The sequence below is a fragment of the Elgaria multicarinata genome, chromosome 1 (genome assembly GCF_023053635.1).
Source record: "Elgaria multicarinata webbii isolate HBS135686 ecotype San Diego chromosome 1, rElgMul1.1.pri, whole genome shotgun sequence".
Classification (NCBI taxonomy): Eukaryota; Metazoa; Chordata; class Lepidosauria; order Squamata; family Anguidae; genus Elgaria; species Elgaria multicarinata.
The window spans coordinates 218,699,337-218,766,226 of record NC_086171.1 but is presented as its reverse complement, the minus strand read 5'-3'; the positions used below and the strand labels follow the sequence as shown (position 1 = coordinate 218,766,226).

Here is a 66,890-nt window from a genome sequence, read left to right as displayed (position 1 = left end):
ATTTAAAACATGCTTTTAAGAAAGGGGGGGGGGCGTTCAGTGTGGTTTGGTCCTGTGTCTTGCCTGGACAGAACTAGTGTGTGGGGCGTGTGGGGCAAACACTCTTGTCCTTTCTGGCAGGAGTGTGAGAGGGGAAAACAGGCCCTCTGCCAGTCGGCCGGCCGGCTTCCTTGCCTCGCTCCCACCCTCCACATATTCCCCCCCACACCCCTGCCACTCTTGGGAGGCAGACCCCCCCCCCCCCCGTGTGCACAAGAATCAGACTTCATCCAGAGAGAGGGCGAGAGAGGCTGAGCGCCATGTGGGATGCTGAGGCTGGTCCCATGGACCACAGGAACGGCTGTGGGAATCCTTCCCTCTTTTCCATTCCTCAAAGAAATCACAGGCCTTTGTTGATTCACTGCCAAGGGACCCCCGAGTTATGGAGACACGACGACATGAGGGATTTCCCCCGGCTTGTCGAGAATGCAGAAGCTAGATTAGCAGGCTGGGAGGTCTCGGCTGGTTCCCTGCCCGGGCTGTGCAAACACACTTCGCAACCTCGCCGCACAGTAATCGGGGGAGGGGGGACTTCAATGCTTCCGACTCTTGAATTTTATTCCACCTTCACCCACCTGCATCTGAATCTTCCACATGGCCATGCAAAAGCCCTTTCTGGCTCTCCTATCACTCTTGCAATCTCTCTCTCTCTCTCTCTCTCTCTCTCTCTCTCTCTCTCTCTCTCTCTCTCTCCATTCTCTACCATATGGGTGGGCAGAAGTGACTTAGCATAGCTAACAGTCAGGAATGTTGAGAGTTGAAGTCCAAACATCTGGGGATCTACTTTCTGCCCACCTTGTCTAGAGAGTCCGGGACTGAGTGGGTGGGGCTGGTGATGCTGTGGAAAAGGGGGAGGAGTATGTATATGGGGGAGCTGAGTGGTTTGAGGGGTTTGGTTGGTGATGGGGTTTAGAGCAGTGGTTCCCAAACTTTTTCAGGTCACCGACCCCTTGGATCCACAAACGCATGCCCAGTGGCCCCTACCCAGCACTATAGAAATCATTATTCAGAATAGCGGTTTTCAACGACCCACTAAGGAAGATAATAACAATAAACTTCAAAACAGTAACAATTAATTGAATATTTATTCAAAATCCAATTACATTTTTTTAGTTTATTCAATTAAACATAATTGATGAACTTGATCCAGTGATATCATCTTTTCAAAGTCTGATAGTCAACTAGGGCAGAGCACCTCACTATTCTGTAAATTCTTAATATGATGGATGGGGCTTGATGAAGTGATATCAGTTTCCCAATGGTTTAAAGTCACTTAACATGAGTCTTAAATCACCACGTCTAGTAATCTGGAGTCCATTTCTTTGCTTGGAGAGAAGTAGGCAGACCACACTAAAACCACGTTCCACCAAACATGATGTTGGAAATGCAACCAGGAGCTTCTGAACCGCTCTCCATAGCGCAGGAGAGCGATCAGAAATTTCCTTTTGTAACCAAAACTCCTGGTACGGAAAAGACCACCTCGAGCGCCCCCCTGCTGCCCCTTTGCCTCTTAGCGCCCCCTGCTGCCCCCTTGCCACTTAACGCTCCCCTATGCAATCCCACCGCCCCCAAGACAGAAATACCTTCCTCAGGTAATGGGTGCTTAGCCTGAGGGAGGTGTGTGCGTCCTCTGGCTGCCTTGTTCTTTCCTGCCGTTTTCATGTTGAACTATATGTATCTGCGGAGGTCCACAGATGGAGCTTTTAAAATTAAAACAAAGAGGGGGGAACGGGCAGCGAGTGGGAGGAGACGTGTTCAGTCCCCCTCTAGCATCCCTCTGCTGCAGAGCTTCGTGGATAAAATTTATAGCTTCGCTCGTCTCTACTCCATAGCATCGTATATGCAGTAATGCACACGTGCGCATTAAGAACTGTACTACAAAAAAAAAAAAAATTCAGGAGATAAATCATTGTTGCTGCTGCAGTGTGATGCTCTTTACCTAGATTCGGATCAACGAAAATTCGGGTTTATATTCAATGAGGAGCAATCCCGTTGTCGCATAGACGGGGGCCTGGAGAGGTAGGAGCTCTCCCAGCCTTCCTTGCCCTGGTGCCCTCTGGGTGTCTGACGATGATGGTGACGACGATGATGAAGTATATACTTCAGAGTATACACTGCAGAGGCCACCAGTGAGGGAGGAAGCAGCAGCCAGGCACCTCTCCACCGTGCCTGGGTCCAGCTCCAGCTGAGACCCCCCTCCCTCCTGCTACCAACTGTCTCTGCAGAGGCCACCAGTGAGGGAGGAAGCAGCAGCCAGGCACCTCTCCACCATGCCTGGGTCCAGCTCCAGCTGAGAGCCCCCTCCCTCCTGCTACCAACTGTCCCTGCAGAGGCCACCAGTGAGGGAGGAAGCAGCAGCCGGGCACCTCTCCACCATGCCTGGGTCCAGCTCCAGCTGAGAGCCCCTCCCTCCTGCTACCAACTGTCCCTGCAGAGGCCACCAGTGAGGGAGGAAGCAGCAGCCGGGCACCTCTCCACCGTGCCTGGGTCCAGCTCCAGCTGAGAGCCCCCTCCCTCCTGCTACCAACTGTCTCTGCAGAGGCCACCAGTGAGGGAGGAAGCAGCAGCCAGGCACCTCTCCACCGTGCCTGGGTCCAGCTCCAGCTGAGAGCCCCCTCCCTCCTGCTACCAACTGTCTCTGCAGAGGCCACCAGTGAGGGAGGAAGCAGCAGCCAGGCACCTCTCCACCATGCCTGGGTCCAGCTCCAGCTGAGAGCCCCCTCCCTCCTGCTACCAACTGTCCCTGCAGAGGCCACCAGTGAGGGAGGAAGCAGCAGCCGGGCACCTCTCCACCATGCCTGGGTCCAGCTCCAGCTGAGAGCCCCTCCCTCCTGCTACCAACTGTCCCTGCAGAGGCCACCAGTGAGGGAGGAAGCAGCAGCCAGGCACCTCTCCACCGTGCCTGGGTCCAGCTCCAGCTGAGAGCCCCCTCCCTCCTGCTACCAACTGTCCCTGCAGAGGCCACCAGTGAGGGAGGAAGCAGCAGCCGGGCACCTCTCCACCATGCCTGGGTCCAGCTCCAGCTGAGAGCCCCTCCCTCCTGCTACCAACTGTCCCTGCAGAGGCCACCAGTGAGGGAGGAAGCAGCAGCCAGGCACCTCTCCACCGTGCCTGGGTCCAGCTCCAGCTGAGAGCCCCCTCCCTCCTGCTACCAACTGTCTCTGCAGAGGCCACCAGTGAGGGAGGAAGCAGCAGCCAGGCACCTCTCCACCGTGCCTGGGTCCAGCTCCAGCTGAGAGCCCCCTCCCTCCTGCTACCAACTGTCTCTGCAGAGGCCACCAGTGAGGGAGGAAGCAGCAGCCAGGCACCTCTCCACCGTGCCTGGGTCCAGCTCCAGCTGAGAGCCCCCTCCCTCCTGCTACCAACTGTCTCTGCAGAGGCCACCAGTGAGGGAGGAAGCAGCAGCCAGGCACCTCTCCACCATGCCTGGGTCCAGCTCCAGCTGAGAGCCCCCTCCCTCCTGCTACCAACTGTCCCTGCAGAGGCCACCAGTGAGGGAGGAAGCAGCAGCCGGGCACCTCTCCACCATGCCTGGGTCCAGCTCCAGCTGAGAGCCCCTCCCTCCTGCTACCAACTGTCCCTGCAGAGGCCACCAGTGAGGGAGGAAGCAGCAGCCAGGCACCTCTCCACCGTGCCTGGGTCCAGCTCCAGCTGAGAGCCCCCTCCCTCCTGCTACCAACTGTCTCTGCAGAGGCCACCAGTGAGGGAGGAAGCAGCAGCCAGGCATCTCTCCACCGTGCCTGGGTCCAGCTCCAGCTGAGAGCCCCCTCCCTCTTGCTGTCATCTGTAACTGCTGAACTTTCCAACTAAGATTGTAGTGCCTGAATTTGCTTTCCTTTCCCCCCTCCTCCTCCTCCCTCCCAATCCCCTTTCCTTTTGTGTCATGTCTTTTAGATTGTAAGCCTGTGGGCAGGGACTGTCAAGAAATACTTTTGTAAGCCGCCGTGAGAGCCTTTTTTGGCTGAATGGCGGCATAAAAACCCTTAAATAAATAAATAAATAAATAAATAAATAAATATACTGTCTTATTTGCTAGAGAGCCATCAAGCCAGTGTCTCAGTCCATTGGCCCTGCTGGCAAGGACTGATGGCACCTGGAGCGTGTCCCCTCCAGTCCTGGAGCCCCCTCTCCTTTGCCCCTGGCAGGGCTGTGCCTGGCCAGGCAAGCAGAGGCTGAGTGGGCCTTTATTCCCCCCAGACGTCAGGATGGGGCTTCAACTCGCATGTTTGGTTTCCTGGCCACGTGCCCGTTTGGATTCCACCACTTGCCTGGGATGTGGTTTCCTCAGAAGGAGGAGACTTGCGCTGTTTCTGTGATGCAAGGTTGATTTGTGAACCGCCCAGAGAGCTTCAGCTGTTGGGCAGCGTAGAAAGAGAATAAATAAATAAATTTACACTGGCAGGTGCAGGCTGAGCATAAAATGGGGCTCCACAGCACGAATTCGGTTTCTCTCTGTCAGATACCCAAAGGAGTCAATGGTGCCCATAGGAATTCCTGCAGAAAGCAAAACCAGCGCTCCGCTTTCTTTGCAGCTCCAGCTCCAGCACAGACCAGGAAATAAAGCCAGACGGCTCACTTGAGGGAAGGGTGTTAAAGGCAAAACTGAAGTACTTTGGCCACCTAATGAGAAGACAGGACACCCTGGAGAAGAGGCTGATGCTAGGGAAAGTGGAAGGCAAAAGGAAGAGGGGCCGACCAAGGGCAAGATGGAGGGATGATATTCTGGAGGTGACGGACTTGACCTTGGGGGAGCTGGGGGTGGCGACAGCCGACAGAAAGCTCTGGCGTGGGCTGGTCCATGAAGTCACGAAGAGTTGGAAGCGACTGAACGAATAAACAACAAGATTGTTCTCCCCCTGACTCAATGAGCACATTCTTTAGGGAGAGAGGAGAGAAAACTAAAAGATGAGTCACCTCTGCCCAGGGCGTTTGCCTTCTTGGCCCAACTCAGTTCCCATTAAAACACATCCCAAAAAACGAAAACAAAAAGTGTTGCCAGCTATCCGCGGTGGCCTCAGGCTTCTACATGAGCCCGAGACAAGCCACGCCATCCCACAAGCCCTTCCTCATGACTCACCTGACACCCCTGAGTGGGGCCAGAAGAGAGAAAACAGAGGCTGCGTGGACCAAACTCCCTCAGCAACAGATCTGTAAATCCCAGCCGAGTGTTCTGAGCTTCAAGAATGCATTGATATGGGTTGTGGTCCCTGAAACCTCTGTCAAGCCAAATAATGCAAAGTGGTGCCACAAAATATGTATTTAGTTCTCAAGCAGTATTACAGAATACCAAAACTTTGCAATGATGCAACAACGAAACCACATTACGACATACTATGCAATTAGGATGAGTAGAAGCATAATAAAAATAGTGGCCAGCCTATTTCTTAGTAAAATTAAACTTCTGTTCCTTGCAACCAAGGAAGCATTCATCGTTTGTTTATTTATTTATTTAAAACATTTATTGTTGTTGTTTATTCGTTCAGTCATTTCCGACTCTTCGTGACTTCATGGACCAGCCCACGCCAGAGCTTTCTGTCGGCTGTCGCCACCCCCAGCTCCCCCAAGGTCAAGTCTGTCACCTCCAGAATATCATCCCTCCATCTTGCCCTTGGTCGGCCCCTCTTCCTTTTGCCTTCCACTTTCCCTAGCATCAGCTTCTTCTCCAGGGTATCCTGTCTTCTCATTAGGTGGCCAAAGTACTTCAGTTTTGCCTTTAACACCATTCCCTCAAGTGAGCAGTCTGGCTTTATTTCCTGGAGTATGGACTGGCTTGATCTTCTTGCAGTCCAAGGCACTCTCAGAATTTTCCTTCAACACCACAGTTCAAAAGCATCTATCTTCCTTCGCTCAGCTTTCCTTATGGTCCAGCTCTCACAGCCGTAGGTTACTACGGGGAATACCATTGCTTTAACTATGCGGACCTTTGTTGTCAGTGTGGTGTCTCTGCTCTTAACTATTTTATCAAGATTTGTCATTGCTCTCCTCCCAAGAAGTCAACGTCTTCTGATTTCCTGGCTGCAGTCAGCGTCTGCAGTAATCTTTGCGCCCAGAAATACAAAGTCTGTCACTGCCTCCACGTTTTCTCCCTCTATTTGCCAGTTATCAATCAAGCTGGTTGCCATAAACTTGTTTTTTTTTTTGAGGATTAACTGCAACCCGGCTTTTGCACTTTCTTCTTTCACCTTTGCCATAAGGCTCCTCAGCTCCTCCTCGCTTTCAGCCATCAAAGTGGTGTCATCTGCATATCTGAGATTGTTAATGTTCCTTCCTGCGATTTTAACTCCAGCCTTGGAATCGTCAAGCCCAGCACGTCGCATGATGTGTTCTGCATACAAGTTGAATAGGTAAGGTGAGGGTATACAACCCTGCCGTACTCCTTTCCCAATCTTAAACCAGTCCGTTGTTCCGTGGTCTGTTCTTACCGTTGCTACTTGTTCGTTATACAGATTCCTCAGGAGGCAGACAAGATGACTTGGTATCCCCATACCACCAAGAACTTCCCGCAGTTTGTTATGATCCACACAGTCAAAGGCTTTAGAATAGTCAATAAAACAGAAATAGATGTTTTTCTGGAACTCCCTGGCTTTCTCCATTATCCAGCGGATATTGGCAATTTGGTCTCTAGTTCCTCTGCCTTTTCTAAACCCAGCTTGTACATCTGGCAATTCTCGCTCCATGAATTGCTGGAGTCTACCTTGCAGGATCTTGAGCATTACCTTGCTGGCATGTGAAATAAGTGCCACTGTCCGATAGTTGGAACATTCTTTAGTGTTTCCCTTTTTTGGTATGGGGATATAAGTTGATTTTTTCCTGATGGCCATTCTTGTGTTTTCCAGATTTGCTGGCATATGGCATGCATCACCTTGACAGCATCATCTTGCAATATTTTAAACAGTTCAGCTGGGATACCGTCGTCTCCTGCTGCCTTGTTATTAGCAATGCTTCTTAAGGCCCATTCGACCTCACTCTTCAGGATGTCTGGCTCTAACTCACTGACCACACCATCTGAGCTATCACCGATATTATTATCCTTCCTATACAGATCTTCCGTATATTCTTGCCACCTTTTCTTGATCTCTTCTGTTTCTGTTAGGTCCTTGCCATCTTTGTTTTTGATCATACCCATTTTTGCCTGGAATTTACCTCCGATGTTTCTAATTTTCTGGAAGAGGTCTCTTGTCCTTCCTATTCTATTGTCTTCTTCCACTTCCTCACATTGCTTGTTTAAAAATAATTCCTTATCTCTTCTGGCTAACCTCTGGAATTTTGCATTTAATTGGGCATATCTTCCCTTTTGCTTTCCTTCTTTCTTGGGCTACTTCCAGTGTCTCAGCAGACAGCCATCTTGCCTTCTTGATTTTCTTTTTCTTTGGGATGTTTTTTGTTGCCACCTCTTGGACAATGTTGCGAACTTCTGTCCATAGTTCTTCCGGGACCCTATCTACTAAATCTAGTCCCTTAAATCTATTCTTCACTTCCACTGCATATTCATTAGGAATATTAGTGAGCTCATATCTAACTGATCTGTGGGTCTTCCCTATTCTCTTTAGTTTGATTCTAAATTGTGCAATAAGAAGTTCGTGATCTGAACTACAGTCAGCTCCAGGTCTTGTTTTTACTGTCTGTATAGATGTCCACCACCTTTGGCTGCAAAGGATGTAGTCAATCTGATTTCGGTGTCGGCCATCTGGTGAAGTCCATGTATAAAGCCGTCTTTTCGGTTGTTGGAAGAGAGTGTTTGCTATGCACAGTGAGTTGTCCTGGCAGAATTCTATCAGCCTATGTCCCGCTTCATTTTGTTCTCCTAGTCCATGCTTACCTGTAATTCCAGATGTCATTTGACTGCCCACCTTGGCGTTCCAGTCTCCTGTAATGAAAATAACATATCTTTTTGGTGTATTATCCAGTAGGTGCTGCAGATCCTCATAGAACTGATCTACTTCTGCTTCTTCAGCATCTGTGGTTGGGGCATATATTTGGATCACTGTGATGTTAAATGGCTTACCCTGAATTCGAATTGAGATCATTCTATCGTTTTTTGGATTGTATCCAAGCACTGCTTTAGCCACTTTATTATTAATTATGAAGGCTACTCCGTTTCTTCTGTGATCCTCTTGTCCACAGTAGTAGATCTGGTGGTGATCTGATGTGAAGTGGCCCATTCCAGTCCATTTCAGTTCACTGACACCCAATATATCTATATTTAATCTTGACATCTCACCAATAACCACGTCCAATTTGCCCTGGCTCATAGATCTTACATTCCAGGTTCCTATGGTGTGTTGACCTTTAGAACATCGGATTCGTCGTTCACCACCAGCACCGTCGGCCGCTAGCCGTCCTTTCGGCTTTGAGCTAGCTGCGTCATCACGTCTGGGGCTAGTTGAACTTATCCCCTGTTCCTTCCCAGTAGCATTTTGACCATCTTCCGACCTGGGGGTCCCGTCTTCCGATGGTATATCAACATATCTCTGGTTGTACTGATCCATTTAGTTTTCACGGCAAGAGTACTGGGGTGGGTTGCCATGACCTTCCCCAGGGAATGTATTTAGTCTGACCTCTCTGCCATGACCTTCCCGTCTTGGGTGTCCCTTCACGGTTTAGCTCATGGCATCCTTGAGGTGCTATATCAATAAGTTCTCAGGGCGGCGTACAGATAAAAGCATACAGTATAAAACAGTAAATATACACAGCTAAAAACAAATTAATCCATAAACCAAGTTAAAACAATATATAATTTAAAAGCAGTAAAACAATTAAAACAGTTAAGCTCTTGTAGTCTCCTATTTGGCAGCCATGGCTGAGAGAGCTCAGGTCATGGCTGAGAGCTTAGGTCATGGCTGAGAGAGCTCAGGTCATCATGCCTGGTAGTTCTTCCCATTCTCTCCACTCAACCATGTCAAAATCTTACCATTTACAACATTCTACCCATCTATAGTTCTAGTTTTGTTTTTTTAATCTTAATTGCAACTATGTGCCTTGACTGTTTGGACTCAGTGCTCCATCACACCAGCAATTTATCGCACACTATCACACACCTGGTATGTTTTGCAGCCTGAGATCTTTATCACACCAGCCTTATAGTCTGCTGTCACAGCGAATTGCTTGCAAAGGACTCAGATGACGCCAATGATATAGTCTGCTGTCGGGGCGAAGGACTCCTATGACGCCAACCATGTCCAGCTGTGATTGTGGTTCTTCCCCCCTGCCCCCCCCCAGCAATGTATTTTGGTGCGCAGAAAGTCCGGTTCTTCCAATAATGCAAAAGCATCCCGCTATTCAAGGCGCGGTCTTGCTGATGAAAGAGAGGGGTGTGCAGGGAGGGCGTGGTGTCGAACTACCCACCCCCGCTCCTCTCCTTTATATTAATAAATTAATAATATTATACATATTTTTATTCTTCGTAATCCCTAGATCTGAGAATGGCAAGTAGCAGTAAGGGGCGAGGCACCTCATGGCGTCATCCAGAAATTCTGGATTTGCTTGACGTATGGGGGGAAGAAAAAATTCAGGAGCAACTGAGGACAAGCCATCGGAACATTGATTCATTTGAAGTGATAGCACAGGAACTACAAAAGAGGGGGCACAACCGAACAGCTGTAGAGTGCAGGAGGAAAAGCAAAGCTATGAGACTTGACTATCATAGAGTGATCATGCACAATGCAAAGTCAGGTAACAATGCAACCACCTGTCCCTACTTCTCACAGCTACACAGCATTCTCAGGGGTGATGCTACAATTAGACCGAAGCGTGTAGTATCAAGTTTAGAAATTACAAGGACCATGGCGTCATCAGGCAGAACAGCTCATCCGGAATTTCCTCGAACATGAGTTATGGTTCCTCACAGGAAGCTAATCCAAATCAACGTAGCAAAAGGACACCTGCTTATTAACTTTTGATTGTTTTTCCTATGCACAGATGAACAGGTCAGCATGGATTCTGATCCAACTATTACCTCTACATTGACATATCAAGAGCAAGTACCAAGTAGTGTGGTTCAAGGTCTGCATATGTTAAAGATGGGCTGCCAAAGAATTGGGTTTTCAACCTGTTAAGGCTTGGGTAGCATTGGCTGCGAGTAATCATTTCTTTGCCAATGTAATAATAATATATATTAATATCGTTACTTCTCAGATTTCTAATTTTTTTAAAATACACCATGTTCACAATGTTAAGTAGGCTGATTAAACCTCCAATTGTGTTCTCACCATAACAGCAAAATTAATGAGCAAATAATATTACAACAGTTAACTGTTAATGTAGCTGCTTACTCCTTTGGTTAAAGGACTGGTCTTGTTTCAATGTTGTGGTTTTTTTTCTTTTGAAAGTGAAATTTCTTGGGTTTAAGGGCTCGAAGTCAGTATTGCAAGTGTGACTCTATACAACTGAACCATAAGGAGATTGTGACTAGTTGGAGTGCAATAAAGGAATAAACAACGTTGTTTAGTTTTTGCAAAAATAAATATTTTACTTATAGTAAATTAAACATGTTTGCAAGTACTCTGGTTTTTTATTTACAGAAAAACAAGGAAAATAGAAAAATTCAGAAAGGACTTATGTTCTTTAAACTCTAGGATTTTAACATTTATTTTTTGGATGGTACTGATGCTGGGCCAGCCTCTTGTAATCCAACGGATAAGCCCCATCAGCGACTATGAAAGGCGGCACTTCGACATCCCCAATTCTCCAGACCTCATTGGAGGGGCAAAAAACTCCAGCATCCATTGCCTCAAAGAGGGATGAATTTCTGAATACATGGGCATCGTGGTTCCTGCCACTCCACCCCACCTCAATATGGGTGAAGCGGCCAGTGTGGTCCATAGTCCCCTGCAGAATCATAGAATAATAGTTTTTCTGATTTATGAAATCGTTGCCTTGCCTAATGGGACAAACAATTTCAATATGCGTTCCATCTGTGGCTCCGCAGGCTCCCCGAAATCCCAAAGCTGCAAAGCCGTCCATTACTTGTATTAAAAAGTGAAAGACAATGTTTAAACCAGCAGGAATGTTTACATTGAAACACACAGCAGTTCATATCACATGCGCATGTGTACCAGCAACTTGGGGACGCCGCTCTGTAAAAAGCAGATGAACCGAACATGCACTTATGCGCATCCCTATTAAGAGCTAAAAAAATATTAAAAATGGGAAAGGCAACAGAGGAAAGCAATGAGGAAAATGGAAACCTCCCCCCTCCTCGCTGGTGGGAAAGGTGAACAGTAAAAAGGGATGCTGCTTTTCCCCCCGGAGTTGAGGTTTACCTATAGACTTGAAAGCACAATAGCCGCCACTCTGTAAACAGCAGATGAACCAAACATGCACATATTTGTGCATGTTTGGACAGTTTGCAGAGGAAGAAGTACAGGAGGCACCATGCAACAGTGACCAAGAGACAGAAGGTAGGTCAACCAAGAAGAAGCGAAGAGTAGTCGTTGTGGGAGACTCCCTGCTGCGTGGGATTGAAACCCAAGTATGTCGTGAAGACCCATGGACTCGCCAGGTGTGCTGTCTCCCTGGAGCACAGATTAGAGATGTGACTGAAGGGTTACCGAAGCTCATAAAGCCCACGGACACATACCCCTTTCTTCTCATCCATGTGGGAACAAATGATGTCGCCAAGCAGAGCTATGAAGAAATCATTTCAGACTTTGAAGTTCTGGGAAGGAAACTGAAGAACTTTGGGGCCCAGGTAGTTTTCTCATCCATCCTCCCGGTTCTTGGAAGAGGATTAGAAAGGGAAAGAAAAATACTCCGGATGAACGACTGGCTTCGAAAGTGGTGCCGTCGTGAGAGTTTTGGATTCTGGGACCACGGGCTACGCTACTTGGAACATGGACTGCTGGCAAGGGATGGGTTGCACCTCACAAGGGCTGGAAAGAATGAGTTCGGCCACAGCATGAAGAACTTCATCAGGAGGGCTTTAAACTGAATCTTGCGGGGGTGGGAGACGTAAATTTTGAGGCAACAATGGATGAAGGCCAATGCACCACAGTACAGAGAACAGCTCCAACAGAGTCCCAAAATAGTGTCTGCAACAAGGTAGGAACAAAGCCAGACTATAAAACACATGGTCTTCGATGTCTATATACTAATGCCCAGAGCATGGGAAACAAACAGAATGAACTTGAACTCTTATTACATGAAGGCAAATACGACTTGATAGGTATAACTGAAACTTGGTGGGATGACTCCCATGACTGGAATATAGCAATTGAAGGATATAACTTGTTCAAAAAGAACAGAAGAAATAGAAAGGGAGGTGGAGTTGCACTATATGTTAAAAATACCTATCCCTGCACAGAAATACAGGCGGATGAGATTGGGAGCCCCGTCGAGAGCGTCTGGATTAAAATAAATGGGGCTAGGAATAAAAAGAATATGATAATCGGAGTCTACTACCGACCACCCAATCAAGGAGAAGACGAGGACGAAACTTTTGAGAAACAAATTGCCAGTGTTTCAAGGAAGTGTGATGTAGTAGTGATGGGGGACTTCAATTACCCTGATATCTGTTGGGAGACCATTACTGCCAAAAGCGGCCCTTCCAAGAAATTCCTGACATGTATGGGTGATAACTTTCTCCTACAGAAAGTGGTGGAAGGAACTAGAGGGTCAGCAATCCTTGACTTGTTATTGACCAATAGGGATGACTTAGTGGATAAAGTGGCAGTTACGGGAACTCTGGGGGAAAGTGACCACGTCATACTTGAATTCTTGATTATGAAGGAGACAAAAGTCGAGCGTAGCCATACACGTACTCTGGATTTTAGGAAACCTGATTTTAATAAACTCAGAACTATAATAAGTAAGGTCCCGTGGCAAGGGAGCCTAAAAAGAAAAGGAGTGCAGGATGGGTGGGAGTATCTAAAAAATGAAATTTTAAAGGCACAGTTACAAACAATTCCAACAAGGAGAAAAGATAGAAGACAACAGAGGAAACCAATGTGGCTCCACAAAAAGCTTATTGATGAACTGAAAACAAAAAGGGATACATATAGGAAGTGGAAGGAAGGCCAGGCTACAAAAGAAGAGTACAGACAAGTGGCGCAGAAGTGCCGAAATGGCGTCAGGAAGGCTAAAGCTGTGAATGAGCTGAGATTAGCGAGGGATGCTAAAAGCAATAAAAAGGCTTTCTTCAGATACGCGAGTAGTAAAAGACAGAGGAAAGAAATGGTGGTTCAACTGCTTAATGAGGATGGCAAATTGATAACAGACGACAAACAAAAGGCTGAAGTGCTCAATTCCTACTTTGCCTCGGTCTTCTCCCAAAAGCGGATCTATGACCCCCCTGGAAAAAGTGAAGCAGAAGTTGAGGGGGCAGGATTGCAGTTTGAGATTGATAAACAAATGGTCAAAGAACACCTCATTTCCTTGAATGAGTTCAAATCCCCAGGGCCCGATGAACTGCATCCAAGAGTAATGAAGGAGCTAGCGGAAGAACTCTCAGAACCTTTGTCTATTATCTTTGCAAAATCATGGAAGACGGGTGAGGTGCCGGACGACTGGAGGAGGGCTAACGTTGTCCCTATCTTCAAAAAGGGCAAAAAGGAGGAACCTGGGAACTACAGACCAGTCAGCCTGACATCCATCCCTGGGAAAATTCTGGAGCAGATTATAAAGAAGTCAATCTGTAAGCACCTTGAAATCAATGCAGTGATTACCAGAAGCCAACATGGATTTGTCAGGAACAAATCCTGTCAGACTAATTTGATCTCATTTTTTGATAGGATAACCTCCCTTGTGGACTGTGGGAATGCTGTGGACGTCATATATCTTGACTTCAGCAAAGCTTTTGACAAAGTACCACATGACATTCTGATTAACAAACTAGCTAAAAGTGGGCTAGATGGAACAACTATTAGGTGGATCCACAGTTGGCTACAGAATCGGACTCAAAGAGTACTTATCAATGGAACCTTCTCAAACTGGGGAGAGGCAACGAGTGGGGTGCCGCAGGGCTCAGTCCTGGGCCCAGTGCTCTTCAACATTTTTATTAATGATTTGGACGAGGAGGTGCAGGGAACGCTGATCAAATTTGCAGATGACACCAAATTGGGTGGGATAGCTAATACCCTAGAAGACAGAAACAAACTTCAAAGTGATCTTGATAGGCTGGAGTGCTGGGCTGAAAACAACAGAATGAAATTTAATAGGGATAAATGCCAAGTTCTACATTTAGGGAATAGAAACCAAATGCACAGTTACAAGATGGGGGACACTTGGCTCAGCAATACTACAAATGAGAAAGATCTTGGAATTGTTGTAGATCACAAGCTGAATATGAGCCAACAGTGCGATATGGCTGCAAGAAAGGCAAATGCTATTTTGGGCTGCATTAATAGAAGTATAGCTTCCAAATCACGTGAGGTACTGGTTCCTCTCTATTCGGCCCTGGTTAGGCCTCATCTAGAGTATTGCGTCCAGTTCTGGGCTCCACAATTCAAGAAGGACACAGACAAGCTGGAGCGTGTTCAGAAGAGGGCAACGAGGATGATCAGAGGTCTAGAAACAAAGCCCTATGAAGAGAGACTGAAAGAACTGGGGATGTTTAGCCTGGAGAAGAGAAGATTGAGGGGAGACATGATAGCACTCTTCAAATACTTCAAAGGTTGTCACACAGAGGAGGGCCAGGATCTCTTCTCGATTCTCCCAGAGTGCAGGACACGGAATAACGGGCTCAAGTTAAAGGAAGCCAGATTCCGGCTGAACATCAGGAAAAACTTCCTGACTGTTAGAGCAGTGCGACAGTGGAATCAGCTACCTAGGGAGGTTGTGGGCTCTCCCACACTAGAGGCCTTCAAGAGGCAGCTGGACAACCATCTGTCAGGGATGCTTTAGGGTGGATTCCTGCATTGAGCAGGGGGTTGGACTCGATGGCCTTGTAGGCCCCTTCCAACTCTGCTATTCTATGATTCTATGATTCTATGATATGCGCATCACTATTAACTACTAAAAAAAAATTACAAATGGGAAAGGCAAAAGAGGAAAGCAATGAGGGAAATGGAACGTCATTTTCACGTGTGCATCCAATTTAGCTTAGAAGAAAAAAATTACCTTTTGACAATCGCCAAGATAGACTGTGCGACGAAGAAGAACTAGCTCCATTGCCAAGCACACTCCATGGTGCTGACTAATTCCGTTTGGCTATCCATGGACTCCATCTTCTCCACAACGAGCACAATGGCCCAAACAGGGAATTCTGGGATTTGAGGAATTTTTTAAAAAGGGGGGAGCAAGGGAGAACATCACAAGCATCCCCCAAAGCCAGCCCCTAAGAAACGCCCACTTGGGACGGAAGGGACATAAGTGTGAACCGCTCCGACGAAACGAAACGAAAGAAAAGGCGCAGTAAAGAAAGAGGCGCCTCATTTAGGTACGTACCTAAAAAAAGGCGCACTGAAGCGCCTTCACAACGATGTGTAGATCTGGCCCTGGATGGGACGGCTGCTTGGACTACTCTAATTACACTCGTCCATCTTAACTGCACTACTGCTGGATCAAGGGGAAAGAATCATAGTATCATAGAATCATAGAATAGCAGAGTTGGAAGGGGCCTACAAGGCCATCGAGTCCAACCCCCTGCTCAATGCAGGAATCCACCCTAAAGCATCCCTGACAGAGGGTTGTCCAGCTGCCTCTTGAAGGCCTCCAGTGTGGGAGAGCCCACAACCTCCCTAGGTCACTAGTTCCATTGTTGTACTGCTCTAACAGTAAGGAAGTTTTTCCTGATGTCCAGCTGGAATCTGGCTTCCTTTAACTTGAGCCCGTTATTCCGTGTCCTGCACTCTGGGAGGATCGAGAAGAGATCCTGGCCCTCCTCTGTGTGACAACCTTTCAAGTCTTTGAAGAGTGCTCTCATGTCTCCCCTCAATCTTCTTTTCTCCAGGCTCAACATGCCCAGTTCTTTCAGTCTCTCTTCATAGGGCTTTGTTTCCAGACCCCTGATCATCCTGGTTGCCCCCCTCTGAACACGCTCCAGCTTGTCTGCGTCTTCATTACAGAGTGTGCATGAAGAGCTCGTATGGAGGCATTTGAGTTTTGCCTCCTTTTTTTTGAAGACTGCATTTGATCTTTAGAAGGGCAGCGGTAAAGAAAATGGTTAGAATGGAATACAGATGGCTAGCAGAAGGACATGTTTTCAGTTACGGAGTTTGCACACATCCTGCTTCTCCTCCTGCTTATCTTCACACATGAATTAATGAGCCTTCTTGGTGAAGAGCTGAGCTTATTGTGCTCACTTCTGCTTAATGCAGAAGTGCATTAAGATTCAAAGTGCTGGTATTAACATTTAAAGCCCTAAACGGCTTGGGGCCAGGCTCTCTGAAGGAATGCCTCCTCCCGTATGTGCCTGCCCGGACCCTAAGTTCACCCTCAGGGGTCCTTCTCCGCGAGCCCCTGCCAAAGGAAGTGAGGCAGGTGGCTACCAGGAGCAGGGCCTTCTCTGCTGTGGCACCCCGGCTGTGGAACGAGCTCCCTAAGGAGGTTCGCTTGGCACCTACATTATATGCTTTTAGACGGCAGGTGAAGACTTTTTTATTCTCCCAGCATTTTAACAGTCTATAAATAAATTTTAACTTGGTGTTTTAAATTCATAATTTTGCATTGCTGCTGTTTTATCTGGTTGAGCTTTTATATTATATTTTATATGATGGTTTTATACTGTTGTTTTATACTTTGAATGGTTTTAATTTTTGTGAACTGCCCAGAGAGCTCCGGCTATTGGGCGGTATAGAAATGTAATAAATAAATAAATAAATAAATAATGCTGCTTAAAAAACCTGTGCGGTTATTACTTTCTGCTTTCCCTTCGTTGTTCTGTTCTTGGGTGGAAGTTATCCATTCAAAGGAAGTCTGGGTCAACTCCGCCTTCCTTGCTCTCGCGTTACATTCACACAGTAGCACGCCATCATGGAGCAGCATCATAACTGGATGGGGTCTCAGAAGATCCCTCCCCGCAACATCCATCTTCATGTGAGTTTTTAATGTAGTAACGTAACTGAGGGCCTTGCTAGACGAGGCGTTAGCGTGGTGTGAGGCCCGGTTTCCCTCCTGTGCATCCAGATGATGCACAGGGGAATCCAGGGTCAGGCTGCGCTGAAACCTGCCTTAAGCCGGCATAAGCGAATTCCGGCTGGGGCTGCGGAACGTCTAGCAGGGTCCGTGGCTTTTTGTGGCTGCTCGCTTACTTGCAAGTAGCTGGGAAAAGCCATGGACTGGGCACAGCGCTCATATGAGGGCTGTGCCCATCGGGCCGGTGGGGGGGGGGAGGAGAGGGGGGGAAGGCCAGACCCGGCAGGAGAGAGGGGAGGAGAAGGCCGGGCATCAGGGACTGGGGCGAGGGAAGGAGAGCCGGGGACAGGGTATCGGAGACGGGGGCGAGGGAAGGAGAGCTGGGGTCAGGCGGGGGGTGTCTCTGCTGTGGCGGGACTCCGCTGCTCTTCCCCTTTACCCCGTAAGGGTGCCCGGCTGGTCCTGGGCTCTCCCAAACTCTTGGACAGCCCGCTCAGGAAAAAAATGGGCATTTAAATCCTACTGAACATCCACTTGTATATCTTCATGTAAAATTTCTGAGCGTGGACCGTGAGTTGAGGAGGAAGGATACCCGGGAGAGATGGGACCGTACCAATAATGTTCTGAGAAAAGGTGAAGTGTGGTGTACTGGGTAAAGTGTTGGACAACCCAAGTTTGGCAATGAGTGTCAGCAGCACAACAGAAACATGCATTCACTGTTCTAGGAGGAGAGGGGCGGGGTAGAGGTGGGGATCGAAGGTATCTCAAGTCTATTGCCTTGAAATGAGAATCTTGCAACAGCCGTTAGTTGAACCACAGAACCTATGTTCTTTCATGTATTTGGAAGAGGCAGATGGACATCCATCTCTCAGGGATGCTTTAGGGTGGATTCCTGCACTGAGCGGGGTGGTGGTGGTGTTTGGACTCGATGGCCTTACAGGCCCCTTCCATCTCTGCTGTTCTATGATTCTAAGTGGCAGATGTGTGATAGTGCTACTGATCAGTGCCCATACACATTCAGTTCATGGAAGGGGGGAGAGGGAGGTTTTCCGACAGGATGAACGGAGGTGGAGTTGTCCAACTTCCAACAACCAATAAACTGAAGGGGGAGTTACAAAGTAGATCAGTGGGCAGAGATGACAGGGGGAAAACAACAAGGTGTGTGAGTGAATCTCACTGGGGTAACAGGACAGGTGTAAAGAGACATGGCACGTAAAAGCACACAGGTGTAAGTTTGCAAGCTTTCATATGCTATGGAAACGAAGTGGGATAAATCGAGGGAAAACCAGGAAAAATATGTAGGTGGGATGGAGCTCTGATACTCACATGATGAGCTACATCACACCTACTTTTTTAGCTGATTTTCATCCATGGTTTCCCCCTCCGTTTCCTTAGCAAGTTGAGCGCTGGGCACTTTCAGGTCTGTGCGTTGTTGTGCACTTTCAGCTCATGCATCTTTTACCCTGTAGCGCTACTATGCCAGCGAAATCTCCCATTCCGCCCCCTGTGTTCTCCTTTCTCCTGCAGTTAATTGTTTATTTTTTAAGGGAACTAGCTAATCTTTATTTTATGAACTTGCAGATGATCAAAGAAAAGGAAAATCGATCCTTCACACTGGTGGACTATCAGGAAAAAGCTTTAAGGGGGGAAATTTTAAAAAATCCTAAAAAATCAAGGAATGAACTGAACTGATTCAAACCTGGCATGCTGAAAACTCGACTTCAGAGCTATCACTGTGTTGATTTTGATCTCTTTAGCTTTAAAAATGAGGGAGCTGCAGGCAAGGAGGGTGCATTTTCTGCATTTCTTTTAAGGTGAAAATGTACCCCTGGTCATGCCTACTCAGGAGTAAGAACATAGAGTAAAATGGGACCTTTCTCCCTTCCCCTTCATGGTTGTGTGGAGAACTGCCCCACTCTCCTCTTATGTTAGGGGGGCCGCCCGTAGACACACACTTCCCCAGCAAAGAACTGGATCATCGGATAGAATGCAATTACAGCAATACATGGGAGGGAGGAGTGCATTTATTTTGCATGGAGGGAAAATAATCCAGACTTTCCCCACTCTAAAAAGAAACCAAACATGGAGGTAAAGAGGTGAAATTAGTGCAGGACAGGGGCGACATCATGTGGGCTGCAAAACCATATTACAGGCATGGTGAGTTTGTGATAAATCACTAGTGTGATGGAGCCCGATGTTGTCCCTGTCCTGCACTCATTTCGCCTCTTCCCCTCCATGTTTGGTTTCTTTTGGGAGCGGGGAAAGTCTGGTTTCCCCCCCTCCATGTGGGTAGGTGTGATGGAGCTCTCACTCACAGCTCCTGCCCATAACTTTAGGAGGGGCCCTCTGCAATGCAGCCAGGCTTTCAGCACTTCAGAAGAGCAATTGATGGAAGGGCTGGATAAGTGCTGTGGTGTAGGGTAGGCATATGCTCTGCTCCGATTAGAAGCGCAGAAGCAGGAGCGAATTGGCCTGCTCCGCCTTGCCCAGAGGTGGAGTAGAAGCGGACCACGGACCCCTAGAAGCAAGGCGAAGAGAAGCACCCATTTTTTGGATCTCCTTTTTCAGGCGGACCGCTCCGATCGCCATCTTGAAACATTTCGCCCATAGGATTGCATTGTGGAAAAGAATCGGGGATAACTGGGTTGTTTTTGAAGCTATCGTTCTGAAAATTCTTGTGCTCAGAGAGTCGTGGATGGGGGTCATTTTGAGACTACTCTCACCTCTCTGCGTTGTGTGGTTCGCGTGCTATATATTTTTTAAACTCGGGTAAACAAACATTACAAACAGGGACAGCACGGGTCAAACGGCGGTTTTCACCCATAGGATTGGATTGCGGAAAAAAATCGGGGATAACTGTGTTGTTTTTGAAGCTATCGTTCTGAAAATTCTTGTGCTCAGAGAGTCGTGGATGGGGGTCATTTTGAGACTACTCTCACCTCTCTGCGTTGTGTGGTTCGCGTGCTATATATTTTTTAAACTCGGGTAAACAAACATTACAAACAGGGACAGCACGGGTCAAACGGCGGTTTTCACCCATAGGATTGGATTGCGGAAAAAAATCGGGGATAACTGTGTTGTTTTTGAAGCTATCGTTCTGAAAATTCTTGTGCTCAGAGAGTCGTGGATGGGGGTCATTTTGAGACTACTCTCACCTCTCTGCGTGGTGCGGGTCGCGCGCTAGAATTTTTTAAAAAATTGGCGGGAAAAATACCTTTTTCGAAGGGCTGAGGGGCAGAGTCAACTCCCGGTCATGATCACATGATCCCAAAGTTGGAGGAGGGGATAGGCAAAATGGGTAACTTGGGATTCTGGGAAACTTCTCTTTCTTAATCTGAATGGACTTTTCCCAGTGTTTTTTAAAACAGTAGCCCCACCAAATGCACAAACACAACCTGAAATCATATACTAAGCCAATAATAAGAGAGCACTGCTATCCACCCTAACTTTGGGGAACAACTGAAAAGATGTGGTGCAAGGGGATGAGCTCCCCTAGGGCATCCCATGTGGACGTGCTCCCACTCTTTCCTGTACTTGGAAGGCCATCAGAGCCTTCCAAAGAGAGTAACCCGGTGGAGCAATGCCTATCATGAATTGAAGTGAGCGGTCTACTTCTCTTAGTGGTGGAGCAATGCCTATCATGAGTTGAAGTGAGCGTTTACTCCTCAGAGCTGTTGGTGAAGCAATGGCTTTCATGAGTTGAACTGGCAGCTGCTTCCCCCTCCCCTGGGCACATCCCCCTATTGCTGGTAAAAGACAGATATAGCCTTTTTAAAAAAGTTCTTCTTGTTGTTTATTCAGCAACACTGCTGCTTTTAATTCCACCCCTCCTTCATTTATTTATTTATTTATTTATTCCATTTTATATGCATTACTGGCTTATCCTTGGCTCACTTCCTTATGCCCCCAGAAATGTCTGCTGCCTGTCTGCCTTCCCTCCCTCCTCTCCTGCCCACCTCGCAGGGATGTTGTGTGTATCTGGCTTTGACTCAGGGGAGAAGTCCTTCCTGCGCTCACTTAGAGTTTTGGAAGTTCCAAATCCATTTTTCAAGTGTGGAAGAAGATTCATACTCCCCAATTCATGGCATGTTGGGATTTCCTTTGAAATGGCCCCATTGAGATGTCTGCAGGTTTAAGCCCCGCCAAAAATCAGGGGATGATGGGACTGCCTTGAGTCTTGGCGTGCGTATGTATCCCTGGATAAGCTTTCATGGTGGTGAGTTTGAGGTTTCTAACGTGCAAATTGACGGAGCTATGGAAAGGGGTGTGAATGGGGTGCCCGATTTTCCTAAATTCTCCAAAAATCAGGGGATGATGGGACTGCCTTGAGTCTCAGCGTGCGTATGTATCCCAGGATAAGCTTTCATGGTGGTGAGTTTGAGGTTTCTAACGTGCAAATTGACGGAGCTATGGAAAGGGGTGTGACTTAGGGTATGGGTGGTGCGTTAGAGGTTAGAGCTGCGCCAAAAATAAGGGGATGATGGGACTGCCTTGAGTCTGGGCGTCCATGTGGACACATGGATAAGCTGTCATGGTGGTGAGTTTGAGGTTTCTAACGTGCAAATTGACGGAGCTATGGAAAGGGGTGTGAATGGGGTGCCCGATTTTCCTAAATTCTCCAAAAATCAGGGGATGATGGGACTGCCTTGAGTCTCAGCGTGCTTATGTATCCCAGGATAAGCTTTCATGGTGGTGAGTTTGAGGTTTCTAACGTGCAAATTGACGGAGCTATGGAAAGGGGTGTGAATGGGGTGCCCGATTTTCCTAAATTCCTAAATCAGGGGATGATGGGACTGCCTTGAGTCTTGGCATGCATATGTATCCCTGGATAAGCTTTCATGGTGGTGAGTTTGAGGTTTCTAAAGTGCAAATTGACGGAGCTATGGAAAGGGGTGTGAATGGGGTGCCCGATTTTCAAAAATTCCCCAAAAATCAGGGGATGATGGGATTGCCTTGAAACTTGGCGTGCGTGTGTATACCCCCATGAGGTGTCATGGTGCCAAACTTGAGGTTTCTAACTTTCACAGAAAAAAAGTTGTATACTTTTTTAGCTTAATGCAAGCCTATGGGGGGAAAAAAACGGAGCTCCGATCCGGATCCGGGGTGTGAATGGGGTGCCCGATTTTCCTAAATTCTCCAAAAATCAGGGGATGATGGGACTGCCTTGAGTCTCAGCGTGCGTATGTATCCCAGGATAAGCTTTCATGGTGGTGAGTTTGAGGTTTCTAACGTGCAAATTGACGGAGCTATGGAAAGGGGAGTGACTTAGGGTATGGGTGGTGCGTTAGAGGTTAGAGCCGCGCCAAAAATAAGGGGATGATGGGACTGCCTTGAGTCTGGGCGTCCATGTGGACACATGGATAAGCTGTCATGGTGGTGAGTTTGAGGTTTCTAACGTGCAAATTGACGGAGCTATGGAAAGGGGTGTGAATGGGGTGCCCGATTTTCCTAAATTCTCCAAAAATCAGGGGATGATGGGACTGCCTTGAGTCTCAGCGTGCTTATGTATCCCAGGATAAGCTTTCATGGTGGTGAGTTTGAGGTTTCTAACGTGCAAATTGACGGAGCTATGGAAAGGGGTGTGAATGGGGTGCCCGATTTTCCTAAATTCCTAAATCAGGGGATGATGGGACTGCCTTGAGTCTTGGCATGCATATGTATCCCTGGATAAGCTTTCATGGTGGTGAGTTTGAGGTTTCTAAAGTGCAAATTGACGGAGCTATGGAAAGGGGTGTGAATGGGGTGCCCGATTTTCAAAAATTCCCCAAAAATCAGGGGATGATGGGATTGCCTTGAAACTTGGCGTGCGTGTGTATACCCCCATGAGGTGTCATGGTGCCAAACTTGAGGTTTCTAACTTTCACAGAAAAAAAGTTGTATACTTTTTTAGCTTAATGCAAGCCTATGGGGGGAAAAAAACGGAGCTCCGATCCGGATCCGGGGTGTGAATGGGGTGCCCGATTTTCCTAAATTCTCCAAAAATCAGGGGATGATGGGACTGCCTTGAGTCTCAGCGTGCGTATGTATCCCAGGATAAGCTTTCATGGTGGTGAGTTTGAGGTTTCTAACGTGCAAATTGACGGAGCTATGGAAAGGGGAGTGACTTAGGGTATGGGTGGTGCGTTAGAGGTTAGAGCCGCGCCAAAAATAAGGGGATGATGGGACTGCCTTGAGTCTGGGCGTCCATGTGGACACATGGATAAGCTGTCATGGTGGTGAGTTTGAGGTTTCTAACGTGCAAATTGACGGAGCTATGGAAAGGGGTGTGAATGGGGTGCCCGATTTTCCTAAATTCTCCAAAAATCAGGGGATGATGGGACTGCCTTGAGTCTCAGCGTGCTTATGTATCCCAGGATAAGCTTTCATGGTGGTGAGTTTGAGGTTTCTAACGTGCAAATTGACGGAGCTATGGAAAGGGGTGTGAATGGGGTGCCCGATTTTCCTAAATTCTCCAAAAATCAGGGGATGATGGGACTGCCTTGAGTCTCAGCGTGCGTATGTATCCCTGGATAAGCTTTCATGGTGGTGAGTTTGAGGTTTCTAAAGTGCAAATTGACGGAGCTATGGAAAGGGGTGTGAATGGGGTGCCCGATTTTCAAAAATTCCCCAAAAATCAGGGGATGATGGGATTGCCTTGAAACTTGGCGTGCGTCTGTATACCCCCATGAGGTGTCATGGTGCCAAACTTGAGGTTTCTAACTTTCACAGAAAAAAAGTTGTATACTTTTTTAGCTTAATGCAAGCCTATGGGGGAAAAAAAAACGGAGCTCCGATCCGGATCCGGAGCTCCGAGCGGAGCGGAGCGGACATAGGCGGAGCGGGGGCGGGGCGGAATGGCCCGATCCGCAAATCGCGGATCTGGAAGAGAAGCGGAGCGGGGGGTCCGTGCACACCCCTAGAAGGGATCCCTGAAATGTAAGCCCCATCCCTGCTCTCCAGGAGCCCTTGGAGCGCCTCTCCTGCCGCTTTCACCAACACTGTTCCCCCCACCAGCACCAGCACCGCCCGTTACCGTGAGGCTGCCCACCCCCAGGTACCCCATGCAATACACAGCAGACCAGGTCTCCCCCACCCCACCCCCTTGATGCTCCCCCACTAACTTGCAAGCCAAACAGACACTTGTGCTGCTGGAAGCTCATTGCATTTTTATTCAATTCAATGCTGCGTTGCCCAGTGTGCAGGGCCCAGGAGCAAGAGCGGATTCGGAGGCCCTCCAGGTGAGACGTCCTGCGGAGAGGCTCTTCCTCGCTGGACTCCAGATTAGCAAGGCCCTGGGATAGAAGGGGACACACCATCATCAGGATGCTCATTCCAGACACCTGTCAGTCACTCAGCCAACATGGGACCCCCAACACAAGAAGATGGGGCTGCAATGTGTGTGTGTGTGTATGTGGGCGGGTGGGTGGGTGGGCTGCAGGAGCATCATCCAGGTATGACTGTGGACCCAGATGCAGGCCTTGTTGGTCCTCTGTCTCCCTCTCAGCCTGTCAAGGAACCGGGGGGGGGGGCTGAGAAACTTTTGGCCAGGCTCTGAGGAAGAGACTACGCCAGGCGCAGCTGTTTGCCAGGAGAGACGGGGCAGCCCCTGGCATTCAGCCCATAGATCAGGTGATGGGCAGCAGACACAGGTCTCAGGATGGGTTCCTTTGCACCCCCTACTGCATGCAGACAGCCATGTGTGATTCAGTCTGCACACATGTATTTCAAAACATCCACGCCATCAGTCAACTCTTGCATTGCTACGAGAATTCCCCCTCCTCTCCTGTAAGATCCCGCGATGGACCGCAGAGGCGTTACAGAAGGCAAAGGGTTGAATGACGAACTGGGCAAAACACCCTGAATGGCCTCAGTTCTACACCTGTAAGATGGACGTAAGAGTGACCTGCCATAACTGAGAGACCTTTGCCTCCTTGGAGTGCTGAATACCTCATCCCAGAATATTCAGGCATGAGCCGGAGCAGAAGGGGAAGGGAGGGGGGCACAGGTGGACGGTGGGGTTCATGGAAGGGGGGCGCTTCTCCCCCTCAATGTCCAAAGCCTCCACCAGGTCGGTGAGCTCTGGGAAGCCAGCAGGTCTTGGACTATGCAAGCTCCTTGCCTGGACCTGGGAAGGGCAGACACCTTGAGTGACTTCTTTTGGGTAGAAATGGAGGGTAATAAAACAGAAATAAAAACTTGTTGCCTTTGTCCCACTCCTTGAGAGCAGCCGTCTTCCTTCCTTGTGTAAGCAGAGTCAGGGAACGCAGGACCTGCCATTTGGGATCAGGCCTAGGTCCATCCCATAGCCTACGTCCTGTTTCCAGGATGAGGCAGCTTTCAGCAGGCTGCTGGCCAGGGGTGTGGGTGGGTGGGGGCGAGGGCAGCTGCAGCCCTTTCTGCTCTGCCCCAACTCCCTGCCCCCTCCCTCCCAGCAAGACCACCATAGAACTCAGAGGCCAGGACTCCTGCTGCTGCTCATGCTCAGAACCACATGAAGGGGTTCAGAGTCATTCTGCAGCTCCCGTGCAACAGGTGATGCTCCTTCGCCTAACTTCCTTCCTGCACCGTCTCTGGTGGTGGCCCTGGCCAGACAGGTGGGGCTTGGCACCCACGCACTTCTCTTACCTCCAGTGACCTTCATGCACTGATGGCCACAGCCATTGCTGCAGCACTTTTCCCCTGGGCCACAAGAGTCTCCGTTGTTACATGCTTCCACACAGGTCCCATGACCGATGGGTTTGGGACATGCTCCAAGAGGCTCCCCGTGATGCACTGAAAGGGACACAAGTGGCTTCTTCCCCAACTGTTCCGGATTTTTAGGAAATCACAGATTTTGCTTTATTGGTCTTGCTGGGAAGACTATTGAGAAAATGCTAACCCTTCTCTCCTATAACCATATGTCTTATTAAGAAATGCTAATACCAAATCTTTAAAGATGAAGAACTAATCATAGAATCATAGAATAGCAGAGTTGGAAGGGTTCCACAAGGCCATCTAGTCCAACCCCCTGCTCAATGCAGGAATCCACCCTAAAGCATCCCTGGCAGAGGGTTGTCCAGCTGCCTCTTGAAGACCCCTAGTGTGGGAGAGCCCACAACCTCCCTAGGTAACTGATTCCACTGTTGTACTGCTCTAACAGTCAGGAAGTTTTTCCTGATGTCCAGCTGGAATCTGGCTTCCTTTAACTTGAGCCCGTTATTCCGTGTCCTGCACTCTGGGAGGATCGAGAAGAGATCCTGGCCCTCCTCTGGGTGACAACCTTTTAAGTATTTGAAGACTGCTATCATGTCTCCCCTCAATCTTCTCTTCTCCAGGCTAAACACTTAAAAAACTTTTAAAAAACCCTAAATAACAACAGATGAACGGATCTGCTTCAAACTTAGCATGGCTAAAGCCCTCCTTAGGACCTATCATGCTGCCAAGTTTCATCTCTTTATCTTTAAAAATGATGGGTTTTAAAAAAATTTTTTTTAAACCTCATTTTTTTAAAAAAAAAACAACCTAAAAATTAGCAAATGAACAGATCTGTTTCAACCTTGGCATGGGTAAAGCCCTCCTTAAGCACTATCATGGTGCCAAGGTTCATAACTTTATATTAAAAAATGATGGGGATATAAGCATATTCATTAATTCCCATTAAAGTAGAGCTGCCCTTTGTGTGAGGAGGATGGGGAAATCCGTATTTTTCTTCAAATTTCATAACCTCCCCCTTCCTGGATTTGTTACCAAAAATCCTGACAAATCCGGGTGTTTCCTGTCATATGGTCACCCTGCGTTCCTCCTGCACGCGAATGTGATGTGGGCTGGTCTGCACACAAGGAAGCCCTGTTGCCTTAGGGCTGTTTCCTCCCAGGGAAGAACAGTGGTGCGCCGGACGGGTTGGCCCAGGAGGGGGCACGTTGGGGGATGAAATTTGGCAAGAGGCCAAGAGGGGGTCTTGCGGAAAGGTGGGGAGGCGAGGGAGCGGTGCCCGGCCCCCGGCTGCCACGGAGGAAGAGTGCCAAGGCCCGCCGGGGGGTGGGCAGTTGACCTGCCCACCTTTTCCCGACCCCCACGGCTCCCCTCCTCCTCCTCTGTGATTTTTCTTTTCTTTTGCAGCTACTTGGGTTTTCTGCCCGCGCGTGGAGGTTGCAGCTGTGAATTAGGGTGCCATTTCTTTTTAAACCTCTGCACCACCGAAGTCACTGGATTTAGAAGAGTGTGCGAGAGAGAGCCCTGCACACACTGACGGCTGATGGCCTGGGGCTTTTGCCGCTCCTCCTCGTCCTTCGAGCCTGCACAAAGAGGAGCAGTGCAGGGCAGCCCTGCCTTGCACACCCAAGGGATGTGCCCTGAGAGAGGCATGGACCCTCCCGTCAAAACTGCCAGTGCCAACCTTCCCAAAATAATACTTGATGAGTACAGAATTACAGTAGAGCTTAACGGTACTGACTGATATGGTAGGAACAGGGCTGCCCCCCACCCCTCCCCGCCCCTCCTCACCCCCTCGCTTTCCCCGCACGTTCCATTTCCATCCCTTTCTCTCTTCTTCCCCAACTCAGCCCCCCTACAAAGGGTTTGCCCTGGGGTGGCTTTGCAGTAGTGGCACGTCATCTACATGATGCAGCGGCCGTTGCGAAGCCATCCAGGGGCAAAACCCAAGAAACTCCATTTACCCTCACTTTTTTGGCAGTGGAGGTTTGTCACAGCCCATGATGCCCCCTGATTGGTCGCCATGGGCTGGACAGGGAAGGGGGCAGACCTCAGGAGCTCAGGAGAGCCCGGTGCCCATGGAAAATAAAAAAAGGGGGGGAGGAAAGGAACAGGCCCCATGCCTCTTTAAAAATTAAAAAACGGGGAGAGGAGAGGAACGGAGCCCATTCCTCCCCCCCTTTTTTAAAAAACTGTTATTATTGGTATCTGCGCAGCTGCGCAGATATAGATGATAAACATAAAAAAGGGGGGAAGGAATGGGCTGCCAGAGGGAGGAGAGGTGGTTTAAGCACCTCGTCCTCCTCTGGTTGCCTCGTTCCTGCCCCCTTGTTCCTTCCCCCCTCAGCGCTGTGGGGAAACTTTGCACTTGTGTTCCTTCCTGTGCAGATGCCGGGAAGGAACACACACGGGAGCCAGGTGTCTTGTGGCGCCAAAGCGCCGCCATGAAGACGGGCCCCTGCTTGAAGTCAGTCATTGGATAGGACTTTGCCCAGTGCCTTGGACACTGCTTGCCCCGTGCCATGCCTGCCATGCTGGCATTGTGCCCTCCCTCCGCCCTCCGGTGCCCGCACTGCCCGGGCCGAATCTCACCATGAGCGCCGCATCTGCGTCGACACTCTTCAAAAGTTTTGAAATTGTTCTCGTTCCCGTGACAACCTCCGTAGGTGAATTTTTCGCATCTTCTGGTCTTCCAGTTGTAGAACCAGCGAGGAATTAAAGCCAAGCAGTCACCACCTTTTTCAGGGAGACAGCAGATATCTGCGAAAAGGGGCAGAAAGGAAGGGCTGAGGCAGCTGCTCCTTGATACCACAGCAGCCAGGTGGCAGAAGTGGAGTGGGGCGGCGGGGTGGGGGTGGGGGCGAGGGCCCGGGCTGTGCGTGTGCATGTGGGCTGCTCCCTGGTTGCCTCGGTGCACTGAGCAGGGGGCCCTTCACTGCGCGCCACTCTGGATTGGGAAGGAATGGCTCTCCTGTGTGAATGAGTGCAGCCAGAATGAAAACTCCCCTATATCTGAAAGGGAAGAAGGCTCATTTGAAGAAGGTGAGATTGGAAAGATGTGGGAGGTGGCGGCGGGAGAGCTGGCCGGGCTCCCATCCTTACCTGTTTGCCCAGTTGCCGATGGCAGCTCAGCCCAGGCCACGAGGAGTCCCACGAGGAAGAGGAGAACGAAGCGAGCCTTCATGGTGCTGCTGGTGCCGCTTGCAGAAGGCCCCGAGTGCCAGGAATGCCGTGTTTTTAAAGAGAGCGTTGAGGAAGAGGGAAGGGGACTATTCCGGGGTGGCCGTTGGCTTTCGCAACTCTGGACTGACGGGCGGCCTCTTTGAAACTTGAGGTCAAACCTGTTTGTGACTGGTCTGACTATGCTGGTGCTGCTCAGCACTTCTGCCCGTAAGGTGAAGCTGGTGACCCTTGCTTCTGCTGCCCTTCTGCATTGCGTGCATGCACACACGCACCCCCCACACAAAGGCACACACACAGAGTTGAGCAGTGGCTCTGTCCTCGTGTGGGTGGGTGGCAGTGAAAGGGGGCTGCAAGGGTCCTCCTTTCGGACACATCCATCTCAGGAAAGCAGATGTCCGAAGCCCTGGCTGGGGAGACTCAGGTGCAGCCAAGTGGGATCCTCAGCAGAAGTGCTGTGGGGGGAGGGGGAGTGCGCCTTCAGTGGGGCAGATCCACTACACATGGGGACCTCCACCCCAGCCCTGCTCTAGTACGTGTGGGACCCAAAATATGACACAAGGTGTTGAAGGACCATTCAGTCATCCAGTAATTTTTTGAGAAAGAAACCTGCTACCAGCTTCCAGTGTGTTTCAGCAATTGGTGGCCCTGCTGTGGCTGGCGGAGGCTCACTTCTGGGAGAGGCTATGGGGGATATTGATCTCCAAGACCGAAGGGGAGGTAGAGGTCAGAGAGCAGCCCAAAAGCAGGGTCTGGGCAGAGCAGGAGTCACGCACAGGCAAACAGTCCAACTCAAGCACAATCCAAGGAGCAGGGGCTTATCTGGGCTCAGCAGGCCAAAACCTGGGAGCTGGCGCTCAGGCTCCGCTGCAGCCTCCTGTGTCTGGACGGAAGGCTTTTAAGCCTGGCCTTCAGAGCCCCACTGAATTGCCCCACCCATATGCCTCCATTTGCCGCTGTTGGACCATCAAGTCAAAGGGGTTTTATTAATAGGACAACCCTATACGCGTCTCCCCAGAATAAGTAACACTGTACTTTCTCTGCTGTGGCACCCCGGTTGTGGAACGAGCTCCCCAGAGAGGTCCGCCTGGCGCCTACACTGTACTCCTTTCGTCGCCAGCTGAAGACCCTTTTATTCTCTCAGTATTTTAACATTTAATTTTAACTTGAATTTGAATTTTGCTGTTTTAACTTTGTATTTTAATTTTATATCAATTTTGCTGCGTGGTTTTTATCCTGGTTGTGCTTTTTATACTGTATTTTTCCTCCTCCTTTCCTTTATTGTTTGTAGCCAATGGCCATCACAACATCATAAAACATTAAAACATTGAAACATTTAAAACATTAAAACATTAATCTGATTAAAACTGTTGAAACGGTAGGACAAGTTAACACATTAAGCAAAATAGAGCAGCAATAAAACACGTTATCTTAAATCAATGCCATACTCTTTGTGTTATTGTCTACCTTACCCAAGGTCAGAATCCAGACCTGCCACAAAAGCTCTCCTTAACTTTAATGCTGCTAGGGCAAAGAGGGCCACCCTGTAGCTCACAAAGTTGTCTGTGTCTGCCAGCAACCACCTGATTTTGAACTCTTCCGTGTGGCCTTCAAGGAAGTTTAGAAAGGGGAGGATGAATTTGGTCCGTGGTGATTTATAAAGGCGGCAGTGAAGAACATAATGAGCCAAGTCCTCAACTTGGCCTGCTCCACGTATGCATAAGCGCTCAGTTACCGTATCTCCCCTTCAGGAGTTCCATAGGCATCTGTTGAAATCTTAATTGCGTAAACGCCTGCCTGAAAGGGAAAAAGGTTAATTCCTTGAGATATGAAGCCATTTTGTGGTCCTGCTTGAACTTAGGATACCAGATGGCCAACTTACATTTCCTAACCTGTTCAAGGTCGATCCCAATATCATTACTGAATATTATATCACGGATTTGGCGAACAGGTAGGGCGTGTAAGGTTGTGACTGAGAGAGGTGAATAGGATGACATCAGACTTCTGCCAGTACGCACCCATCCCTCCCTGTCCTGTAGGTCCAAAAAGCACATTTTTGCCAGGTGATGCTCAGGCATCAGGCAGAGCTTTTTCATATAAAGAATGATAGATTTATGTACACGAGCTCTCAGGGAGGGGATGCCTATTTCTGTTCTTAATAGTGCTCCAGGCATATTGTGTGCCACTGCCAAGAGAGTGCGTAGAAAGTTGTTCTGTATAGGTTCTAATTCATTTTTGTAGTAGGCACCCCATATGGGTGCACCGTACAAGAGATGTGCTATTATTTTGGCAACATAGACCTTTACCGAGGGTTCGACTAAGTGGTGTCCCTTTGTATAAAACAGCTTTTTAATAGGGCCCAAGAGGCGACTGCTAGAGGTTGAAATTGCTTTAATGTGGGCATGCCACAGGGTGTTCTCCGAGAAGTGAAGACCCAGGTATTTGAAAGAGCGTGTCTGCTCGATAACTTGTCCATCTAAGATCCATCTATGATGAACGTGTCTCTTAGCAAATACCACAACCTTAGTCTTGTTGTAATTGACAGTTAGGCCCTCCTGTTTGCAATACCCTCCAAGTTGTGTAAGTAATCTCCTCATACCCACTTGAGTTAGTGAAACGAGGGCCATGTCATCAGCATAAAGCAAGCCTGGAACCTTCATCTTTCCAATTGTGGGAGGGAAAAAAGTAGGGGCATAGAGTTTTTGAGTTATGTCATTAATGTAAAGATTAAATAATAGCGGGGCCAGAATACAGCCTTGCTTGACTCCTTTTGATGTCAAGATGGGATCAGAGAGGGAGCCTGCTATGCCATACCGGATTTTAATGTCTGTATTGGAGTATAGGCGCTGTATAAGGGAGAGGAGGCGTTTCTCAGTTGATAAAGCCTGCAGCTTATTCCACAGCCTCTGTCGGTCTTTGGAATCAAAAGCGGAGGAGAGGTCTACAAAGGCAACATACAACTTCCTTGGTGGATTATTTGTGTACTTTTGTATTAGGTAATTCAGAGCAAAGCACTGGTCGATTGTGCTAGGACCCTTACGGAAGCCAGCCTGTAACGGGGAGAGGATATGGAACTCCTCAACCCATTGTTCTAATTTCTCCAATAGGTGCCTTGCGTACAATTTGGCGGGAACATCGAGCAAACTTATCGGGCAGTAATTGTTAGGGTCCTGAGCGTTACCTTTCTTTTGTATTGGGACCACCACGCTAGGTGTCCAACCTCTTGGGAGAGCACCTGTTAGGTCAATTGATGTGAAGAGTGCTGCCAAAATTGGGCACCACCAGGATGGATTTAGGCGGAAAATTTCAGGTGGCAACATGTCCCCTCCTGGGGCCCTTCTGCTAGTTAGTTGGCTGATAAGACTCATAATTTCCCTTTCTGTGACTGTGGGCCAGGTATTCTGTGCATCTAAGGGCAGACCATCCTCCAGTTCGCTTTGGGCCAACTGGGTTGTATCTGAGGATGAGAAGAGATTGCCAAAGTGTTCCACCCACCTTTCCATTGGGATCTGTCCTGCTACTGCAGGTTTAAAAAATTTTAGACCTCTGGCCACCATGTGCCAGAATCGTTTTTCATTGCGTTCTGTAGCAGCTTGTCCTAAATCCTTCCAGAAGGTGGTTGCAAAGCTCACTTTTTTCCGCCTCAATAACGTCTTATATTCACCCCTCTGCATCAAATGCCTTCTGGTGTTATCCTCTGATTTGTCTCTCCTCAAGGTCCTAGCCGATTTTACCAGAGCTTGTTTGGCTTTCCTGGCTTCTGCATCAATCCATGAATATGCATGTTGGTTCATTCTTAAATGTCCGGACCTTACCAAGAAGGGCCGCATATTGTCCACTAGGGCCTGGTATAGGCCCAGGGAGTTATCAGGATTATTAATGATCAAGTCCCTAGCCTCCATCATATTCGTGCTGTCTAATAATTGCTTTATTTCTTCCATCAGCATTGGGGTCCATCTGAGACGCCTCTCACCTATACATGTAGCTTGTAGGGGATGTTGAGCAGTAGGCTGTTTCCCACCCCCTGGGCATTCCACCTCGGCTATCAGTGCTAGGTGGTCACTATCTGCACGATCATCTAGGCGGAGGGCATAAGTTTTCGCATAGAGGCCCGCTGACATAAAAATATAATCCACCACACTGCCCCCCTCCCAGTTAAATAAGTAAAATGGCCCGCTGTCTTATCTAGAGGCCCTCCGTTCAAACAGTATAAATGGTGCTTGTATATAAGGGAGAACAAGATTTTCCCAGCTTTGTTAACAACTTTGTCAGAGGAAGTTCTAGCTGGCATAGCATCGATATCTTCGTCCAACAGCAGATCCTTGCATATCTGTTCATTGCTGCTTCCTAGTCGTGCATTAAAATCTCCACATAAGAGTATCTCCACATTAGGTAAAATTTCTTCAACCAAATGAAGTACTCGATCCAGTTCATGCCAAAGTTGGTTATCATTATGCTTAGTAGAGTTAGGGGGAACATAAACATTCAAACAAACCACTGAGTTATGCATAAAGGATTTAACTAGGGCTGATTGGATATAACCACTATCCGACAATTTCAGATCTGTTATATCCATCCGGGTATCCGTTGAGAGTAAAATTGCAATGCCACCACTTCCGCGACCGTACCTGCCCATCTTAATAGCAGGCAGGGCAAGGAGTTTAAAACCTTGTAGCTGCATATCTTCGGGGTCCCTAAGCCAGGTTTCCTGCAGACATAAGAGATCAAATGTTTGTAGATAGGGGATGAAATCAGAATCTACAAACTTGTTTCCCCAGCCTGCCGTATTCCATGACAGAATGCGTAAGCATTGTTCCGTTTGTCTAAGTGTTACCCTAAGGGAGTTAGGGGGCTTAGTGGCCCTGAAAAAGCACAACTATTGCCTGGTGGTGCAGAAGTCCTCAGCCCACGCTCCTTGCACTCAGGCAATTGTTGATTATTTTTAGGTGGGCTACCCATCTCGTGGTTCTCCAGAAATCTGCTGGCTAGCCATTCCTCCTTCATTGCCAGCGGGTTGACGTTTTTAATAATTTGAGAAGGATAATCTTCTGCTGAGTTGGTGCTTTCAGACAGTCCCTCCACATCTGGCATTGGCACTTTTCGTTCAGGCCCACAGAACAGTGATGTTGGCAATAGGCTTATTTCCACTGGCACTTGCAGGTAGTGTTCACTTGAGGTGCCTTCCAGAGCTGCCTGGTTACCAGATGCCTCTTGGGCGCTGCTGCTTAGCTGGTTCATGCTCGAACTTCCAGCAAGGTCCTGGATCGCATGGAGGCCGTGAATTGGATTATCCAGGGTGATCAGATCCTTGTTGCAGTATGGGACATCGGTGCCAGATTTTTGTAGCCAACTTTTGAAATAGGGGAGTAACGGCTGAGGTTGGGCCAGATTTTCAAATAGCCTAGTAACTTCCACTCCTCTCTCCAAAAAAAAATAGTCTCTCTGCATTCATAAACTCATCTGGCAATAGTCCAGTTAGGAAAGGTGACAATTGCTCAAACTCGTTGCCCATTATAAAGATATTCTACACTATTCACATTAGGAGTTGTAAGAGTCCCCTGGGAAGCAGCTTCTAAGAACATTGAAAAATCTAATTTCCGTGCATTTTGAGTTAAATTTCCCTTTGGTTTGGGGTAATTTACAAAAACTAATTTATATTGATTCAGCACCAAGTTCCAAGGGGTGGGGGGGTCGGCCTTACAGTTCTTGGAGCTAGCTTCTGCGATGGCTTAGTTTTGTGCAGGGCGTCTATCCAAGGGTCTTGTCCCTCTAGGTCCCGGGCCAATGGAGGTGTCAAACTTATAATTTCTTCTCCTGTAGTAGGATGGGGTGCTTGGACTATGTCATTGGACAGAAGAGGGTTTCCCCCGTTAAAAGTAGACTTGGATGTAGAGTTGTTTCGACTAGATTTAGAATTGGTTATGGTCATCTTCCCTAACAGGTTACATAGTTTCTTATAATCCATTTTCTTATATTTGACTGTCTTTGCTCTTTTTATGTTTTTACTTTTCTTTGTGGTGTTAACATTGTTCCTCTTATTTTTGCTACTTTGCTTCTTACTTAGATCATTTCGCCCCTTCTCAGGCTCAGTTATGAGTGGAAGATTGTTTATGATATCATGTCCTTCTTTATTTCCAAGATTGTCAGTGTTGGTTCGAGAAGGATTATGAGTATCTGCCAACATTCTTAAAAGCTTGTTGCTTTCCACCAGAGAGCGCTTAATGTGTCCAATATCTTTAGACATGGCGACAAGCCATCCTTCCAGGAATACACCTTCACAGGCAGATGGCAATGTTAGACGAGATGAATCTGCCTGGTTTGCTTTTCCGTTGCTCTTTGCCAGCTCTGTTAGTTGTCTTGACATCATTTCATCCAGGAGGGAATGTTTGGGGGAGGAGGAGATTGGCACGTGGGAGGCCCCACTCTCTGCTGTTGGTGGCTCTGAGGCAGAAATATCAGCACCCATGTTGTCAAAGGTGTGCTCTTGGCAGCCCGTGACTAATGAGCTGCTATTAGAGCCCAAAGACCACTCTAGAGCAAGATTAATGTTGGTCACCCCAATCCTCCCAGAATTGGCCTCTTCAGTCTCCACAGTCCCCTTTTCAGCCTCCTCGATTCCCGACTCATTGCCTGCTCCTTCAAAGAACTGTGTGATCTTTGTTTGGATTTTCCGTTTCTTACGTCCCCCCGTAAAGGAGAGGGTAGGAGGGAGTCCAAGCATTTAATAGCCAGTCCTGGTTAATACCATCTCTTTATCGGGAGCTAATTACCTGCTAAAGAATTGGCATGGGGCAGAGGCAAAGGCAAAGGCAAAGTCTGGCTAGGGGTGATTTTAGCGACTTTGAGTCAACTCCATTTGAAGTTGCAGCAACTTAAATTCCTTTCCTCCCCCGTCAATCTTCTCTGTTTAGTTATGTATGTAGTAAGTATATTGTGCTTGGCTAGTTGTAGCAAATTGGTATCTTCAGGCACAGGCAGTTTTTAAACAGGCTAAATGTTTGTATTAAATCCTTAGCAAGAGTTTGTCAGCAGTAATTTTAACAAACTTTCAAACCGCCGTCATTTGTAAATGGCAGCAGGAGGGTTTCTTATTCTGATTAATTATCCTCCTCCCTCGGTATCTCTTCTCTTCCTTTAGTCTTTGACCTTGAGTCTTTAGCTGGCTGCCCATACCATACAAGGCTGATATTTCAGAAGTTGCAGGGAAGTTTTACAAATACAATTACTGCGATAAAAGCTGTGATAAAACCAGAGCTCACGGTTTACATGCCAGCGTTCGTTTCTCCTGTATTTTGTATTTGTGCTTTTAACCTGTTGGTCGTTTTACTATGGTTTTAATTTTTGTGAACCGCCCAGAGAGTTTCGGCTATTGGGCGGTATAAAAATGTAATAAATAAATAAATAAATAAATATTCAGTAGAATTTCATGTGGATTCAGTTTTGACCAGAATTTGCCCAGTTTGCACCCCACAAAAACGGACATAAATGCAAGTCCATTTTTACTGAAAACTCACATGTCACGGAACTTGCATTTACATTCAAAAATGCATTGGTTTTTCTTTTTTCAAAATGCCCATTTTGGAAACATTCTAGTTTTTATGCTTTATGCAGTGTAGGAAAATGTGCATTTCAGTGCACATTTTAAAAGCATGCACCCAAATGTGCACTTTTCCTGTATGAAACAAAAGTTTGTATTTGAGCCCCAAATCTGGACAAGTTCCAAGGTGAGGCTTAGAGAACAACACACACGGCCTGTGGGCTGGATGGGACTCCCCCGAGCCACCCCTGCCTGTGGCCTTATTGCAGCCAATGCTGCTCCAACTCACGCTGCTGAATTTGCTGCTGCAGCAACAATTTTGCTTAAAAACAAGGCATAGAAACCTCACTGTTTTCAAGCAAAAACAGGCCCACAGCAGAAATTCAGTGGTCACTTCAGTGGGAGTGGGGGCAGGGGGCAGCCCACTGTGGGTTTCAGGGCATGATGCAACCCGTGACCAAGGGAAGTTACTCACCTCTCCTTAAGGTGGATCATTTATGGCGGAACAGCTGAGATGAGCTCAGAGGAAAGAAACAGAAAGAAATACCTTGTAGAGCTTAGCGGGGCTTAATGTTTCGCCACACCGGGCGTTTTATCCCACAGCTTACGGGGGCTTCTGCCTCCAGATTCTTTGCGGGATTAAAATCGGTTCTTCACTGCATCATGCTTCCTGCCATTTACACTGGTGGGTGGAGCCTGGCAGGATGTTTTCGGATGGCAGCAGCAGTGTACGCCCCTTGTCCACTCCCTCTCAGCGTGAACTTTCCCATCCCCAAATTCCTTTCCTCCTCTTTTGCTGCCTCCGACCCCTACCTCGGCAACCCAATCCACAAAATGCATGCTACATTAGAAAACAAAATGAAAACTGTATGAATCAACATATGACTTATTTCAGAATATATGGTTTGGGTGGCAGTTTTAGTGTGAGATATAATCGCTGTTTTCCTTTCAGAGATCTTGGCATGTGGGGCACAGCCCATCCACCTAGACATACAGTATAGAGCTCCATCACACTAGTGATTTATCGCACACTCGCCATGCCTGGTATGCGGTTTTGCAGCCTCACATGACGTCGTTCCTGTCCTGCGCTCATTTCACCTCTTCCCCTTCATGTTTCATGTCTTTTTGGAGCGGGGAAAGTCTGGATTATTTCCCCTCCCTGTGAAATAAATCATAGAATCATAGAATAGCAGAGTTGGAAGGGGCCTACAAGGCCATCGAGTCCAACCCCCTGCTCATGTGCTCCTCCCTCCCAGGTATTCCTGTTGTTGTGTTATATCCAGTCATCCAGTCCTTTATTGGGGGAAATGTGTGTCTAAGGGTGGTCTTGCTAACAAAAGAGGAGGGCAGGGTGGTTCTCTGCTCAACTGTGAAGGGGGAAGGAGAGAGGTCCCATTTAACTCTGTTGCTACTCCTGAGTAGGCATTTTCGCCTTAGAAGAAATGTGTAAAATGAACTCTCCTTGACCACAGCTTCCTCATTTTTAAAGATAAAGAGATCAAAATTGGCACAATGATAGCAGTTAAGGAAGATTTTCAGCATGGTGACCAGGGCGACCAGGATGATCAAGGGTCTGGAAATAAAGCCCTATGAAGAGAGACTGAAAGAACTGGGCATGTTTAGCCTGGAGAAGAGAAGATTAAGGGGAGACATGATGGCACTCTTCAAAGACTTAAAAGGTTGTCACACAGAGGAGGGCCAGGATCTCTTCTCCATCCTCCAAGAGTGCAGGACATGGAATAATGGGCTTAAGATAAAGGAAGCCAGATTCCAGCTGGACATCAGGAAAAACGTCCTGACTGTTAGAGCAGTTAGACAATGGTGTCAGTTACCTAGGGAGGTTGTGGGCTCTCCCACCCTAGAGGCCTTCAAGAGGCAGCTGGACAACCATCTGCCAGGGATGCTTTAGGGTGGATTCCTGCATTGAGCAGGGGGTTGGACTCGATGGCCTTGTAGGCCCCTTCCAACTCTGCTATTCTATGATTCTAAGATTCTATGCCAAGTTTGAATCAGACTGGTTAATCCCTTGATTTTTTTTAGGAATTCCCCCCCCCCCTTAAACCCATTTTCCTGATAGTCCACCAGTGCAAAGGATTGATTTTCCTTTCCTTTGATCATGTGGAGCTGTGCAAGTTCATAAAATAGAGATCTGCTGGTTCCCTTACTCAAGAGTAAATCCCATTGATTTCAACTGCATTTACTTCCAAGCCATACTAAAATCAGATTCATGCTTACCTTTGTGTAAACCCCTTTGAACAGAGAAAGAGACTTACTTGTGAATAAACAGAAGATCTCAGAAGCAAGCATAGGGTTTCAGAGACTTACAATAATAGAATCATAGAATATTAGAGTTGGAAGGGGCCTAAGGCCATCGAGTCCAACCCTCTGCTCAATGCAAGGATCTACCCTAAAGCATCCTTGACAGATGTTGTCCAGCTGCCTCTTGAAGGCCTCTAGTGTGGGAGAGTCCACAACCTCCCTAGGTAACTGATTCCATTGTTGTACTGCTCTAACAGTCAGGAAGTTTTTCCTGATGTCCAAACTTCTTTCTAGTTTGCTTTTTTAGACTTGAAAAAAAAACTTCTGATTGACCACACTATTAAAAGTCAGTCCTTTAGGTGTTTACTCAGAAGTTTACTCATCTGGCCTGTGGCTTTGCTGTGCGTGGGTTTTCCCCAGCCAGGACGCCTGACCTCTGGTATGAACAGATCCAAAAGGAAATCCATTGCAATCAGCATTAGAGGACACTGCGCCCCAACAAGGACAGGGCCACTGCTAAACTAACGCCTAACCTACACCAAGCAGGATATTGCACTATGAAAGTGGAATAAAGGTGGTATATAAAAAGCAGGAGCCACACGACTGCTTTATAGTGGTATGGGTCCATTGACACCTGCATATACCGCTTTCATACCACTATATCATGCTTCACGTGGCTCCTGCCTTTTATATACCACTTTCATAGTGCCAAACTCTGTGCATGTGTCTGTGTGTGCGCGGGCAGTGCAAAACCAGGGAAGGGACCCTAGACGCAGGGGTCGCCAGCTTTGCTTTGCAGGCAGTGAGGATGAGCAGCGTCAGCATTGCCAGACCGGCCACAACTTTCAACACCAACACCCATCAGCCTCACCACAGAGTGGGGAAAGCCAACGGCTCTCTCGGTTGGGAAAGCGACCCCGGAATAGTCCCCTTCCCTCTTCCTTAACGCTCTCTTTAAAAACACGGCATTCCTGGCACTCGGGGCCTTCTGCAAGTGGCACCAGCGGCACCATGAAGGCTCGCTTCATTCTCCTCTTCCTTGTGGGGCTCCTCTTCGCCTGGGCTGAGCTGCCATCGGCAACTGGACAAACAGGTAAGGACAGGAACCCAGCCAGCTAGCCAGGCCTTTGAGCCTCTGGAAGGGCAATTTCGCAGGGATGCTTCTCTAAGAGTCCGGCCCCCGAATCTGGGCCACGCAAGGGGACATCTTTCCTGTCCCCCCTTTTTCAAAGGACGCTTCCCTTTTAAGCGCCTGTCTGAATTCTGGCCCCACTCCTTGTGGTGTCTTGCTGTACGTTTTGCCGTCTGAACTGAAAATTCTGTGCAAAGAATAAAGCCTGTGCAAAGAAAAAGAATTTTCAGTTCAGACGGCAGAACGTACAGCAATCGTTGAAGCTTCTTTGATTAAGCAAATTGGCTTTGTTTGCGTGCGGTTTGCCACTCAAGTTCCCTCCCTTCTTGTTCATTACAACTCCTGAGGAAGGATCCCTTTGAATCCGAAACGCTAAACCTTTTTAAATTTGGAAACAATAAAACGTTCGTTGTGTATCAGCCACAGCACCAGAGCGTGTCTCTCCTTTCGCTCCACGTTTGAGGGGAGCCAAAATTGGGTGACCCTATGAAAAGGAGGACCGGGCTCCTGTATCTTTAAGATCTTTATCTTTTGTTCTGTACAGCACCATGAAAACTTGATGGCGCTATAGAAATAAAAATTATTATTATTATTATTATTATTAATAATAATAATAAGAGTTGCATAGAAAGGGGAATTTCAGCAGGTGTCATTTGTATGCATGCAGCACCTGGTGAAATTCCCTCTTCATCACAACCCTTAAAGCTGCAGGAGCTACACTAGAATGGCTAGATACAAAAGAGGGCAGGGCTCCTGCACCTTTAACTGTTGTATTGAAAAGGGAATTTCTCCAAGTGTTGCATGCATACATATGGAACCTGCTAAAATTCCCCTTTCAATACAACTGTTAAAGATACAGGTGCCCTGTCCTCCTTTCCATATGGTCACCCTAAGCCAAAAGCCCTCTGCTCAGGGCACCCTGGCAACCAGGGAGCAGATCCACCACCAGCCCCACGCATGTGACCTGCTCTCCTTCTGCCAGCAAATCTGGTAATTATACAATCAAGGAACCAAATGCTTCAGTCCGCCAGACTTTCTGCTCTCTGGTCCCTCGTCTTGATGCTGTCGGGTCTGCAGCACGGGGCAGCCCGAGGTGGCGTGCCACCGCATTGGCGCTCCTTCCGACCATCTACATCAGAAGGAGCGCAGTTGTGGGCTTTCTGATAGGTGCCGCCCCCGCCACGCCCGCCCACCTGAGCACACATGCAACAGTTCCCGGGTGCCTGGGAGCTTCCGCGCCCCTCTTCCAGGGTTAGGGTTTGTTTTTTGTTTAAATTGGCCTAAGTTTTGTTTTTCTTTCTTTTTAAAAAAGAGCTGCAAATGTTAGGGATCGCATTTACAGCTAAATGGGGGTAGGAATGGGGTGCTCCCTCCCTCGCAGAATATCTACCCCCCCCTTTCATTTTTAACAAGAGTCCGCAGAGGCAAGGAGCCTCACTCCAAGCTAACAAAGTCGGGGTAAGTGCCCAACTTTTTTTAGAGCACAGCTTGGGGGCTTTTGCCCCTGGATCGCTTCGGAGTGGCAGCTCCATCATGTAGATCACCTGCCGCCACTCCAAAGCTACTGCGGGGAAAAGTGCCCGTATAGACGAGCCCCGGGTATTCCCCCCCCTTCCAGATATCTGCTGCCTCTCTATACCGCCTGGTCGTTGCCTGGCTCACTTTCACCACTGGTTCTACGACTCGAGGACCCAGAGTTGTATCGAAGTTAGCTACAGCGGCTGCAGAGCAAGTCGAAATAATTTCCCGAGTCTTGAAGCGTGTCAACGCAGATGCAGCGGTCATGGTGAGATTCGGCCCGACATGTCGCTGCCTCAGGAAGCAGAAGGGCTCTGCCACGAGCAGTGCAGGCGCCGGAGGGCAGAGGGAGGGCGCAACGCCAGCATGGCAGGCATGGCACGGTGCCAGGGGGTCCAAGGCTCAGGGCAAAGTCCTGTCCAATGACTGAGGTCCAAGCAGGTTAGTGGAGGGGGGTGAGTTGGGGAAGGAGAGAGAAAGGGATGGAAATGCAACGTGGGGGGAAAGCGAGAGGGCTGAGGAGGGGCGGGGAGGGGCGGCCCTGTTCCTAACCATATCAGTCAGTACCGTTAAGCTCTACTCTAATTCTATACTCATCAAGTGTTGTTTTGGGAAGAATGGAACTGAATGTTTCAGACAGGCAAGTCCCAATTTGAAAGAACGTGGACACCCTTAGTCTGCGATGACCCTGTAAGCAGTAGACTTTTATTTGATGTTTTGGGGGGCTTTTGCTGATGGGAACTCCTTGTGAGTAAATGGAATTGGAGGGTCTGAGCCATGGGAACGGGCACTGCTGGGCAACACTGCTGGCGCACTGCTGGACGCCATGGGAAAGTGCTGGGCAGAACTTCTGCTTCCAGCAAATTGTGCCTCAGGAGCACCAAAGCAGCCCTGCCTAGCCTGGCAGTGCCCATGAGGTGCAGCTCTGGCCTGTACTGGCTCTAGATGATAGGAGTTGTAGTCCAATACATCTTCAGGGAACCAGGCTGGAGAAGGCCGCCTTGATGCATTCTAGCATGGAAGAAACTTGTTTTCCTTTCAGTGTGTACCACGACACGTCTTAGAGGGTGTCCCAAACCCTCCGGCTCTGGGATCTGCGTGGAAGAATGCAGCAGTGATGCCTCTTGTGGCCCGGGGAAAAAGTGCTGCAGCAATGGCTGTGGCCACGTGTGCATGAAGGTCACTGGAGGTAAGAGAAGCGCCCGGGTGCAGGCTGAGAGGGGGACAGAGGACCAACAAGGCCTGCATCTGGGTCCATGGTCATGCCTGGATGATGCTCCTGCAGCCCCCCCTCACACATTGCAGCCCCGTCTTTTTGTGTTGGGGGTCCCATGTCAGCTGAGTGACTGACAGGTGTCTGGGATGAGCATCCTGATGATGGTGTGTCCCCTTCTGTCCCAGGGATTGGCTAACCTGGAGTCCAGCGAGGAAGAGCCTCTCCGCAGGACGTCTCACCTGGAGGGCCAGGAATCGCCTCCGAATCCTCCCTTGCTCCTGGGCCCTGCACACTGGGCAACGCAGCCTTGAATTGAATAAAAATGCAATGAGCTTCCAGCAGCACAAGTGTCTGTTTGGCTTGCAAGTTAGCGGGGGAGCATCAAGGGGGTGGGGTGGGGGAGACCTGGTCTGCTGTGTATTGCATGGGGCACCTGGGGGTGGGCAGCCTCACGGTAACGGGCGGTGCTGCTGCTGGTGGGGGGAACAGTGTTGGTGAAAGTGGCAGGAGAGGCACTCCAAGGGCTCCTGGAGAGCAGGGATGGGGGGGGGTACATTTCAGGGAATCCCCACGCCACAGCACTCATCCAGCCCTTCCATCAATGGCTCTTAAGGTGTCCTTTTTGCCAGCACTTAGGGCCTCTCAGTCTTTTAAGCTTCTTCGGGCTGCTGTGGTCTGTTGTTTTACAACTCCCAGCAATGTCTTCCCCCCTGAGCATGGGAAGCAGCTAATTAACAGAATGTTTGCATAAATAAGGGTGCTGTACTTTGTACAAAACACGATGAGCCGTCTGTTTTTGAGATTGCCAAATTTCCCACAGAGTGAAAAGAGGCACAACGTGGTGTGCAGTGGCCCAATCCTGACGTGTCACGGCGGACCCTCTCAGCTGAATCCAGGCACTCTGAAGATGCGGCATTTGGATGGGTTGCAGGGAGGGGGTGGGGTGGGCGTGGGGGTCTCTGTTTTTCTCTAAAAGCGACATAGAGGTGTTTTTTTTTTTTTTTTTACCAAAACCTGTGAGGGGTGATCTGGTGGACATTGTTTACCTGGACTTCCAAAAGGCTTTCGACAAAGTCCCTCCTCAAGGTCTCCTGAGCAAATTTAGCAGTCATGGAAGAAGAGGAGAGGTCCTCTGATGGATCAGGAACGGGTTAAAGAACAGAAAACAGAGTAGGAAGAAATGATCCATTGCCCCAATGGAGGGAAGTAAATAGTGGGGTCTCACAGGGATCACGATTGGGACCAATGCTTTACAAAAGGGCTGTGCACCAACCCCCCGATTCGCCTCCCAAATCGCAGCTCCTATTTGCCTCTGGGGTGCTTCGTGGGTTGTCCGACTTGCCTCGGTGCCAAAACCAAGGTGAGATTTGGACCCTCCGAGGTGACTCGGACTTTTCTAGATGCTGGCTGCAGGGCCGGTACCCTGGGGCTTGCAGTCCCTGGGTACCAGCTGCGCAGCCGGCACCCAGAAAAGACTCCCTATCCCTGCTCTCCCCACTTACCTGCTGCCATCACTGCCTCCTCCTCCTCCTGCTCGTTGCTCCTGTGGGCTTCCGGCGCCGTATGTCAGTAGAACCAGGCCATGCGCAATTTTAAGATATTGTGGGGACTCTGAAGATTAGTACCTCTATGGCCACTGTAACTTGTGGCCATAGAGGTACTAATCTCTACAGCCCCTGCCATATCTTAAAATTGCATGCGGCCTGGTTCTACTGACATCGAGCAGTGGCGGTGGCAATGGCAGCAGGTAAGGAGGACTGCTCAGTGCTGCTCCGAAGCACCCCGAGGTGCCCAAAGCTTCGGAGCCGATCGGCTTCGGGTTGCCTCGGGTTGAGCCGGAACCGCCTCGGAACCAAGGCAAGCCGAACCAGCCCACCTCGCCTTGGATTCGGGGCCTCAGCCCAAGGCGGTACACAGCCCTACTTTCCAACTTGTTCAGAAACGATCTGGAATTAGGAGTGAGCAGTGATGTGGCCAAATTTGCTGACACTAAATTATTTTAGGTGGTTAAAACAAAAAGGGATTGGCATGAGCTGTAAAAGGAGATGTTGAAACTGGGAGAATGGCCAAATGACAGGTGCCATTCAGTGTGTGTAAAGTACTGCTTGTTGGGGCAAAAAACCCCAAACTTCAAGTGTAACCTGATGGGATCTGAACTGTCGGTGACTGAACAAGAAAGAGATCTTGGGGTTGTGATGGACAGCTTGGTGAAAATGTTGACCCAGTGTGTAGCTGCTGTGAGAAAGGCACAATCCATGTTACGCATAATTATGAAAGGGATTGAAAAGAAAATGCCATGATCGCATTATACAAATCTGTGATGTGACCACACTTGGAATACTCTGTAACGTTCTGGTCACAGCACCTACAAAAGGGTATTGTGCAGGTGGAAAAAGTGCATAAAAGGACACTCATACAGAACTTGTAAATTTTCCATGGGCAGATGGTGGGCCACTGTGTGAATGAAATGCTGGACTAGATGGACCCTTGGTCTGCTTCAGTGTCAGGACTCTTCCCTCTTCTTCACAACAGTTAAAGCTGCAGGAGCCCTGCCCTCTTTTGTATCTGGGCACTGTAATATCGCTCCTGCAGCTCTAACTGTTGTGATGAAGAGGGAATTTCACCAGGTGCTGCATGCATGCAAATGACACCTGCTGAAATTCCCTTTCCTATGCAACTGTTAAAGATACAGGAGCCCAGTCTTCCTTTCCATAGGGTCACTCTGGCTATACTTCAAGTGGCAGTGGCTCTCTGGGGCCTCAGGCAGAAAGATGCTTTCCTGCTCCTCATCTGCAGCTATCCAAAAGCTCTTTTAGCTGGTGATGGATTGAACCTGGATGTTCTGTAGGCCAAGATTGTGCTCTGGTCCTCGTCCCCCCCGCCCAATTTCAGGGAGCTCTACAGTGACTAGGGATGAATGTCCAATACTCTACAATACCCCACAGAGCCCAGTTGTGAGACCAAGCCTGTTGGAAGTCTGCATGCAGGCACTGCAAGAAGGGAGAAGCCGCTGTCTGCCCGTCATCCATGTTGTGCAAGACAGCACCCAGAGTGCACACATGTTGGTGGACTACAGTGCCCCCGGGGGAACAGAGCGCAAGTGTCACACCCACCACGCCTGAGAGGCACAAGGCGAATGGGGCCCCTGCACCCTGCCCCCGTGTCAGGATCCGCCCATGCAGCGCACCACTTGGAACCAAGGAAGCTGCCTTATCCTTGGGTGTGTGTGTGTGTGTGTGTGTGTGTGTGTGTGTGTGTGTGTGTGTGTGTGTGTGAGCAGCTGCAGAGCGTGGTCGTATAGACACAGCCTCTCAGACCTTTGGTCCATCGAACCCAGTACTGACAACACTGACTGGCAGCAGCAGTTCCCCACGGTTTCAGCCAGGATTTCCTTCCCAGCCCGACCTGGAGATGCTGCCTCCAGAGATTGAACCCGGGACCTTCTGCGTGGCAAGCAGGGGCTGCATCCCGCTGAGCTACGGCCCCTAAGGCAGAGTTGGGAGACCTGGGTCCAGAAGAGCACGAGCGCAACTGTGAACATCACACACATGAAGCGACACCCCACAGCCACTGCAGGCAGGGCCTTTATTTTCATTCCTGGGATCAAGAGATGCCAAACATTCAACCACCTCTCCTCCTCCAAGGAGTTTCATTTTGGCTCCAGGAAAAGCGTGCAAGGGCTTGTTTGCTTCCTCGGGTGGCTGGAAGCTGTGACTTCCTCTTCTTGGTGGATTGGGATCCCAATATGTTCCTCCCCACTGATTGGCTAATTGACTGGGGATTCTTCCCCTCTCACAGGGTTAACCACACAGGTTTCCCCTCAAGCATGAAGCTTCACTGCCAGCCCAGGTGGGCGCAGGGCCTGCCTGTGAAACGTGGGGGGCAAATGAGGCCCTCCGTCATCTAGGCCCAGATCCTCCCAATTGGGCCAAGGTGCCCCAACGAGCTCCTGCTCAAAGGAAGCCCAGGCTGCTTCCAGACAGGCCACTGAGCAAAAGGGGCTGCACAGGTATCCCTTAATAGATTTTCTGTAGTTAGATTTTTTTTTTTTTTTTTAAATGGAAGACGTGGTGGGAAAACACGGGAGGGTTACAAGTCGAAGGTGACATCATCTTGTGGACCTCTGGAAAAGTTTGTGAATGAGGCAGGGAGATGGCACGATGAAGGCCTCATCTGGACACTTCTGGGAAGTGATGGGGACCGGATGGAACAGGGCTACGGTGGGAGCGATACCGCAGGAGGTCACAAGGAGTCAAGAGGGGGCAGCCGGAGAACCCAGAGCCTGGAGAAGAAGAGGCACCCCGTGAGTGCCCTGGGGCTTCCTGGGGACTGCTGTGCCCCCTCTGCCCCAGCCTGACCCTACTCCCCAGCAGGGGCTGCCCAGGCTGTCTTCTGGCAGGGAGGCCCCGAGTCCAGGGCCAGACCGCACAGTCCCAGACGGGCGACCTTCTTCACGAGAGGCAGGCTGCATCCGACTCTGAAAGGCAAAGCCCAGCCGTTGGTCAGGGCACGCGCGGTTTCTCCCCCTGCCAGGCTGCTCCAGGCACAGCTGCCTTGGCTGCCTGAGTAGAGCGTGGAGCCCCTGCCCCAAAGTCCACCCATTCTTCTGCTGTTCCCATGCAAAGGAGGACCTCAGGAGAAGGACGGAGCTCCCTCCTCCCACTCACAGCTGGGTGGGGAAAGGGGCCGCTGGTGTGCCTTGGAGCCCTCACACATGCCATGGCGCCGGCATCTTCCTGGCGTCATCCCCAGCCAGGAAGCCTGACCTCTGGAATGGACAGATCCAAAAGGAAGTTCATTGCAGCTAGCATTAGAGGACACCCCACCCCAACAAGCACAGAGCCACTGCTACACTGTGTGTGTGTGCGTGCAGTGCAAAACCAGGGAAGGGACCCTAGACGCAGGGGTCACCAGCTTCGCTTTGCAGGCAGTGATGATGAGCAGCGTCAGCATTGCCAGGCCGGCCACAACTTTCAACACCAACACCCATCAGCCTCACCACAGGGTGGAGAAAGCCAACGGCTCTCTCAGTTGGGAAAGCGACTCCGGAACAGCCCACTTGCCTCTCCTCACTCGCTCTCTGTAAAAGCACCGCATTCCTGGAGGTGCGAAAAGGGCCGCTGGTGTGCCTTGGACTCGGAGCCCCCGCCCCGGCCTCACCTCCTGCCCCCTCCCATGGAGAAGCTCATCCCTGACAACTTCTTGTCGACAGAGAGCTGGTGTTTTGCTCCCGCCAGCCCAGCAAGCCGCTCCGGGTGCCGGCCTGTCTTGGCATCTGTAGTTCATCGACTCGTGTGTCTTCGCCTGAAACTTCATGAAAGGTGTTTCTTTGCTGCCCCCTGCACAGCTTGGGGCCCCTGGATCTGTGCTTCCTGGCCACCAGGTCCCCATCCAGCCAGACAACCCAGGGGGGGTCGGCCAAGGGAGGGCTGGCAGTCTGGAGTCTCAGTGGGAAACACGGCCCAGTCCTGACGCGCCCTCAGCCCAAGGCAGATCAGGAGGCGGAGGCACCAGCTGGGCCCCCCTGGGGGCAGCCACTTTGTCCTGCAGAGTTCTGCCGAATAGTCTCTCAAAAGCATGGGCCTTGGCCATGCCTACGCAGCTCACTTTAATTCAGCCCAGTATCCTGACGCCTCCTCAAGGCTCCCTTTCACTCCCCAGAGTCAAGCGACTGACCCCTTTGAGTGGACTCAGGAGGAGGAAGAACAAGTCCGCCCCCTTTTTTTGAAGTCTATAACGGCTATTGGTTTGGGCCGTCAGTGACCCCTTGCTCGCTCTTTGCTTCTGGGGCTCAGGGTGGACAGACTCTCCGTCCCCCAGCTCCAAGGTCTGACCAGGGCTTGCATGGCTGCCAAACCCATTCCTTGTGACCCTTCCTAGCCCTCTCCTTCTCGGCTTCTCCTGCTCCGGTGTCCAGTCTATGTCCCATTCTTAGCCAGCTCCCATTCATGGTGCAGCCTAATTGCACTGTGGACTCAGTCCTTCTCCTTAGGACACTGGCAGGCCTCACAGGCCTTCTGGGGCCCCTCAGGATCCCTGTGAGCCATGCCTTGTGGTGGGTGGCCCCGCTGCTGACTCCAAGCCCAGCGGGAGACTCGTCCGGCATGCGAACAGGGAGCCAGGGGCGTTGGGCTGAGGCTTTTCAGGGTCCCAAGCCAAGCCTAGCCCTAGCCAACAGCCATCCCAAGTTAGATCCCCTTCCTGGCCTCCTTCCCCTCAGTTCCCTTGACTCCTCCACATTTGTTGTTTCCCTGGGAGTAGTTTTTGGGGGCCCAGTCCAAATCCTAGTCTTGCAACTGAACGGCTTGGCTTAGCCAGCCTTTTTGTGAACTGCCTAGAGAGCTCCGGCTATTGGGTGGTATACAAATGCAATAATTACATAAATGGCTGTTGGTCTCCCCATCATTGCCTAGGACCATCTTAGCTTGGCCAGCAGCAGCCTGGCTTAGGTGTGGCTGAAGACCATCACGTGTCTACTCAGCCAGGAAATTACCCCGACTTGAATTTGGGAAACAAAAGCCCATAGAGCAGAGGGCAGGCTGAACCTGCTGAGAGTTTCCAAGTATCCGTGACAACCCTTCATGTTCCCCTGCCTCTGAAACACAGGACACACACGTGTCATGACGCTGTTTCTTTCTCTTTGTCCCAAAATCCCTCTAAATGAATCAGTCCTGACCTGTGCCATCCAAACGCGAAGAAGGCCCTGCTGAATGCAGCCTCCCCAAACCATCTCCCTCTTTCTCACTCGCTGCTATTGCTGTTGGAAATAATCTAGTTCTAGGGGGTTGGTAGACTAACCCCCCCCCCCCCCCCGTTCTTCCTTTAGACATGTATGGAAAAGTAAAGCCGCGTTAACCTCTGTGAATGAGCTCATTCCCCCTCTTTGCTGAACTACAGTGCTGGATCTGCTCTGCGTGTACCACACCTCTGCCAAAGGTCCCCGGGTCTCCAGGTCTGTCAGGTGCACGTGGGCCCATGTGAGTTCATGTGATGTCTAATGGGCAGACTGGCCTGGTACCTTGCTGGACATTAACGCAGCTCATGGAATAGCCTGTGAAGCAGCACTTCTCCTCAGGTGGACATTCCTGGTCATGGATGCAAGTGTTGCGACAAAACTTTTCTAGAGGCTTCTTTATCCGTTGCTGCCTGGGGCATTTCCCAGGTTTCTCTGTAAAAGAGAGAGCGAGAACGAGAGAGATGTTCTGGACACTGTGTGGCACTGCAATGGCTGTCTGTGGGGCACCCTTGTGGCAGGCTTTGTGGGCTTGGAGAAAAAGCAGGAGTTTCAGGATGTCACAATTGGAAGGGGACACCAGAAAAAGGGTGCAGTGGCTCCTGGGTACATCAGTTGTGCTATGTGGAGACCTCCCATGACACACACTTGGCCTGCTCCACAAGGTGGGGTGATTGCAAAAGTGTCACAGTAGCAGATTGAAGACAGACCTGAGAAATCATAGAATAGCAGAGTTGGAAGGGGCCTACAAGGCCATCGAGTCCAACCCCCTGCTCAGTGCAGGAATCCACCCTAAAGCATACCTTAGCCAGCTTCCATTCATGGTGCAGCCCAATTGCGCTGTGGACTCAGTCCTTCTCCTTAGGACACTGGCAGATGGCCGTTGCCCTCCCAAGTCCCCGTGGGTCCTTCCCAGCTGTCCAGGCCACACCACACGTCTGGCAGCATCGAGAGCTCTGGGCCGTCCTGCAGCCTTCACCTCCATGAACGCAGGAACACCCACCCCCCCCTGGCAAGGAAGGCAAAAGCTGGAGCTCCAGGAAAGAGGCATTGCAGGCTGAAGACTGCAGGAGGGGACTGAGGCAGAACTCTTGGCCACAGCCTGGATGATTCTGGGTCCCTTTTCAATCCACTACAAATCTGACCCCGAATTAATCTCTCACAGCAAAGTTTGCCGGCATCCCTATTAAAATTGAAGGGCACTCATTGCAGTGGGGCTTATGCAGATGGATATGCATGTGAGAGGACAAACGCTTTCTTTTGCTTGTATCCCATATATCATGTACTGCAGATATATCCTACTGGGCCTGTTCAGACAGGAGGCTAGGCCATGGTTAGGCTGCTCATCCTTTTGCAGCAAATGTCAGGAAAAACGTCCTAACTGTTAGAGCAGTACGACAATGGAACCAGTGACCTAGGGAGGTTGTGGGCTCTCCCACCCTAGAGGCCTTCAAGAAGCAGCTGGACAGCCATCTGTCAGGGATGCTTTAGGGTGGATTCCTGCATTGAGCAGGGGGTTGGACTCGATGGCCTTGTAGGCCCCTTCCAGCTCTGCTATTCTATGATTCTATGAAATGGTTAGTGAGTGTGATTAAGCCGTAGTTCTGCAGCCACTGTGGTTAGGAGAGGTTCACACGACACGCCAAGCCCTAATGTTTTGCTCAAAATGCTTAACCGCCGTGGCTTAGCGTGTGTCATCTGAACAGGGTCACTAACTTCTAGCAGGACCGGAACCAATGGTTGGACACGGCAGGGAAGCAGGTTTTGACTAAGCATTAGGAGGGCACTTCCTTTCAGCGAGAGCTGTGTTCAGCAGTGGAACAGGCTCTGCCCTGGGAGGTGCTGGGTTCTCCTTTCTTGGAGGCATTGAAGCAGAGGTTGGATGGCCACCTGTCAGGGATGCTGTAGCTGCACCCTGCATTGCAGACCCGGTACTGAATAAGGAAGGGGGGCTGGACTAGGTGATCTTCAAGGTCACCTCCAACTCTTCAGAGTCATAGAAGATCAGGTCTATCCTGGTGCTTTTACCACAAAGGTTTCACAAAGGGGCGTTCACGTTCTTTTAGCAGCGGCTGTGAATGAACGGCATTTTGCTTGCATCTTGGGAGACTGTATGTATGCGAAAACTGGGGGCCGGCTGAAGGTGAAGCGGTTTGAGCCGGAGGGTCTCTCTCTGGGGCCCTGATGCAGGGGACTGGATCAGTCTCCTCGGAAGAAGGCCTCCGCTGAATACTTGAAAATAAGGGGAACCCTGCAATGACGCCCTCCCCCTCCCCCGTGCCCTCTCCGGCCAGGGAAACCTCACCTGGCAGCAGCTGTTGCCCCTCGGGGGACCTGGGGAGCGCGTAAAGGACGGATCCCTCCCGTTATTCACCATTGCAACACCCCCAAAGAAGTGTTGGGTCAAATGTTTAAACTTTGGAACCTTTCAATATTAGACCACCTGTCTGATAGGAGCAGCTGAGCCTGGAGCCGACGCAGCCTTCGGGGCAGAGGCGTGGCCCCACGGCCATGGACCAGCCCGTTGCCCCTTTCCTTTGGGTGCAGCAGAGAAATGGCCCGTGACGGAGGCCGCAACTCCCCTCCCAGGCTTTGGGGATGAAGATGTCCAGCAACAAGCCCCACCTGAGCTGCTTGGCTGGGTACCTGGCGACCCTGAGCCGGACCGTGCCTGATCATCTCCCCACACACCCCTCCATCTGCCCCCTCCAGACTGCACCAGATCAGGGCCGGTTTCTCACCTGCCAGAGGCGGCCTGCAAACGCGGCCGCAGCCCGTCTCGCAACACTTCTCCGGCCCCCTGCAGTAGGCGTCCCCTTCGCAGGAGGTCTCACACGACAAAGGGCCCTGCAGCTTCTTCAACAGAGGGGGCGGGCAGAGTCCGGGCTTCTCTGGGGGCAAAATGAAAAGCAGAGTGTGGGGCCCCTGCAAGGCTGCCTGGGGGGGGGGAGATCTTTCCCGCCCAGCCCCTCCAGGCCCCATGATGGGAGGACCACGTCACCTGCGGGGTGGGGGAGGAAGAGGCTGCTAGGCCAGGCCAAGGGCAACTTGAGCATTGTGCGCTCTGGCACAGGCACAGGTGTGGGAAAGGGGAGCCTGCGGGACCAGACCAAAGGCCCCTCTCTGGTCCAGCATCCTCTTCTCTTGGTGGCCCACCGACGCCTCTCAGAAGCCCGCAAGCGGAGCATGGGCTCAAGCACAGCGCCCTCCTGCGCATTTTCTCCAGCAACTCGTTTTGGGAGCCCCGCTTTGCCCCAGGCCTGTGCCAGGGTCTCGGTGAGCCCCAGCTGCAATCCAGCCCCACTTCTCTCGCTGACCCAGCTAATGTCTCTCCACTTTGTGTTACGACTCCCCCCAATCTGGCTACTTTGTGAACCCCTCTGTGGAGGCAGAGCCGTGCCTTCTCCTGCACTGGCGGCGGGTGGTGGCTGGCGTCCCTCATTTCCACTCGAGGAGGCTCAGGGGATCCACCTTCCTCAGCTGGGCTGCGGCAGGACCCGGGCCAGCGCCCTCCCTCACGGTGTAGCTCCTTCCCATGCGACGGTGCCTTTGCTGCCCTCTGCTCGGAGGAGACCTCAGGAGCCCACCTGCCTGCCCTCATCCCAGGACCTCCCTCCTCCTCTTCTCCCCCAGGGCCAGAGAGGCGGGCAAAAGGCAGTTACCTCTGCTGGGGGGCAGACAGCGATAGTTGCAAGCAAATTCACAGCACTTCTGATCTCCGGGGCACTCGCTGTCCCCCTCGCAGGCCACCAGGCACGGCGGCTCATACAGCCCTCTGGGAGACGCCACGCAGAATCCCGCCTTCCCTGCAAGCGAGAGTGAGATGGGAGTGAGGCCGTGAGTTACACAGAAGGGGGGGGCGCCGCCAGTCCTGGGCATGGTCCCATCTGGGCATGGTCCAGGACACGCTCCCTGGCTCCCGCCACGATGATTCGGCCCTGGTTAGGCCTCATCTAGAGTATTGCGTCCAGTTCTGGGCTCCACAATTCAAGAAGGACGCAGACAAGCTGGAGCGTGTTCAGAGGAGGGCAACCAGGATGATCAGGGGTCTGGAAACAAAGCCCTATGAAGAGAGACGGAAAGAACTGGGCATGTTTAGCCTGGAGAAGAGGAGATGGAGGGGAGACAAGATAGCACTCTTCAAGTACTTAAAAGGATGTCACACAGAGGAGGGCCAGGATCTCTTCTTAATCCTCCCAGAGTGCAGGACACGGAGTAACGGGCTCAAGTTAAAGGCAGCCAGATTCCAGCTGGACATCAGGAAAAACTTCCTAACTGTTAGAGCAGTGCGACGGTGGAACCAGTGACCTAGGGAGGTGGTGGGCTCTCCCACACCAGAGGCCTTCAAGAGGCAGCTGGACAACCCTCTGTCAGGGATGCTTTAGGGTGGATTCCTGCATTGAGCAGGGGCTTGGACTCGATGGCCTTGTAGGCCCCTTCCAACTCTGCTATTCTAGGATTCTAGGATTCTATTCTATGATCCACCTCAAAGCATCCCTGACAGAGGGTTGTCCAGCTGCCTCTTGAATGATTAGGATGAGATGTTGCCAGGTTCGAGTGCCCATTTTCAGCCCCCCCTTCCTCTGTGCTCCCCCTTGCTGTGAACCTTTGTGGGCTTGTCAGGGGCTCTTCCAAAGCCACCAAGGCAGAGTTTGTGGAGGTTTCTCACTGCACTGCTTGGGGGTGACACTTCCTGCAGGTTTGCGGCCCTGATCCCTTGTGGCCTCGCGTGACCATGGGATGCCACAGTTCACCAGACCATATAGATAAGCCTTCCTCAACCTGGGGCGCTCCAGATGTGTTGGACTACAGCTCCCAGAATGCCCCAGCCAGCTGGCTGGGGCATTCTGGGAGATGCAGTCCAACACATCTGGAGTGCCCCAGGTTGAGGAAGGCTGATATATATGGAAATCTTAAAAATTCATCAGCCATTGTTATCAAATTTGTTAACAGCAGCAAAGATGATAATAGCCAAGAACTGGAAAAATAGAAAACCAATTGCTATTAAAGAATGGTTTACTAAAGTGTGGCAAATTGCACAATTATTGAAAATTAGTGAAGTAGTGAGGTTAAGAGATGGCAGACAACAGATCCCTAAATTTATAGAGGAATGGAAACCTTTTATTGATTATTGGAAAAATAATTATGATAGATAAATTTATATATATATATATATATATATATATATATATATATATATATTCTTGTTTTACTATATAATAAAACATCACTTGGGAGATATGTGATATTCTGATCTTATGTACTATCTAATCTATTTCGTTCAGTTTACATTTAATTTATTTTGGAATGTTTTGTGTAGTGTTATGAAAATTCAATTTATTGGATACAAAATTTATTGAATTTATTCTTAGATATAAATAGGTGTGTTATGCTGAGTGTTTTGTTGTTGTTGAATAGCTGAAAAAATTGACAGTGTATAATGAATACGTTGTATGGCAGCATGTTGTATTTTTGTTGTTGAAATAAATAAAGCATTAAAACCTGGGGGGGAAGGAAATGCTGGGGGGGGGCATGCGCCTCTTGCACGAACTCAAAGATCTACTCTTCTTCTGCAAAAGCAAAGCAAGGCCTGCACCCCCTGCCCTCCCCCCCACCCAAAACTCACCCATAAGATGCAGCAATTGTCTCACACCCATGTGGGTAATGGCTGCAAGTGTTGATGCCAACTTTCCCTGATAAATATGCCTTGAACTGGTGCTCTTGCACAAGTTCAAAAGTGAACTCTTCCTCCCCCAAAATAAAGTAATGCTTGGCCCATTGACTGCAACTCCATCCCCGAACACAAAAAGTCACCCATGCATTGATTCCAAACCAGGTTTCCCTATTAAATGTGCAGAGAATTAGGAGTGGGACGCAAGTCCAGGGTGGTTATAGCTGTGCACAGCCGTCTCCTTAGCATTATATATTCAAAGGGGCTGATACGAGGGTGGCCTGCTCCTTTGCCGGCCTGTACGTCAGGAATAGTTCCCCCAAATAGCAAGCAAAGCCAGTGTTGCCCGCTGCCTTCGGGAAACCTTCTGCTGCCCCCGGTGCTGGAAATGCAGTGGCAAAGGTTTGCTGGCTCTGCTCAGGTGTAGCACCATCTCCCAAGGAGCACTCCGCGATGGCATTTCTACACCTGTGGGACATAGTGGCACTGTTGTGGGACATCTTAAAAAAGGGGGGGGTTATTTCTGTGGGTTGGACACCAAAAAATGTGGGCTGCTTACAAGTTCTTGAAGACGTGCTTGACCCCGTGTGAAAACAGAGGCAACAAACCACAGCGATTGCACATTAAAAGCGTCATGTGGAACTGCTGTAGCCCAGCAAGGCTCTCCTTGTAGAAATATCACAGAGGCTGGAAGGGCCCCTGTCAGCGATGCTGTTGCTGCACCTTGCCTAGCACAGCCTGCATTGAGCGGGGGGACGGGGGACGGGACGGGACTAAGTGATCTCTAAGGTCCCTTCCAGCTCTTTGATTCTGACACCAGAGATCGGGGCAGCCTCCCTATTCCGGCAGGAACTTGGTCTAGCCTGCACACACAGAGAGTCCAGCTACTCCACTCAAACGATGGGTGGGTGGGTGGGGAGTGAAGGTGTCCAAGACAGGGCCTCTGAGCCACCCCTGTAGCCAGAGGGGGCAGAGCTGAGCCCGTGTGGTCTGTCTATGAGGGTCTGCCTCAACCACTGCCCCCCCTCTCCTCCCCCAGGACAGAGATCCCGGCATGCCTCTTTTTCTTATCTCCACCAACACAGTTCTCGACAGGCACCCAGTGTTCCTCAGCCTCCGGGCTTCCTGACGCTGCAGACTGACTCTCCTGAGGCTGGACAGGACTTTCTGGCTCAACTGCCCGGATGGCAACGGGCAGCCGGCCCCACCCCCAGCAGCAAGCACCGCGGATCCCAGCTGATGGGGAAAGCCAAAAGCGCCGACCTGCTGCAATGCACAGGCCAGGCCTGCCCCGGCCCCCATCCTGTCTGGAGACACCCCCTCCCTCCGTCCCTCATTCATTCATGACATTTCTCTACCACTAGGGTGACCCTATGAAAAGGAGGACCAGGGTCCTGTATCTTTAACAGTTGCATAGAAAAGGGAATTTCAGCAGGTGTCATTTGCATAGATGGGGAACCTGGGGAAATTCCCTCTTCATCACCACAGCTAAAGGTGCAGGAGCTATACTAGAGTGACTAGATTTAAAAGAGGGCAGATTTAACTGCTGTGATGAAGAGGGAATTTCCCCAGGTTCCCCATATATACAAATAACACCTGCTGAAATTCCCTTTTCAATACAACTGTTAAAGATACAGGAGCCCGGTCCTCCTTTCCATATGGGTCACCCTATCTACCACCCAACAGCAGAAGCTCTCTGGGCAGTTCACAACACATTGTGCACCACAGCGGGCAGCCTCCCCACCCCCTCCTGGCTGGATTCAGGCCCCCCATGGCAAGCACTCACCTTTCTTCTCCTCCGGCCCATAGTCTGATGTCTGAGCTCTAGCCCTGAGCACGAGGAGCCCCATTAGGGGCCAGAGGACTTTAAGCTTCATGGTTCTCCCGTGGTTCAGGCTGGGAAAGCCAGAGGTGAGCCATGCGGAGGAGCTTTAAATTCCTCCATGGGTGGGGCCCAACTCCCATTGACCTACCTGGATGGCTCAGCGGCCTCCTCCCTGTGCTAATTGATGTGGGGCAGTCAGGATTGGGCCCTTCAGCTTTTTGTTGTTGTTGTTGTTGTTGTTGTTATTGGTTAAGGGCAGGGTCCATCACAGCGCCCAACCCATCCATTCCTCTGCGGTGCCCCTGCCCTGCCCCGCTCTGTCTCTGCTGCTGCTCAGCTGTTCCTAGGCTGCTTGAGGGACCAAACGTGCCTTTTCTAGGGCTGCAGCAGGAGGACCTTCCTGGGCCCTCACCTGCTCTCTTCTGAAAGGGAAAAAGATGCTCCGCCCATGAGACCGTGCGAGCAGATGGGGTGGAGGAAAAGAGACACGCAAGCAAAAGATGCTGAAGTGCCTTGCTTGGCTCTCCAAGGCCTTGACCGGGAAGGGGCCATTCCCTGCCCTGCTGGCTGGCTGCACAAGCCAGGAACTGAACTCGGGGCTTCCTGCGTTCAAAGCCTAGCTCTGAGCTATGGCCCCCTCCCAGAGACTGTGTTATGCCTGGACCAACCAGGCTGGGCTTGATGGCTATATGTTAATAGGCTAATAGGTATGCCCAGATGTGAGCCCACATTTGCTCAAATCCTGGGACCACCCAAGCAGTAGTTTACACCCTGCTTCACGTGGTAACTCCCCACATCCATCTGTAATGCCTAGTGAGACTTCTTGCCACGCGGAACAGGAGAAAACCAACCTATGTATTCATAAGTTTATAGAGCAACCCTATACTTGAAGACACTGAGGGGCTGCAGGATTTAGCAGAAGTCCCTGCTATTTATTTATTTATTTATTACATTTATATACCGCCCCATAGCCGAAGCTCTCTGGGTGGTTTACAAAAGTTATGCCAGTGAAATGTGAGATGCACCAGCAACATGAAAGGTACGCTGTCAGAACACCCAGAGACACCAGCAGAATACTCTGAGGGCTTGCCTGCGATGTCAGCAATGAGATGCCAGTACAACAGCTAAAACAGAGCGGAGTTGTTTCCTCTCGTGGCAATGATAGCCCATGAGGCCAAATCCCCCTGTATCCTGAGGAGGTCAGGATACAGGGGGGTTGAGTCCATCCTTGGACTCAAACTCTAAAGCAGCTACTGCAATGCCATCACCTTTCTGTCATCACAGTCAAAGACCTTTCAATCAAGCAGAGAAGGTATAGCTAACATCCGCAAGCCACAAACCTATTTAAGGCTCCATCAGAGTCTGCTAGTTGTTGGAGCTATGGGTTTTTTAGGATTGTCAGGGCCCTAGCCTCACTCTGCGTGGACCTTCTATCTGACCATGTTTCTGGAACTTTCCCCTTTCCAGTCTTCCTTGAAGAGGACCTTGCTGCATCTGACCATGACTGGCCTGCCTTTCTAGAACTTGCCCTTGGTTTGAGCTGACTTTGCTCACTGGACCTTGTATGTGGGTTATTGCCCGCCCCCTTGAAATCTGGGCCCAGTGGCCACCTTTCCTTCCCAGGGATCTGTCGCCTGAACGGAACATTCTTACGTCTCCCCCTTCCCTGCCCACCCATTGCATGCTGCATGTTACTATTGCATTTTGCATAAGTTGTGTTGCTCTAATATTCTTTCTTTCCGCCAGCCTCAGGATAGGATCCGGGGGGGGGTGGGAGTATCAGAAGGGTGCTCGAGGGGGCTCACGCACAGCCTCCCCTCCTTGCTCTGCTTACTCAGCTTTTCCGGACTGGGAAGGTGCACAGATGGGGACGGGCGCTGTTGCCAGCGTGTTTATGGCAGTCAGTTGTGTGTGTGTGGGGGGGGGGAGAGGCAGAGATGAGGAAGAGGAAGGCCAGTGAGTCTTGCTGGGCTGCCCCCTTTGTGTGGGGGTGGCATGTGTCAGCGCCATCCCTGACTTCTGGGTGTCGGCAGGCTTTCCTGGGACACTGGGGACTTGTCTGCCACTTTTATGCCACATTATAATTTTCTGTGTTGTGCATTTTCCCCTCCCAGGCGGAGCAGAGACAGGGTGTGGAGGCCTCCCCCTGCCAACATGTCCCCCCGCCACCCCCAGCATAGTTGATGTACAGCAGGGGTGGGCAACATGTGGCCTTCCAGATGTTTTGCCACAGCTCCCATCAGCCCCAGCACACATAGTCAATGGTGAGGGGCACAGGAGCTGTAGGCCACGGATTTAGAAGGCTACAAGTCGCCCACCTCCGGGGTATAGAATCATAGAATCATAGAGATCTACATAGAATCATGTAGAGTTGGAAGGGGCCTCTAAGGCCATCAAGTCCAACCCCCTGCTCCATGCAGGAATACGTTCACTTTGTCAGTTCCTTAATGTATTCACTGCTTCTGTTCAAAGCCGAAAGGACGTGTCTGTCCAATGTGGCGTGATTTGTCCAAACAACGTTTGCCCTTCACAAACAGAAAAACCACAACCTCATTAGTGGTGGGAATGTTTCATCCAGCTAAATGTTAGGTAGTGACAGACCTATAAACAGTTGGAGGAATGAAAATAACGTGGAAATGTGTCATTCTGGATTCCTTCTCGAAAGGAGCCCCTGGGAAGAGCTTGTGCAGCTTAATGCAGAGGGAAAGGGCCCGGGGTGGGGGGCAGGGTTGGGCCGCAGAGGCAGACCTGTGCCTAGAGCCTGGCGGGTCACCCAAATCCACGTCTACTACAACTTCTACAACTTCATGGGCTGCCAGTCCAGGTCCGGGCCCAATTCAAAGTGCTGGTATTGACATTCAAAGCCCTAAATGGCTTAGGGTCAGGTTATCTGAAGGAACGCCTCCTCCCATATGTGTCTGCCCAGACCTTAAAATCATCCACAGGGGCCCTTCTCCGTGAGCCCCTGCTAAAGGAAGTGAGGCAGGTAGCTACCAGGAGGAGGGCCTTCTCTGCTGTGGCACCCTGGCTGTGGAACGAGCTCCCCAGAGAGGCCCGCCTGGCGCCTACACTGTACTCCTTTCGGCGCCAGCTGAAGACCTTTTTATTCTCTCAGTATTTTAACACCTAACTTAACTTAAATTTAACCTTTGCTGTTTTAATCTAATATTTTAACCTATATTAATTTCTGCTGTGTAGTTTTTATTTTGGTTGTGCTTTTTATATTGCATTTTGTACGTGTGTTTTAAATTTGTTGGTTGTTTTTATGCTCTTCATGGTTTTAATTTTTGTGAACCACCCAGAGAGCTTCGGCTATTGGGCGGTATAAAAATAAAATAAAATAAAATAAATAAATAAATACATACATACTTTCCTCTATTGGTAAAATTCTGTAGACTTCCATTGGGAACTGGCTTTTACATTTTACTAGAGATTTCTTAATGCTGAAATTCTAAGCATGTTACCGGTCAGATTTTATTTATATTTATTACATTTATATACCGCCCCACAGCCAAAGCTTTCTGGGAGGTTCACAAAAGTTAAAACAGTAAACATTAAAAAGTATACAAAATTTAAAAACCATCAGAAACATAAAAACAACAGAATAAAATCAACATTATCCATTTATAAAACAACAGTTCTGGGGTCTGTTAAAAAACAAACTTAGCGTTGTTAAATGCTAAGTTAAATGCTTGGGATTTAGGGGTGTGGTGCTTTGAGGCTACAAAGAACGCACATTTAAGACACCTAAAAATATATTTTTTTTTTGGGGGGGGAAATACCCTTTTGGAACTTGAGCAGTTGATACATAAGCTGTAAAACAGAGTGGAGCAGAGTTGGTGTAAGCAGCGCACTGAAGGAGTTTGGAGGCAAAGGGCTGGATCCAAATGCCTTGATTAACTTAGGTACCATTTATTGCAATGGGTCTACTCTAAGTGGGACTAACATTTGAATTCAACCCAAAGGGTTGTAGTTGAACAGGGAAAACAGGGCAGTTAATTATTTGGGAGAAGAGGAGAAACAATGGTGTGTTTTTTCATGCAGTGAAGACGCAGCCAGAGGTAAAAGACAGAGAGAAGTTAAATATCTGGTGGGAAGAAGGGATGATGATGGGGAGGCAGTAATTAGGAGTCCGGCAGGAGCTACGATCAAGACATGCGGGGTGGGGGTTAGATGTGCAGAACAGGGTGACCAACCCATCAAGAGGAACAGGTCATGGAAGATGTCAGAGGAGGCAGAGCTGGAAAGGGAGGGGCAGGAGAGGAGAAGGGCACGCGATCAGAGTGGATGGCGCCAGTTTTCGCACAGAAGGAGGCAAAGTCATAGAATCCTAGAATAGCAGAGTTGGAAGGGGCCTATTTATTTATTTATTTATTTATTTATTCATTTATTTATTTTATTACATTTCTATACCCGCCAATAGCCGAAGCTCTCCTACAAGGCCATCGAGTCCAACCCCCTGCTCAATGCAGGAATCCACCCTAAAGCATCCCTGACAGAGGGTTGTCCAGCTGCCTCTTGAAGGCCTCTAGTGTGGGAGAGCCCACAACCTCCCTAGGTCACTGGTTCCATTGTCATACTGCTCTAACACTCAGGACGTTTTTCCTGATGTCCAGCTGGAATCTGGCTTCCTGTCACTTGAGCCCGTTATTCCGTGTCCTGCGCTCTGGGAGGATCGAGAACACGGAATAACAGGCTCAAGTTACAGGAAGCCAGATTCCAGCTGGACATCAGAAAAAACTTCCTGACTGTTAAGAGCAGTACGACAATGGAATCAGTGACTTAGGGAGGTTGTGGGCTCTCCCACACCAGAGGCCTTCAAGAGGCAGCTGGACAACCATCTGTCAGGGATGCTTTAGGGTGGATTCCTGCACTGAGCAGGGGGTTGGACTCGATGGCCTTGTAGGCCCCTTCCAACTCTGCTATTCTATGATTCGATGACTTGGCCTCCTTCTGTGCGAAACTGGCGCCATCCACTCTGATCGCGTGCTCTTCTCCTCTCCTGCCCCTCCCTTTCCAGCTCTGCCTCCTCTGACATCTTCCTTGACCTGTTTGTCTTGATGGGTTGGTCACCCTGTTGTGCACATCTAACCCCCACCCTGCAAGTTTTGATCGTATCTCCTGCTGGACTCCTAATTAAGTCTTGAAAAGAGGGCGGGGGGGGTTGGCACTGGGGCAGCGGAATGAGCTCCCTAAGGAGGTTGAGCTGGCACCTACACTATATTCTTTCAGATGCCAGGTGAAGACCTTTTTATTCTCTCAGCATTTTAACAGTCTATACATTTAATTTTAACTTTGCTGTTTTAAATGTGTATCTTAAATTTGTATTTCTGCACTGCTGCTGATTTTATCCTGGCTGTGCTTTTATATTGTATTTTATATCATGTTTTTATAGTGTTTGTTTTATACTTTGAACGGTTTTAATTTTTGTGAACTGCCCAGAGAGCTTCGGCTATTGGGCGGTATAGAAATGCAATAAGTAAATAAATAAATTTATGGTGGATGAAATCAGCCAACTCTTTGATCTTCTTCCCAAGCTGTTCAACTGCCTGAAAGCATGAATGAGGAATGACAGCATGAGCAAAGACTTCATTGAAAGAGCTGATGACAGCAGGGATGAATGGAAGGTGGAAGGAGCAGGCAAAGGCGTCAGGAGGGGACGGCGGCGCGCGCTTCAGAGTCAGCAACAGCTTGCAGGTCATGGAAAGAGCAGGATGCAGAATGTGGGGAGGGTGGACTGTGAGCCATGTTGAGGGCGAGGCGGTGCTCCTAAGTCAGGGGAATCCTGTCAGACAGCAGAGAGGTCACAAGCAATAGCTCTTGGCAAAGACAAGGCCCATAGAGTGCCCCAACACCGGGTGTAGGAGAGTTTGTTCAAAGCCAGAGGGCTCGTCTACACCAAGCAGATATGCCACTACGAAAGTGGTATGAAAGCGGTATGTAAAAGGCAGGAGCCACACAACTGCTTTATAGTGGTGCTGAAGTGCACTGACGACTGTTGGGGCCCATCGACACATCTCCACGAAGCAGGATATTACACTATGAAAGTGGTATGAAAGTGGTATGCGGTATGTGTCCATGGGCCCCAACAGTTGTCAATGCACTTCAATACAGCTATAAAGCAGTAGTGCAGCTCCTGCTTCTTATATACCACTTTCATACCATTTTCATGGTGGAATATCCTGCTTGGTATAGATGAGCCCAGAGGCAGAAGAAAGAGGTTCATTAGGACATGGGAGGCAGCCGGTCAAAGGACTTCCACTCTGGATGTTGAAATTGCCAGGAAACTGTGTCGAGGTATAGAAGAAGAAGAAGAAGAAGAAGGAGAAGGAGGAGGAGGAGGAGAAGAAGAAGAAGAAGAAGAAGAAGAAGAAGAAGAAGAAGAAGAAGGAGAAGGAGAAGGAGAAGGAGAAGGAGAAGGAGAAGGAGAAGGAGAAGGAGAAGGAGAAGGAGAAGGAGAAGGAGGAGGAGGAGGAGGAGGAGGAGGAGAAGAAGAAGAAGAAGAAGAAGAAGAAGAAGAAGAAGAAGAAGAAGAAGAAGAAGAAGAAGAAGAAGAAGGTATATGTTCTGTCCAGATGATTAAACATACTGTCCAGAGCAGTACGACAATGGAACCAGTTACCTAGGGAGGTTGTGGGCTCTCCCACACTAGAGGCCTTCAAGAGGCAGCTGGACAACCATTTGTCAGGGATGCTTTAGGGTGGATTCCTGCATTGAGCAGGGGGTTGGGCTCGATGGCCTTGTAGGCCCCTTCCAACTCTGCTATTCTATGATTCTATGATGGGCAGGGATTGACTCCCAGGCTGGGCTAAACTTTTCTCCCTCCTATCTGATACATGTTCCTCATCCTTCCATGTTGTGCAAGAAGTGAGTGTATGAAAAGAAGGAATGTAATCACTGTCTAAAACTTACACGATGTAACGGCCTGGATGATGGGGAAATTCACAGGGAGTGTGAACAAAGGAAGCCCAAGCACTTGAGAGGAGGGAAAAGCGAAAGGCCGAGGAGAAGTCTGCTTTCCATTTGGGATTGCTGTAGGCTGAGGCTGTAACTGCTTTCGAATCTAAAAGTCCTGAACCTTTTGGCCTGGCATCGTCCACACCAGAGTAGGAGTGGCAAGGTTGAACCAGGAACCTCATTTTGCTTCTCCTTATTCCTTGTCATGACCTGTCTTTGAGCATTGACAATTAGAATGGTGAGGTGGAGTTTTTTTGGGAGAAATCCAGTGAGGTGGTCACCATAGGAGAGCGGGGAGGCGGAGGGGGACATTCCTATCTTAGTCCTTTTCCTGAACCTCGAAGGGTTCTGGTTCTGGGGATTTCTGTGGTTTCCCAGGGAGTAGAGAGCAGAGGGCCTTGATTGGGCTCTGGTGCAACAGAGCTCAGAGAGGGCCAGGAGGAGTTAGCTGGCGGCAGTTTGGGGGATGTGGGGCTCACCTGGATTTGAGGTGCTGAAGGGTCCCCCACCAGTGTATAGGGCCTGTGTCGTGCACTCCACACGACAGTTTCCTCCTGCAGTAAGCATCATGGCTGGAGAAGGGACATTCCCTTCCAAACCAGGACCCTTCCCATGTTCTCAGGTGTGCACACCATAGCTCTGAACTGTACAAATGCTGGATCAAGGGCATAACGGAGTGGCCATTGGTGTAACACACTATACAGGACCTGTGTATGACCCATCCTGCCCTGCCTGTCCAGAAGGCAGCAGCTGGGAGTCATGGGCTGCAGCAGCGTATGCACAGGGCATGGAGACCTGCTTGTGCATAAAGTCTCTGCACCAGGAAATGGCCATGCTCCAACATGGTGGCCCTGGCTCTTTCTGTCCAATGCTGAAACATGGAACATGGTGTGCCTTAAAAGAGCCAAACTCCCCAAGCGCCAAGAAAATTCTTTTTCGCCTGATCACCAGATCGGTTAAACGGGAGTATTTGGTGTGATTATCTTCAATGGGAACTAAATTTGGCTTTCGGTTCTACTAGGCTACAGACTGGACTATCCACACGTGTCCCAAGTTTTCCAAAGAAGGCCTTAGACCTGATGCTTGCATCCCATGGGCTCAAGGCCTCATCCAGCCCAACTTTGATGCTGGCAGGGTGTGCGTGATGCCGGGAACCTTCCCTCAGCTCCTCCGCCACATTCTACTGACACATTTTCACTACAGCCCCCATGTGGTGCAGGCGCAGCTCTCTGCCTATCACTTCCTCATATCTGAGGCACCTGAGCACTTGAGGCCTTTCCGTTCTTACACCAGTTGCGCTGCTCCTGCCGTAACCCATGTTCTGCCACATCGTTGCAGAGAGGGCTGTGTTGTTCATAGCTTTCTTGCACCCTCTGCTTTGCCGTGCCTTCTTCTGCCTTTGACTCAAAGCTCCTGGCGCAAGGAAGTAGCAAGAGGTAATTGCCCTCTGCCCTCTGCGCTCTGCCACAGGTGCCTTCCCAGTGAAATAGCCTGAGGGGCCAGGCTGGCGTGCGCATGCTATCCTCTGTGAACAATTCAGGTTTTGGGCAAGCATTCCTGAGAAACAGGTGTGGCAACCCCCCCCCCCTTGCTCCCAGGCAGGCGCCTCTTTCTCTATTCCCTGGAAGGCCTGTTTGCCCAGTCTCTGCATCTGCCTCCTCCTTGGCCCTCCTTCCTCATTGCTCCAGGATGACTGGGCCCCTGGGCGCTCTCGGCTGCTGTTTCTGTGTGACTCTTGCTTGGGGCCAGGCCCTATTTATGACTAGCACATTCAGGCGCTTAAGACAGGAAGAGACTCCACCCCAATTACACCTAAGCCATCCCTGGGACAGGATGTTTATTATCCATGTGATGAATCCTGATGACACACAACTCCTCACAGATAACAAATGTAACCCAGTGGCTCACAGCCTGTGAGCCACAAAACAGGAACCTAGTTTGAATCCTGCCCCCGCCAAGAGCTCACTTGGAACTCACCTTCAACAAGCCATGGATGTGCTTTCTCTCCCCCCCACCCCTTTCCATCCTCAGCTGCCCATCTGCAATATGGGGAGGAGGAGGAGGAGGAGGAGGAGGAGGAGGAGGAGGAGGAGGAGAATACTGACCCACCTTTTAGGGTTACAACAAGATAACGTTTGTGAAGGACTCTGAGCATTCAGAAGTTCTGCATCAATGCTAAATAGGGTTAGGATATTAAGTAGGGCTGTGGACCATGGGGGATTCTGTCTGCCCCACATCCTATCTGTTGCTCTCGGCGGCCGCTAGCCTCATGTTTCTTCTTCTGGCACTTCATAGAATCATAGAATCATAGAGTAGAAGAGTTGGAAGGGGCCTACAAGGCCATCGAGTCCAACCCCCTGCTCAATGCAGGAATCCACCTGCATTGGATTTATTTCAGTGAAATAAAGAACAAGTGAGAGACCTTCAATGTATCTGAAATTAACATCACACACTCTTATTTTGTAGCTTTTGCTGTACTTTGAAGCTTTTGCTATACAATGTGTGATACAGTCTCCCCTTCCTTCAAATATCTTTTCTTATTACAAATCCTTCACTAGATTACCATAGTCTCTCCTTTCCTAACATTTAACAACAGGGTGACCATATGAAACAGAAGACTGGGCTCCTGTATCTAACAGTTGTATTAAAAAGGGAATTTCAGCAGGTGTCATTTGTATGCATGCAGCACCTGGTGAAATTCCCTCTTCATCACAGCAGTTAAAAGCTACAGGAGCCCTGCCTAGGGTGACAAGTTACAAAAGAGGGCAATTTGGTTGCACACTTCTCTGCACCGCAGAACTTGTTTCAAAAGCAAGCACATGTAGAGTTACACATCTGACAGTAAAAATAACGAAGAGTCTTGTGACAACTTAAAGACTAACCATTTTTTCTGGCATAAGCTTTGGTGCACACTGTCAGCTTCATCAGCTCCATCAAGAACAGTGTCCAGGGGCTTGTATATACGGCTTGTTTACCCCGACCTAAATGCTCATATTTGCGTTTTAGGTTACATGATGCAGCCGTCCATTCGCCACAGTCCTGGGTTTTTAACACGATAATGCGCATCTTTGCATTTGTGATTTACCGCGACTCTTAGATCACGTCCGAGTTTGCATCGCGTTATGGGGGAGTTAAATCGGATT

The 66,890-nt window shown here is 49.7% G+C and overlaps 3 protein-coding genes across 3 annotated transcripts; 1 reads left to right on the top strand and 2 right to left on the bottom strand.

Annotated features, from left to right (window-relative positions):
• Positions 1–24,180: 24,180 nt before the first annotated feature.
• On the bottom strand, positions 24,181–28,959 carry LOC134411518 (kunitz-type protease inhibitor 4-like). Its single transcript, XM_063145400.1, has 5 exons — positions 28,822–28,959; positions 28,129–28,479; positions 27,258–27,302; positions 25,654–25,800; positions 24,181–24,320 (listed from the first exon to the last, which is right to left on the bottom strand). The coding sequence occupies exons 1-5, from the start codon at positions 28,901–28,903 to the stop codon at positions 24,310–24,312; spliced, it is 636 nt and encodes a 211-aa protein (XP_063001470.1). The 5' UTR covers positions 28,904–28,959; the 3' UTR covers positions 24,181–24,309.
• Positions 28,960–39,666: 10,707 nt separating this feature from the next.
• Positions 39,667–42,801, top strand: LOC134395231 (kunitz-type serine protease inhibitor B1-like). Its single transcript, XM_063121354.1, has 4 exons — positions 39,667–39,788; positions 41,446–41,613; positions 42,388–42,534; positions 42,747–42,801. The coding sequence occupies exons 1-4, from the start codon at positions 39,707–39,709 to the stop codon at positions 42,755–42,757; spliced, it is 408 nt and encodes a 135-aa protein (XP_062977424.1). The 5' UTR covers positions 39,667–39,706; the 3' UTR covers positions 42,758–42,801.
• Positions 42,802–51,251: 8,450 nt separating this feature from the next.
• Positions 51,252–56,815, bottom strand: LOC134411442 (WAP four-disulfide core domain protein 3-like). The gene is made up of 5 exons (XM_063145280.1): positions 56,752–56,815; positions 52,957–53,100; positions 52,036–52,185; positions 51,600–51,609; positions 51,252–51,315 (listed from the first exon to the last, which is right to left on the bottom strand). Exons 1-5 carry the CDS (start codon positions 56,813–56,815, stop codon positions 51,252–51,254), a joined length of 432 nt encoding a protein of 143 aa, XP_063001350.1.
• Positions 56,816–66,890: the final 10,075 nt, after the last annotated feature.

What these genes read in the sequence shown, in the direction of transcription:
- LOC134411518 (XM_063145400.1), bottom strand. Translation starts at nt 28,903, where the DNA reads ATGAAGGCTCGCTTCGTTCTCCTCTTCCTCGTGGGACTCCTCGTGGCC. An exon ending in ATCGGCAACTGGGCAAACAG is followed by an intron (nt 28,480 to 28,821) that starts GTAAGGATGGGA and finishes CCCTTTTCGCAG; the next exon opens with ATATCTGCTGTCTCCCTGAA. An exon ending in CCACAAGACACCTGGCTCCC is followed by an intron (nt 27,303 to 28,128) that starts GTGTGTGTTCCT and finishes CTCTTTGTGCAG; the next exon opens with GCTCGAAGGACGAGGAGGAG.
- LOC134395231 (XM_063121354.1), top strand. Translation starts at nt 39,707, where the DNA reads ATGAAGGCTCGCTTCATTCTCCTCTTCCTTGTGGGGCTCCTCTTCGCC. An exon ending in ATCGGCAACTGGACAAACAG is followed by an intron (nt 39,789 to 41,445) that starts GTAAGGACAGGA and finishes CCCCCCTTCCAG; the next exon opens with ATATCTGCTGCCTCTCTATA. An exon ending in ACGCAGATGCAGCGGTCATG is followed by an intron (nt 41,614 to 42,387) that starts GTGAGATTCGGC and finishes TTTTCCTTTCAG; the next exon opens with TGTGTACCACGACACGTCTT.
- LOC134411442 (XM_063145280.1), bottom strand. Translation starts at nt 56,815, where the DNA reads ATGGGGCTCCTCGTGCTCAGGGCTAGAGCTCAGACATCAGACTATGGG. An exon ending in TGGGCCGGAGGAGAAGAAAG is followed by an intron (nt 53,101 to 56,751) that starts GTGAGTGCTTGC and finishes TCTCGCTTGCAG; the next exon opens with GGAAGGCGGGATTCTGCGTG. An exon ending in CTGTCTGCCCCCCAGCAGAG is followed by an intron (nt 52,186 to 52,956) that starts GTAACTGCCTTT and finishes TTTTGCCCCCAG; the next exon opens with AGAAGCCCGGACTCTGCCCG.